The sequence below is a fragment of the Oryx dammah genome, unplaced genomic scaffold, assembly GCF_014754425.2.
Source record: "Oryx dammah isolate SB20612 unplaced genomic scaffold, SCBI_Odam_1.1 HiC_scaffold_26, whole genome shotgun sequence".
Classification (NCBI taxonomy): domain Eukaryota; kingdom Metazoa; phylum Chordata; class Mammalia; order Artiodactyla; family Bovidae; genus Oryx; species Oryx dammah.
In genome coordinates this window covers 37492900-37561394 of record NW_024070210.1, presented here as the reverse complement: position 1 = coordinate 37561394, position 68495 = coordinate 37492900, and the positions used below count along the sequence as shown (strand labels likewise).

The following is a 68495-nucleotide window of genomic DNA, read 5'->3' as shown; positions in this document are numbered from 1 at the left end:
CCTGTGGCTCAGCTGGTAAAGAATCCACCTGCAATGTGGGAGACCTGGGTTCGATCTCTGGGTTGGGAAGATCCCCCAGAGAAAGGAAAGGTTACCCACTCCAGTATTCTGGCCTGGAAAATCTCATGGGCAGAGTAACCTGGTGGGTTGCAGTCCATGGGGTCACAAAGAGTTGGGCATGTCTGAGTGACTAACACTTACTTACTAAACCCCCAATTCATATGATGAACCATTAAACCTCAATGTGACTACATTTAAAGTAAGGAAGTAATTAGCTTTAATGAGGTCATAAGGGCAGGACCCTAATCCAATAGGAATATTGTTGTTATTACTGTTGAATACTTTGGGCACCTGATGTGAAGAGACAACTCATTGGAAAAGAACCTGATGTTGAGAAAGACTGAGGACAACAGGACAAGGCAACAACAGAGGACGAGATAGATAGCATCACAAACTTAATGGACATGAATCTGAACAAACTCCAGAAGACAGAGAAGGATGGGGGCGCCTAGTGTGTTGCAGTCCATTGGATCGCAAAGAGTAGGACATGACTTAACAACTGACAAACAAACAAACAAAAAATTGTTCTTATAAGATAATACACCAGAGTAGTCGCTCTCTCTCTACCATGTGAGGACAAAGCAAAAAGATGGCCATCTGCAAGTCAGGGAGTCCTCATCAGAAAATAAACTGGCCAGCACAAATACATGCATACATTAGGTTTAAGCCATTCAGTCAATGGTATTTCATTATGACAGCCTGAGCAGAACATGACACCTGCTTCCTCTATAATACTTCAGATTTATTCTCAGAGAGGTTCCGACAAGCAGAAAAACCTTCTAGGCCCACCCTTACCCAAGCCAATTTCCTTCCTGTTATATATCTTTTATTCCACACAAATGGACACAATACTGCTTTTTCTTATACTCCATTTCTCCCTTGCCACATCTTAGATATTTTTTTAATGGTAATTTTTTTCCCCAACTTTGAATTTCAGATTTCTGCTTGTTTTTCCATTTGGGTTTTGCCTTTTTTTTTTTTTTTGCTTCGCTGCATGGCATGTGGAATCTTAGTTCCCTGACCAGGGAAGGAACCCATGCCCCTGCAGGGGAAGCTGGAGTCTTAACCACTAGACAACCAGGGAAGTCCTGCCACATCTTAGATATTAAGTCGCAAATGAGGCAGATTTTGCAGGACAAGAATGCTTTGAAGATCCAGGCATACCATGGGGCCCTGGTGGTACAATCTTCTCTCCCTTGGTCTGTCTTGGTCTCATGGTCTCAGCATCAAAAAATTGGGCTTAAGGTGTCTCCATTAAAATGGTCATGTTACTTTGGGGTAGGAGGGTAATACTTTTAACACTCTTCAACCCTTTAGTAGGTCAGCTGACTCCTGAAGGGAACTGGATAAAGTTCTCTTAAAATAATTGTAAGAAAGAAGGTTCAAGAGTCCTGAGAGGGAAAGCTTAGGAACCAAAGCTTATGTCTAAAAGAGAGTGAAGCTAAAATCAGCAAAGCATGTGGCTTGCTAACATGATAGTGTTTCCCGTTTCCCAGGAGAGAGAAAACTAATAAAGCCCTTTATGCTGGCACAGCATAAACCTCAGCAAAGGCTAATAAACACTTATAAAGCATTTAAGATAAGACCTTAAATGATTAACTGATTATCTTGGAAAGTAAAGAACAGGACCCCAGGGTATGGGACCTGATTATAAAGTCATACATATATATGTGAGGTGAGGCCAGAGTAGGAAGAGGGTGGCAGGAAGGAGCCCTATTAGAATAGGCTGAAGGAGAAGGGGAGGAGTGTGCCGATCAGTAGTCAGAGACAGGAAGTGGGAGAATGATGTTGACTACAATTGTACCTGTATCACTGCCATGTCTTGGGGTAGTCAAGGACAAAATCACAAAGACTATTGCCCTTTTTGATACATAACCAACTGCCTAGGAGGAGCTAAAAAGAGACCATTGGAGACCTACAGGTTTTTCTATAAAGCTGTTATGAAGTGTTATCAGACTCATTTTCTGCACATTTTCCAATCCCAACATTCTGCCTTATTAGAATGCTGGGCCTTTGCATTACCTTGAAAGTACCTTAGGGCAAGTCACCAGCTGTTCTGTACAATTTCAAGAGGCACTGTTGTCCAGTGACTGAGCTTTCATTGCCTTGCTGGTTTCCAGGAAAGCAGACCCCTAAATCACTCAGAATTGACCCAACAATTTTTTCTAAAAATTGCCAGGGTTTCCACTGTCAAAAAACTGCTCACATATATCTAAATAACTTAAGAATATTTTTAATATAAATAAAGCATTCCAACAATTTTCTTTTTAAGAACCATAAAATCTGTACTATGTCTTCCGAGACCCAAGCAAATTAAAGATAATAGGATTGTTAGGGAACTGTTGACCAAAACTGCCTGCCTTGGTCAGGCACAACCAGTCACAGGTTTGCTTAAGTCTCCCACTTCAGGATGCTTCAAAAGGACACAAAACCAGTGTGGGGCCCAAAAACAATCCAGAGAAAACCTAAGAGGGGCCAAGAAGGGGAGGAGATATCAGTTGATAATATGTCTCGCCAACCTCTCAGAAATCCTTGTGCTGAAAACCATCATGACTGAGAGATGCACGCACTACCAGGAAGGGCCTGAGTCAGATCAAATGAAGGCACAACCAAGATGATTGGCCAGAAACAACCCAGAAAGCTAACCCTACCACCATAAAACCTGAGACTGCGAGATACACGTGGCAGAACAATTCTTCCCAGTTCCTTTACCCTGCTGCTCTCTGCCTGAGTGCCCCTTTTCAATAATGCGTCTTTTATTTTGTCAGTATGTCTCCTTTGACAATTCATTTCCAAGTATTCTGAAGTGGGACCCCTTCAAGAGCCCATTGTCAGGCCATTGAAAGAGTCCCATCCAGTGACAAGATGACGCTGGCAATATATATTTACAAGAACAGAGGTTTCCAAAAATCAGAGGTAAGATGAAAACCAATTTTATTCTGAACAACCTTTTAGTTAAATCATTGAGGGTGTGTCCCCTGCACTGGAAGGGTGGAGTCTTAACCACTAGACCACCAAGGAAGTCCCCAGATGCTCTAGATCTTGATTGTGGAGGTGGTTATACAGTTGTGTATATTAGACAAAAAGCACAAATGTGTGCAATTTACTATTATCAGTCATCATACTTTCTATAGACAAAGGAGCTGAGGGGATATTAGGCGGGGAACAAGAAGACACTATTAACACATTATTTTCCATTGGTACAGTTTCTTCTGTTTATTTTTTATTTAACTTTCCTTTCTGATTCCTACACTAGAATGTAGGTCTACAAGAGCAACGTATCTGTCTTATTCATTACTATAACCCCAGAAACTAGAACACTACCTGGCACGTGAAAGTGAAAGTGAAGTTGCTCAGTCGTGCCCAACTCTTTGCGACCCCATGGACAGTAGCCTGCACCAAGCTCCTCTGTCCATGGGATTTTCAAGGCAAGAGTACTGGAGTGGGTTGCCATTTCCTTCTCCAGGGAATCTTCCCAACCCAGGGATCGAACCCAGGTCTCTCACATTGTAAACAGACGCTTTACCATCTGAGCCACCAGGGAAGTCCATTAATAAACAGTTGATCAAATGAATGAGAATTAATGTGATAAGGACAACATAAAGAGGTGGAAGGGGATCAGAATGAGGGAAGTGCTGGATATAAACTTGAATAATTTTACAATTCTGGAAGTTTATGTCAGTTCTTCCTTGGAGAATTTCCTTCCACTGCAGCAAGAGATGTCTTTCTTCTATAGCATTTCTTGTGTCATTTCTGACTGTTGCTATAGGCTAGTATTTTCTCCCAGCTAGAAAATAGCTTTTGGGGGCAAGAAGTATCATATGCAGCTTTGCAGTTCCCCCATGATGTACAGCACTTTAGCTACACTATGCTAGTTTGCTAAATGAGTGAATAACTGAAACTTGAGTCCTGAATGTCCAGAGAATCCCTGAGGAATGGGCTCAGTGTTATAGGGGCTAAAGTCAAAGTGGTATATTCAAGAGTAAGTTTCATCTGACCTCAGCATTCTACATCCACTCCCTGGGGTGCAGTACCTCCTAGTGGAAGTCCAGGGCTGCTGCCTCCTTCCTAAGTGCCCCCAAACATGGGCCCTCAGTGATTCCCTCCCAGAAATCCATCTTCTCCTCCTCAAAACTTCCCTTTCAACCCCACCAATGAAGCCCAGAAGACAATGAAGCCCAGCAGACTCAGGCAGGTCCCTTCTGCTACTGCTGCTAAGTCACCCCAGTCGTGTCCGACTCTGTGCGACCCCATAGACGGCAGCCCACCAGGGTCCCCAGTCCCTGGGATTCTCCAGGAGTGGGTTGCCATTTCCTTCTCCAATGCATGAAAGTGAAAAGTGAAAGTGAAGTCTCTCAGTCGTGTCCGACCCTTAGCGACCCCATGGACTGCAGCCCACCAGGCTCCTCCGTCCATGGGATTCTCCAGGCAACAGTACTGGAGTGGGGTGCCATTGCCTTCTCCGAGGTCCCTTCTACTAAACCCCAAAATTCACAGCGTAAATAATGAAGGGCTCCATTAGAGTCAGGTGGTTCTCTCAACCATACCTGCACTTTTCAAACGCTATGGTGCAAATGAATAATCTGTGGAGAATCCTGTTAAAATGAAGATTCTGATACAGCAGTTCCAGTTTGTGGATCTTCTGCCAAGATTCTGAATCTGAACTAGCTTCCAGGTGACACCAAAGGATGCTGGTCCAGTCTGTACTGCACCCGTGTGGTGACTGGCAGCTACAGCAGTCAAAACTCCAGATGTACCAAGTCTGACCAGAAAGCCATGGGGGTTGATTGTTTAAGCAAACACTGTGAAGCATATAAACATATGTTCCCTTCAAGGTTTGCCCCTAGAAGGTTTGCTTGCTTCTTTCCTGATGCTGAGACCCTAGAGAAGAGCTCTGCCTTCCAGCTGGAAGGGGTAGAGGAAGGACCACATTCCCAGAATCAGAAACAGAAAAATGTGGTTTAAATCAAGAAGTCAAGGGGAGGGAGCTGAGGGCTCAGAGAGGGTGTCCCAGAGCAGCAGTCTCTATGAGGTCATCCCAGGCCAGTGTCTCTAGCTCTCAGCTTTGCCAGCCTGGAAACTCCATATTTTGTCAGCGCACCAAGAGATAAGCAGACTGAAGGGAAATGAATCATACCAACTAGACTCAAGGGTCTAAACCAAATGGCAAAGTAAGAAGAACAAACACCAACTAATCAGAAACTTGTTCAGAGCAATGCTTTTCCCTGCAGGAATGTCTACGTGGGCTGGCATATCGTTACCAAAAGTCTGTTTTATGGGCCTGAAATCAGAACAAGAGGAATCGAGTGAGGGGATATTATGTCATTTTGATAGCTGGATACACCCATCTCCAGGATATTTGTATATCTGCCAAGAAGGTCAGCAGTCAGAAGCTAGGAGAACACACTGCCCCTCTGTTAATCTTCCTGCACCTGGAAACCTTCTGTTCAGCTTTCTTTACTACATTCCTGACCTCAGAAGACACTTCAGTTGCCTTGGATTGGACGTGAATGGCTAGAATGGGTTACGTCCAATGATGTATGTTTGTGGGTTTTATTTTCTTGGTTGACTCCTTTTGCTCTTAGAAAGTGATTGCACCAGAACTTCTCTCCAGATTCTGAGAGCAGCTCATTGCCCAGCACTGAAGCACCAGCAGGAGAGGAACGGGGTTGGAGAGAGGGCCACTGGAGAAAAGCTGGATCCTTTCATTGCTTCCTACCCTAACACCTTATTCCAGGTTGCAGATTTAAAAACCTGTGTATTTATTTAAGTGGTCAGAGGAACAGAGGTTGTCACATTCCTGTTGGCTGGTTCTTTTTCTGCTCGTGATGTTGATTTTCTATATGGACAACACCTAAATCAGTGTCCAAAGTTGGGCAAGTTTCTCAGGCTCACCTTTCCTCATTCCATTCTCTTGTGGCCTGAGCTGTCCTGTTATGTGGCTTTACACATCAAATTTAGGGAAGTGGCAGTAAGGAGACCTGGAAAATTATAGCACTCCACAGTGTCCTGCTTTTACAGGGTTCAGTATGCCTTTGTAGACAGATTATCAGTAAAGGGAGCAAAACCCCACTTTTTCCTGACTTACTCTGCCACTCCCCGCCCTCCCTGCTCCCTCCACCCCCAGGTCCTCTGGGAGAAGCTGGAGGGACTCATTGTTCACCAAGTCCTATCTCATTCCCTCCTTGACAGTGATACAGCCGCTGCCCAGCCACCTAAAAGCTAACTCCAAAACTGACTCCGTTTGCCTATTCCCAAATGACAGACTCAAATTTGTTGAACCTGGATAAAGTGCTCACAAAACAAAGTAATGAATAATATTTGCTTTAAACCTGAGGTAGATTAGGGAAAAAAAAATCCTCAAGGAGAAAAAGCCCTCCCACCTAGAAGGCTGAGAAGGAGGCCACAGACTGTCTTCCCCAACCTCATAGTGGCTACCGGTACCAATTCGTCCAGAGCGGTCAGATTTTTCGCTAGTCACAATGTATTGTCTAATCTGCACTCTTCTAATTCTTAATAAACGTTTGCACAGTGTTCCTATAATCCCTGCACTCCAAAGTATTGACTAGCAAGTGTGAGGCTTTGAGAACCCAAAATATGATTTCACCACTGATAGCAAATGAGGAAAGAGAATGAGTAGTACCACATGCAACAACCTCCCAAAATTAAACAGTCTCATAACACAGAAGATGACGGTTGGCTGACTCACTGAAGCCCCTGGGTCTCTTTTTGCCTAGTTATTAATATAATTTCAGCCCTGACCTAATGTCCAGAAGCAGTTAGGGAACAACCGCAGAAGAACACGGCTTCCCAAGTCTAAAAAAAGACGTCCCTGCCGTGCCATTGTCGCCACAATGCCGTGACTCGGATTCGAACCGAGGTTGCTGCGGCCACAACGCAGAGTACTAACCACTATACGATCACGGCGAGCTACTGGGACGCCGCGAGTAACGCGTCACCCAGTGTCGTCCTCGTCTAGATAGCTGCGGCTCTCGCCCGCCCAAGTCGCTCATTATCAGCCCCTCCGGTTCTGGCATAAAGCCTGAAGCGGAGTTTAGGCGCCGTAGACTCCGGGCCGAAGTCTCGGTTGGTCATCCGCCTGAACAGTTAAAGTACTTTGCAAACTAAAGGACCCCTGGGACGCCGGGCCTTTGAACCGGACTCTCACGCAGCCTGGAGGGGATGTGAGGCCTGCGAAAGCGGGTCGCCCGAATGGCGGCGCCAGTCTCCTCTCACGCCCATTGTGCCCTGGCGCTCGTGCTGTCTGAAAAGGCGGGGAATGGGACTGTCTCTTAACTCTCACAAAAAGGAAAATCAGTTCGGGCCCACAGCACAACTTTCTTCGAGATGCGGAGTAAGATAACCCCAAAATACCCGGCACCGCGGTAGTGAAGCGGCAAGATCTGACCCGCAGGCGAGTGCGGACTGATATTGAGCCAGCTGAAAGACAGTGCGCCTGCGTACGCACCGGCAGAGCTGTGAGGTTTGAGATGGGCGGGAACCAGCAATGTCACAGCCAGGGGGCGGGGCTTTAAACAGAGAAGAGCTCGGGCGAGAAGCTAAAGGGACAGGTCCCCAGTAGCTCGCCGTGATCGTATAGTGGTTAGTACTCTGCGTTGTGGCCGCAGCAACCTCGGTTCGAATCCGAGTCACGGCATTGCGAAAGCAGTGGCACGGCAAGGGGGCTGTATTTTAGCGTTCTCCTCCATTTTTTTTATCTTCAGTTTGTGACAATTTCCTCGAAAATGGATCCCAATCCCCTTGTGACAGAAACGATATTTACGCCAGGTCTGGCTACACTGGATTTGGGAAGAATATAGGCTTCCGCTTATACTAGGCTACGCTCATTATCCGGCACAACCCAAACAAAGCACAGAACACTCAAGAGGCAAAGCGCTAAAATTGACATGTACAAATTTCCATAGCAGCACTGGAAATGGGCTTCCGGTAATAGAAGTCTTCGCAGAATAAGTGACCTTGGAAGTAACTCTTACAGGCAGAAAGGGAATTTGTCAAGCAGCAAGCAGCCAGGATAATCTCGTGAACTAAGGTCTTGAAATGCAACGAAGAGAATTCCTCTTTGCAGGTCTTCTCTTTATCTCATCCCCACGACGCATACAGGCCCTGGTCGGAAAGGTAGTATTAAGCGCTTCTCAAGGACCTGTTGAAAGCAAGTATCTAAGAAATGGGAACGACACTGAGGGAAGTCCACGAGATGAGCTGTTAAAGGCTCCGCAGTCGAGGGGTGCTGAGAAGAGAGGTAGAGGAGTGAGATTCCTCGGGTTTAGCAGGATCCTTCCGACTGCTCTGCAGGGGCGGAAGGCGGGTAGTGATTAGAGCAAACGACAATGGAGAAAGACGGGTGGTCCCTCTGGATTCACTCATTAGAACCAGTGGCACGTTCTCAGTTTAGCAAAAAGGCACTGCCTACTGTGGACTCAGCCTGGTTCTAGGCGCCTTGCGGACGAGAACTCCGATGTAACCAGGAGGAAAACCGGGCTCCCTCCCTGCTGCGCCCAGGGACACAACAGAGGATGGCACCGCCTCCAGCGGAAGCACCGGTGAGCGGACGAGTCAATGCCGTCGGGGGAGCAAGGGAAGCAAGGAAGGGAGTGCTGCAGATGAGGGGAACAGCAGGTTGAGATACATTAATGGAGTCCCTTCTAAGTGGCCAGTCCAATTCTGGGGGTGTTCTCCTTCAGAGGCAGCGTTCGGTCACTCGGGGAATCAACAAGGAGAAGCCCTGAGGAGCTCCCCTCTGCGGGTCTGCGGTGCTGGAAGGGTCTCCAGGACACAGGAGATGGGGATTCCTCCAAGGAAGGCGAGTTACACAGTTTATGAACATTCTGCGTTCCGGCCAGTCCCGTCCCTGGATGCCCAAGTGGTACCCCCTAAACTTCCACCTCCCTTACATGGAACTCACTCTTTCCTACTGCATCACCATCTCCGGTAGCTAATGGACCCAAACTGGAGAGAACCGGAGCATCTGGCAAAAGAGCAATGCGCCTGCGCATTCTCAGATTCGGCCTTAGGCCTGAACCCGCCCCATAGGTGGACCCTTTGGTGACGTGCAGAATGGGAAGGCCTATAACTGTTGAAGAAGACAATCCGAAAGTTCGCTTGGCAGGCCTCCGGTAGCTCGCCGTGATCGTATAGTGGTTAGTACTCTGCGTTGTGGCCGCAGCAACCTCGGTTCGAATCCGAGTCACGGCATTGTGGCGACAATGGCACGGCAAGGGGCCTTTACTTTTAAATTCCTTTTTCCACCCTAGTCCACGACGCTTTATATAAATCATAACTCACTTTTTTGAAACGAAACGCTGCATCTCTCTACTTTGAGAACTGGGCCACCTCTGATCGCCACCTTCAATAATTCTCATTTAATCCTCTGAATACAGCATTAGAGCAAACAAATTGTAACACTTTACCTCCTGAAAAAAATTGAAAATCAGTGTCAAAATCATTCTACACCAACAAAACAGCGACCCTGTGGCCTCGCGATTTCTTTGCTTTTCATGCATTAAAAAAAAAAGTGTTCATTTTCAAATAGAGAATACAAAGCACAAGCCCCGTGAAAACTGTCTCCCTCTCATTCTTCACCCTATCTAGCAATCATCGTTAGTTTCCAATGTATTTTTCTGTGGCAGTCTTTGTATAAATAAATATTTGTATATGTATGCGTGTGAGTCCTAAGTCGCTCAGTCGTGTCCGACTCTTTGCAACTCTATGGGCTGTAGCCCTCCGGCTCCTCTCTGTTCATGGGATTCTCCAGACAAGAATACTGAAGTGGGCTGCCACGCCCCCCGCCAGGGGATCCTCCGGACCCAGGGGTTGAAACCTCTTTTATGTCTCCTGCATTGGCAGGCGGGTTCTTTACCACTTAGGGTCAACTGGTACATGTATGCACATATATTCCCGGTTGCTTCTTGCATAATACAGGTGACATCTTCTCTTCTTCCTCCTCACTCCCAGAAATCAGACTAAACTTGAAGTCTTAGATTTGCGTTGGTAGCCTATCTCCCTCTACAGGATGAGTATACATACCCCAGGGGGAATCTCCACCCACCTGATTCAGTCCTTTTTCTCTCCAGGCACAGGCTCCTGGTTGGGGAGGGTGGAACTCTGGGTTGATAAGATAAGGGAAAGGAATTCCTTAACTTGCCCATAAAAAAACATTTGGATGGGAGCCTGGGCTCTGCTGGGAATTGGCCCTCTTTTGATTTCAGGTTGGAAGATCAGATTGGAAGGTCAGAATTCATTTGGAGACCCTCTGAAGGCAGGAGGAGGAGGGGTTGGATGGCATCACCGATTGGATGGACATGAGTTTGAGCAAGCTCCCGGAGTTGGTGATGAACAAGGAAGACTGGCATGCTGCAGTCCATGGGGTCTCAGAGTCAGACACAAATGTGTGACTGAACTGAACTGGACTTCCATTTCTTCCTTATCTTATTGTGAGAATCCAACTTAAATCACAAACCACTCAAGTTAGAAAATTCAAGTTCAGTGAAGGTAGAACTGAATCCTACTATGTTTGTGTTCCAAGAATACAGCCTCCCCATAAATACCTGAACAGAGATATCTTATGGAGTCCATAAATAAGATACGTGGCCCAGTTTGCTGTATGGCTGCATTTTAAGTTGTATTCTTCCAACACAGAACCATGTTATTTTTATACCAGACAAATAGAAAACATGACTCAAATGAAGCTCCATCTACATGCAGAATATCTAAGAACAGAATTCATATATTTGGGATATGTTTGTTTTCTCAAGGTTGTGGACAGAGATGAAAACAAGGCAAGGCTGGAGACCAAAGGCAAGAGCCAGACTTAGAAGAAGACAAAACCAGAAGGAATGAGAGCTCAGAATGGGACTGGGCATTCAGAGGCAAGCAAATAGAAGTAAGGACATCCCACGCAGTACCCAGCAAGAGAAGTGAGCACTAAGGACTAGGCTTTGGGACACGTGCAAATTTAGCAGGTAGGGGAGGAAGAGAGGATTTGTCTTGAGAGAAAAGAGAACGGTGTCATCTCAAGAAAAGTTTGGGAGAAGAGGGTTTTAAGCATAGAGGAGGTCACCAGACAGGAGAAAGGAGAAAGAGAAATGAGAAATCACTGGTCTTAACACATAAAAGTCCTTGACTTTTAAAACCTTCTGTGAGAGCAAACAGATAACGTGTAACAAGCATCAGAAAAAAATATACACTCTTGCCCCAATAACTCCACTTTTGGGAATCTTGCCAAAGGAAATAATCCTAAACTTGGAAAAGTTATCCACATAAAGATGTTTATTACAGCTATTTAGAAGGGAGGAGAATGGAAATAGCCTAAATGCTCAACAAATAAAGTGATAAACTAAACTAAGGTATATTCATTTGATAAGATATTAAATAGCCATTTTTAAAGTACAAAGTCAACTTTTAACTGCCATCTCCAACTAAAGGGAGTAAAATCCCTTTAAAGAAATTGATTACAAGTACAAGCACCGCAGACCTGTAAGTACAATTTGTGTCTGGAATATCTTATGTGAAAAAGCAAGTGTTTAAAGACTGGCAAGACCAAGTCAACAGAATCCAGAAGCCTCTTGAAAGGGCTCTTACTGGCCCAATTTAGGACAGTTTTGAGCATTAAAAAAAATGATGGTAAGGGATTATACATATTAAATTTTAAAAAAATAATTTTTGAGACCACAGGCATTGGGCAGAGGGGTGTGGGGAGGAGAAAATCTCTCTTTACAGAAGAATGCCAGATAACAAATGCAGAATGACAGAATTAGAGTCACCTTTTGCAATCCCCAGTGTAATAACAAATGTAAGCATAGATCAACAATGGAAGCTAAGACCACTGGGTAAAACATGATGGGAGCTAATAGTCTTAGGTTATCACACCACAACTTACTCTAAAATGTGAAATGGAGGGATCTGATGGACTCCAGCTTAACCAAGTGATCAAGTCTAGCATCGCCAATAAAAGACAATGAGCACTATTGACTGGCCTGCCAGTGTAACACACTGGAAAGTCCACATCATCTCAAATGTAGTGGTCTTCTAAAAAAAAAAAAAAAAAGTCAAGCCTGAATCTAATCATGAGGAAACTATGGAAAAATCCAAGATGTGCTACATTCTACATGACAACTGCCCTGGGCATTTCAAAATGAGCAATGTCATGAACAAACTAGCAAGAAAAAAAAAAGGGAAATATTTCAAGATTTTAAAGAGAGTAAAGAAACAGTGCAACAGGGAAACCTTAGTAAATCCTGAATCAGGAAGGAAAAAATCCCAAATATATATATGTATGTATGTGCACAGCCACTCAATCAAGTCTGACTCTTTGTGATCCTATAGACTGACTGTAGCCTGCCAGGCTCCTCTGTCCATGGGATTCTCCAGGCAAGAGCACTGGAGTGCTTGCCCTATCCTCCTCCAGAGGATCTTCCTGACCCAGGGATCAAATCCACATCTCTTGCATCTCCTGCAATGACAGACTGATTCTTTACAACTGAGCCACCTGGGTAACCCAAGTAAATGACATTTGTGGGGAGGGATGGAAAAAAATTAATATGGACTGTATAATAGACAATGCTATTAATGATAATGGTTTGTGGCCCCATAGAAGAATTCCTTATTCTTAGGGAATGGCTGCTGAAGTATTTAGAGCTGAAGCATCATGACAACTGAAACTTGCATCAAATCGTTAAGGGGGAAAAAGGCTGAAGGGGTAGAACAAATGTGGCAAAATATTACAAAGTAGTGAATCTAGGTGAAAGGTATACAGATTTCCCCTGTACTTTCTTTGAATTCTTCTGTAAGTTTGAAATAAAAAAAAAAAACTGGAAGAATAATAAAAATGGGGAAATTATGCAATGTTCAGTGAAAAAAATAAGGATACAAAATTGTGTATACCACAATTATAGCTATATAAAAATAACAAGAGAAATGATCTTTATTCATTTTAACATTTGTTAAGCTCTTGCCACATGACAGGCTTTGCACTGAATGATGGGAACACCCAGATCACCTTCAGAATCCTGAGTCTATGGTGCAATGCTTAACAGGCTTAAGTACAAGACTTTGGATCTGGCAAACTCCATCCAAGTCTTGAGGGCCTCACATCTGTATCCTTGGTTCCTAGCAAGCTACCTGGCCCCATGAGGTACTCAACAATGCCTGATTCTGAAAGTGCATTAACAGAAGTTTAAGACAAAAGTAAGTTCACAGGGTACATAAAGTATTAGAGCTCTCTAATTATCATTTAAACTATCCTTATGATATCCTCCCCCATCCTCATGTGACTTTACTTCCTAATCTTCCTCACTATGAATTCACCCCTTCTTAATGATATGCTGGCTTCCCTGGTGGCTCAGATGTTAAAGTGTCTGCCTGAGATGCCTGAGTTCGATCCCTGGGTTGGGAAGATCCCCTGGAGAAGGAAATGGCAACCCACTCCAGTACTCTTGCCTGGAAAATCCCATGGACGAAGGAGCCTGGTAGGTTAGAGCCCATGGGGTCGCAGAGTCAGACATGACTGAGCAACTTCACTTCTAATGATATGCTGGTTCACTCAACCCATGCTGACCTCTTGGCTTGGAATAACCATTTAGTCCTTTACTTCATCTGTCCACACCCTACCCAGTTCAGGTCTACCCCCTGCGTGAAGCCTGACAACTTTTGTGCAGACCTTATTTGATTCCATTCCTCTGCACTGTCAGCAGCTTAGCTCTGTATTTCTTAAACATAGGTGGCTTCATTCGACACCTACCATTGTAAGCACTTTACAGTTTTCAAAGCCTGTTCCATCATTTCCATCATTCCATGTCCATGATTTCCCTTAATCTTCACACAGCAGTCATCATGCCCTTCGCAGATGTGAGGAAGGTAAGAATCAGTGGCAAGAGGAGGGTCTTGCCTTTGATCCTGAGATGTGTCTGGAGCCCACAATTACTGTTAAACACCAGGTGATTGAGGAGACCCTCCAATATGAATCTACTGGATCATCCTTCTAGAATTTATTATCTTTATAATAAATAAAGATATTTATTTATATCTTTGCTTTGTTAGTCAATTTTAAACAAATATCTATTTATTTGTTAGGTTGCACTGAGTCTTAGTTGCAGAATCTTCAGTCTTCATTGTGACATGCAGGATCTTTCAGCTGCAGCATATGGAATCTTTAATTGTTCCATGTGGAATCTTTAATTGTGGCATGAGGGATCTAGTCCCAACCAGGGATGGAACCCAGCCTCTCTGCTTTGGGAGCACAGAGTCTTAGCCCCTGGACCACCTGGGAAGTCCATTAGTCATATTTGAAGCTGCATATTTTTATGATGTGCATGATATTTTCTCTGTTATACCTCATGAAACCATACACAGTATCAGACATTTCAGTATCTCCTACAGTCCTGCCCCTCAAAGAGTGGAGGACCAGCTGCATTTGTATCACTTGGAAGCCAGTTAGAATTCCACCAAAATTCCATCCCAGCTAGACCACAGAAACTTCAGTTTAACAAATTCCCCAGGAGATTTGTGTTCATTTTATAGTTTGAGAAGCACCGTCCTGAGAAGCACAAAACAGAAACTCAGCAGATATTTTGAGACCTGGGGCCCTGGGAACCCTAGGAGATTCTCAGTTTTGCCGTCACATCTTACTCTACTCCAGTTTTGAGCTTCCTTCCCTTTGGGGCCTCAGGTGGCTCTTTGCTCCCTCACAAAGCAGATATGAGCCTAAGAGCCAGGGAGATGTTGAGGTGGTGTCAGAGGGATGGAGGCTGATGAAGTGAAGCGGCTGTCTTTCCAACAGTCAAAAGCAAGTGTTGGAGTCGGGCCTCAGGGCTACAATATTTCTGGGGAGAAATTGGCTTTATTTCTAAGACAAAAATGCCTATCCCTTCAGCATCCGAGCCTCTGGGGATTAAGTGGTTTGTGACAGACAACATGGAACTGTTTTTTGACTTGATTTATTGACTTGTCTGTTTCTATTCTGTCACTAATCTGATGGACAAGGAAACCCGGGACATGAAAGGATTTCTGCGTGTTTGCGCTCTCTGCCATCAGGGCCGGGTCGACCTGCTCAGAGTGGGTGAGCTCAGGGGTGGGAGGCGTTTGTGCAAGGGCTGTTTGCCTGTGAGGAGGGCGTGTGTGGAAGTCACTCGGGAGAAGTGGGTGCCTCTAGGGAGCTGATTGTGATGTGAGATGTCCGCCTGGAGTGGGTTCGAGTATGTGCAGTGAGAGCGGTTGGATGGGAGGAGGTAGGTGGGGCTCCCATAGCAGCACGCCGAAACCCGGTAGTTACAGACTGGTCCTACCGAGCACCCCCCATCTCGGCCTTCCCTCTGCCTGCCCCCAACCCCAGCTTTTCCTCCTAGGATATTTCCCAGTTGGGAGGCCTTGGGGAGGGGCAGAAGGCGCCAGAGGGCCAGGAATCCGGGAGTCTAAGGACTCCCCTCTCGAGGTCGCGCTAGGTGGGAGGTGGGGGGGCGGGGAATAGACGTGGGCAGGTGAGCCCCTGCAGGGACAGGCGTGGAGACACGTGGAGGATTTATCCTCAGTCCATCCTCAGGAGTCGGATGCCCTGCCCTGGGGTCGCCACTTCGCGTCTTCGGCGAGCACACAGGCTGGAAGCCCGTCCCCCTCCTCTCCGTGGGGCGGGGTGCGAGGTAGACCCCTTTAGGTAGCGGAACCCCGCCTCTCCCTTGTTACCGACGAGCCCCGCCCCCTCTCGCCGCCCGACGGAGCTCCGCCCCCTCCCCGCCCCCCCGCCCGGCCACCACTCTCCCCTAGCTCAGTCTGGCCGGCCCCATGTTACTGAGCGGAGCTCCTCCGGCCGGCTCCGGCCCGGGGCCGCGGGCTCAAGGGAGCGCGGGGGGTGGTCCGGCAGGATCGCGCCGCGGCGCCGGGGGTGCAGGAGCGGGCCCAGGAGGGGGCGGCAGCGGCGGAGTGGCCAAGTGGCTCCGGGAGCATCTGGGCTTCCGCGGGGGGGGGCGGCGGCGGCGGCGGCGGCGGAGGTGGGGGCAAACCGGCGCCCCCCGAGCCGGACTACCGGCCCCCCGCACCTTCCCCGGCCGCGCCCCCCGCACCTCCCCCGGACATTTTGGCTGCCTACCGGCTGCAGAGGGAGCGTGACTTCGAAGACCCCTACTCCGGGGGGCCGTCCGGCACCGCTGCCCTAGCCACCCCCGCCGCCCCCGGCCCCACGCCGCCCCCGCGCCACGGCTCGCCCCCCCACCGCCTTATTCGGGTCGAGACCCCTGGCCCCCCAGCTCCTCCGCCTGAGGAACGAATCTCTGGACACCCCGCCAGCAGCGACAGGGTGAGTGCCACACCGGGCAGGGGGCGGCCAGAAGGAGAGGTGGTCGGAGGTCTGAGGCTTACGAGAGGGACAAAGGTGGCCTGACCGGGGCCGGGCCCCTCACTGTCACGGTTCCTGGAGGAGACGATCTTAGTCTCTGACCCCGGGGCTCGGAGGCTTCATCCACCTTTGTTCAGATTCTCGACCTTCTAATTTGGGACGTGCGCCCCAAACTCTGCCGCTTTCCCTTATTATCGCCCCGGAACTAGTGACCCTCCCCCTCCCAGGTTCTGCTCTCCTCATCTCAGCCCCCGGAGTCTAATCAGGGAGCCTTTTTCTAACGGGATTTGAGCCCCACTTCTCCCCAGTTTATGGCCTTTCAACCCTGCGAGAGCAGCAGTTCACTGCCCTTTGATCTCTGACCCCTCCCCCGGGGCCCCCCCCCTACCCCCCCGCCAGGGCAGAGTGAGCACAAAGCTCCTTCCCACCTTCTGTTAGCATCTTTGCAGGTGCTAAAGCGCCAGGAAGGAGGTGAAGGCTGGTTTTCTCCCGGACACAGCAAGAGCTGGCTTTTGCCTTAACCTGTGGTGCTGGAGACCAGTGGTCTGTTGAGCAGGGTAGACTGTTCTTCTTAGCAAGCCAGAACCAGCAGTATGCATCTCTTCACCAAGGATGCTGACCACTGAGGTACAGACAGGGCCACTCCTGCTCTCCTTCCCTATCTCCTCAGGTATGGGGACAGTCGGGCTTTCCTGGTGGCTCAGTGGTAAAGAATCCATCTACTAATGCAGGAGACGCAGGTTTGATCCCTGGGTCGGGAACATCCCCTGGAGAAGGAAATGGCAACCTACTCCAGTATTCTTGCCTGGGAAATCCCATGGACAGAGAAGCCTGGCGGGCTGCAGTCCATGGGGTCATAGTCAGACACGACTTAGCAGCGTGGGGACAATCAGTGCTCAGAACCTGTTGCCCAGAAGGGACTAAGCAACTGAGCCCACTCCTTCTCTCTTCTTGGCCTCGTCCTCCTGGTGTCCATTCTAAGGATGGCTAGAACTTTTCATGGATCGTCAAGCTTAGGGTTCTCACCATTCTCAAGAACATGCATTGTGGCTCAAAGCCCCAGGTAGAGCCCAACCCCAGTGTGGCCTGAGAGCTGAAAGCTATCCTCAGGCCCCCTGTGGCCCTAAATTCTAGGAAGGTGACTCTGTGGGTGGCCCTGGCTCTGTTGTCCCTCTTCACTGACCTCTGGGAGCTTGTTCTGGGGCTTACTCCCCTCTCCTGAGCAGAGAACACTGTTTTCTTTGATTGGAGAGCAAAGTTGCTGTCTGAATCCATTGGCTCCAGTATTGAGGTTTTCAGCTGAAAGTGTGATGCTGTTCTGCCCAATTTCCTGGGTAAGAGAGATGTGTCGGGCTCAGAGAGAAGCCTCAGGAATGTGAGTTATTTTTCTCTGAGTTCCTGCCATGGGGCACAGCTGCCCATCCTGCCCATTCTGCAGACCCTTCGCCTGCAGAAGGCGGCTGTGCTGTCCCCACGTGTCCTTAGGCTCCTCTTCTTCCTAATTTTCCCTGTTGATGGTGGTGGTGGCGGCGGCAGTGGCTTTGTTCTTACTATTGACCAGTTAGTCTCCTCCTCCCTGACCATTGCCTATGGGCATGTGGGCCTGGACTGTCCCTGGCCCTCTTCCTCTCTGCGTCCTCTTGGAATGGCATAACAGGCTGCCCACCAAGCCATGGGCTCCTCCGGGACGAGGACCATGTCCTCATATTATGTCTCACAAGTGCCTGACACAGAATTTGGGATAAAGAGGGGTGGGGCATAAATAAGTCCTAAGTGGTGACTGTCCATTGCCATAGTGACCTGAGGGTGAGCAATTCCCCTAACTAAAGCTCCCCGTGTCCATATTCTCACAGAGACCCCAAGGAAGGGGCTGTGCCCACACAACCATGTGGAAACCCACAGCTTCTTCTCACCGAGGGCATCCATTCTTCCCCTAGTCGGCTCTGTGATCTGTGGGCTGTTCAGACTTTGTGGGCTAAGCGGTGTCTGAGTCCTTTGTCAGTTGTGGGGACAGAAATGAAATGGAGCACTCAGTGGTTTAGTGGGTGTGTGAGAAAGACCCAGGAAGCTATCTGAGCTGGCCCCAGGGCAGGGATGCTGACCTGGGGGTGCCCCCCCCGCCCCCTCCCCGCACTTTTCAGAGAGAGCAGCTCCACTCCCTTAGGAACAGACTTTGGATCTTCTTAGGAAGAGCCCAGACTGCACACCTGAGCCCCTTACCCTAAACCCAGGTGTCAGCCCATGCTTGCAGAGCTTGCATAGAGTTGTGGCTTCTAGATAGTGAGCCAGCCTGGCCCCCTGAGCCCCTGCTCAGCCAGTGTTTCTGTTCCGCGTGGCTGCTTTCTCCTTAGTCTCTGTTTCCCCCCCTCTTAGCCCTGCAGGTCCCCTTGGCTTGTTGCTTTTGGGTTACTTCCTGAGGTGCGACGAAGCTGGGCCCCAGGTTTTGCCTTGGGCTGGCTCATTTCTCTCCTGCAGCCCAGCAGCTGGTGCTGGGTGGGTCAGAACCCTCTGAGAGAGGCTGGATCATGAGGTTTGATGAAATGGGTGGAAATGCTTCTTTGATGAGCCAGAGAGATTGAAGAGGAATGAGCCCAGTGGATGTGGGGGCAGGAGAGAATAGGCCTTCAGACAGGACCCTGAGAGGCCTGGGGGCTCAAGACCATTAGCCTTCTCCCCATGCACAGCTCTGGCTGCTGGCCCACCCTGAGACCCGCGGCTGCAGTTGGCAGGGGTGCGCGGGTGGCCATCTGGGCAGGCCTGGCAGGGCAGGTGTGGGAGCAGCAGGAGCCGCGCCCTGCACCAGGCAGGCGGGGCCTCACCATCTGGCTGCAGGAAGGCTCCCTCTTGGTCCTGGGCCCTGTCTGGCCATCAGGCTGTGCTCTGGCAGAGGGGCTAGAGAGCTATACCTTCCCTTGCTTTGCTCCCTTTTCTCAGACTTTCAACAGGAAAAACCTGATCTAATTAGCAAAGGGGGCTGGGGATGGGAGAGGGGCCCTGATTAGATGAAGCTTTGAGTTGCCTCTGACCATCTGCACAGTGTGTCCTTTGCCTCCATCATGCCAAGATACGTGTGAGAGAGACGGACAGAGATAGAGAATGAGTGAGTGTGAGAGCAAAACAGAGAGAGGTGATGTGAGCAATAAGACAGGCACCTTGTATGAACTGAAACTAAAGTTCTTGTTCCTAGCTCAAAGAGGGGCCTCTAGGGTTCACGAACCTCCAGAAATAGTGTGCAGATATTTGGGTGAGCGAGCATTTTTCTGCGAAAAGGCTCACAGCTCTTGGATTCTCATTGGTGTTCACAGGGCCCAAAGTATTAAGAACTTTGAAAAACAGATGCTATACCTCATAGATGGTTTTCATGTGGACTTCGATCCTCCAGGCCCAATTTGGAAATGAGTGAACAGATAGACAGGAAGTGAAGGATACATTCTGGGTTCCATGCCTGCCCTGGGGTTAGGAGGGCAGGTAGGGGCCCTCCCTTGGCCGGTGTTTATGGAGTGTTTGAGTATCATTAAATGACACTGGCCCAAGCACCGCCTGGGAGGCTGAGGTTTGCCTTTTTTGGGTTTGTTTGCTTTAATTTTCCTTCTTATGACTTGCACAGAATCTGGAGGTCTGATGTGTTTATCTTACACCTGTCCTCGTGTCCCCAGTGATGGAGGAAGAGAGAAGGGTCTGGGTCAAGGGACCTCTGTGGACTGGTTAGACCTCTGAACCGCTGCGGCCCGGGCTGGTCATCTGTGCTGCTGTTGGTCCCCCTGCCGCTGGTGCGTCGAGGAGGGCCGAGGCCCGCGGTGACTGTGGGATGGTGTGGCAGGCCTGTCCACTCTCTTCACTACCGCCTCCTCACGCTGCGACACTCCCTCCTTTGGAAGACACCTGTGGCTTGTTGGGCAGTTGACTCAGTGACACCACAGCCCTGGTGCTTTTCCCTTTGGGAGCCAGAAACAGGCAGGAGCCTGTGACCGGAATGGGAGCAGCTGGCTGGGGTCCCGGGCTTGGAGGGGTACCTGGAGCTGCCCTGGAGAACCAGTGTGGTATGATAGGAGAGCGGAGAAGGGGCCCAGACACTGCATACAGTGAGCCTGTCATGCTTCCAGAGCCTGGGGTCCAGTGGTGTAGCTTCATAGCGCTTCAAGGTGCTTCTCTCTTTTGGAGCTTGTTTTGTGTGTGTGTGTCACTGTGAGCTCCTGAAGGATCCCGAAATTTGTTCTTTTCGTATCTAACAATGTAATCATGGACGTTTACTGAGCCTCTACCTCATATCTAGCACTGTTTGAAGCAGCTCACATATATTAGACAGTTGATCCTCACAGCAACCCTATAAGGACAAGTCTGGTCTGTTATTATTCCAGCATTACAAATAGGGAGACCAGGAATGTTGAGTCACGCTTACTTGGTTTCACAGCTAGTTAGGAAAGCTCAAGTTCCCACTGGGGCAGCCTAATTCAGACTGACTGCCAGCATCTTGCATGGGACCTTTGCACCTGCCTCAAGGAACCCTGCAGAGAGAGGAAGTGTCACTAAGCAGTTGCTAATGAACAAGGGGAAGGAGACTATTAAAGAAGGAATGAGGATTGCATTCCATGCTGAGTTCACAATTTCCTGAATGCTGAAGGCCAGCACTTGCCCTCGAATCCCAAAGTGGCCTCAGACAGACCTTATAAGTGTCTTACAAAGGTGAGTAGTAAGGGTTAGTTAGTACATGTCTGTGATGTTTGAATGTTTTACAGGCATAGCATTGCTTTGTGGTTAGAAAAGGATAATAACAAATTTGCTTCATGTGAGGGCATTTCCCTGGCAGATAATACTAGGAAGGGCATTCCGGTAAGTGGGAACAGAAAGTGCAAAAAGTTTGATCTTTAGGAAGGTAAATATCAGTAGTACACCATTTCGGAAACTGACAGATTTTCAGTGGTAAAAGGATTTCATGGTTAAAATAGTTTGGAGAAATGCTGAATTAGACAAAATTAGTTTATTCTTTTGGCTGTAGGACTTCTTATAGCCTTTAACATGCTAAGGTGTATTTTACATCTACAAGTAGAGGAGGGAAGATGCTACATTTCCCAGTTCTTCTGGAAAATCTGTGGCAAGGCACTGAGAGTCAGGAGACCTGGGTCTCTGACTTTCTTGTCTCCACTGCTGCAAACTGTGCTCCCTGGACAAGCGTGGACTCTGGGGCCCCAGTGCCTGTATACAAGAGATTATCATCAGGACCAAGACTGATGGAGCACTGGACTCCATGCCAGCCTCTGGGCCAAAGACTTTTTGTATTCATTGTCCTCTACCCAATCCTGTGAGACAGATACTAATACCATCCTCATTCCACAGATGAAAAGACCAGAGGCTTCCAGACATTAAATGTAAATGAAAGATAGAGGAAAGGGACTGGTACACTTTGGAGACATTACACAGCCCAAATCCTGTGACATATGTCCCCCTTGCTCCCCTGGCCTTAAGAACCCCGTGGATTGGCTCAGGAACTCCTAGCAGGGTCCAGCTGCAGAGTGGGAGGGTGGATCCAGATGGTGGGCCTGCCAGCTCCCTCAGGAGAGGCCTGGGCAGGAAGGAAAGGCAGAGCCAGACAGCAACTTTGGGAGGGACACTGCCCAACTGAACAGGCACAAGAGCAGGGTCTTGGAGCCACCCTGCCAGATGGCAGGAGGGGAAGGAGACCTGGTTGGCAGGGGGCCCTCTGGGCAGCAGCTACTCACCTATTAGTTTGGAAATAGTTCAGCATTTCAGCAGCGTTCCAACTACTAGAGGGTTTGCCGAAATATCCGCCCTGTTTTAGGTGCCTTCCCTGTCCGTTCCTCCCCTCTGTCCTTGAGCCAAAAGCTTTGATCCCCATCAAATATCCATTCTCCTGACTGGCTGCTCCCACAGCAGACCCTACTGGTCAGTCAGTTAGGATGATTGGGGGACTGAGACTTGGTGTCTCTCCAAAAGATGGAGTCTGGGGAGCAGGAGGCCTTTTGAGCATCCAGAATGTGCACTGAGCAGCTACTGTGTACCAGGCCGATACCATATACCACAGTGAGCACATCAGAGTCGGGTTCAGTTCAGTTCCGTCGCTCAGTCGTGTCCAACTCTTTGCGAGCCCATGAATCGCAGCACGCCAGGCCTCCCTGTCCATCACCATCTCCTGGAGTTCACTCAGATTCATGTCCATCGAGTCAGTGATGCCATCCAGCCATCTCATCCTCGGTCGTCCCCTTCTCCTCCTGCCCCCAATCCCTGCCAGCATCAAAGTCTTTTCCAATGAGTCAACTCTTTGCATGAGGTGGCCAAAGTACTGGAGTTTCAGCTTTAGCATCATTACTTCCAAAGAAATCCCAGGGCTGATCTCCTTCAGAATGGACTGGTTGGCTCTCCTTGCAGTCCAAGGGACTCTCAAAAGTTCTCCAACACCACAGTTCAAAAGTATCAATTCTTCGGCGCTCAGCTTTCTTCACAGTCCAACTCTCGCACCCATACATGACTACAGGAAAAACCATAGCCTTGACTAAATGGACTAATCAGAGTCGGGTAGAGGGCCCATAAAGTAAGTCATGGTGGAGCAAAGGTGTCAGAAGCCGGCAGAGGCAGCTTTTCCGCACCTGAATGGTTTGCCTCCTCACATGACCTGGAAGCCACTGGGAAAGCAGGTCTGGTCTCTGGTGGGGGTCCCCCATGTCCAGGGCAGGTGCTTGTCCTGCCAACCTCCCAGCAGGCATCTCTGCTGCTGTTCCTGATCCCGGTCCTGTGGGTGGCTTTTCTGGGCACCTCCGCCTAGGGTGAGGGCCAGCGCTTCCTGGAGCAGGTGTAGAGCCAGGAATGGAACAGAGGAGCCATTGAGCTGCCCACAAAGCTGCCACCTGGGTGCCCGTGGGCCCTGCAGTGCTCTGGAGGCCCACGCCAGCCGGGGAGGGGTCACAGCACTTGGCCCAGGCTCTGGTGGGAAGGGCCAGCCTGCAACTCTGACTGATCTTGGAAAGCCAGGGCATGGGGGGCTCCGTGGAGTTGGGGAGGAGGGGCCTGGGTTTGGGCCAGGTGCTTCTGCTCCCAGTGCAGCTTTTGGGGACTCATACCTTCTGTCTGACTCCTCACCCAGATTCCTGCTTCCTCTTCTGAATGAACAAGGAAAAGTGCTTCCTTTGTCCTTTCTTCCTTCCTGTTTATATGAACTGTTTCAACACATAATTACTGAGCACTTTAGACATTGGGAATTTAGCAGTAAACATGATTCCTGCCCTCAGGAAGTTCACAGTCAGCAAGAAGACAGATAAGAAGACAAGTATATACTACACAAAGTGATGATAGCCCAGCAAAGACCCCCTAACCAGACCTGCGGGGAGACTGACTGGAAGGCTTTCTAAAGAGAAATAAGCTGATCCAGGTAATTGGAAAGCCTTAGAGATAAAAAAGAGATTATAGAGCTTTCAGGTAATGAAGTGACCTGAAACTTCAGGGAGGGAGAGAGAACCCATAGAGGGAAGTGGAATCTTTACATTTCCCTAACTTTGGACTTTCATTTTTGGTACTGGAGAGCCATTGCAAGGTCTGTTGATTCACTTACTGTTGAGTAGCTGCCACGTGTGAACATGAGGCTAGGGGCCAGCTCAGGTGCGTACCCGGTGGGCTGGCCTCAGAGCCCCTTGGTTGAGTGGGTGGGACTGTGGGTGCCTATTGGCCTGGGATGAAGCAGCTTGGGGTGGGAGTGGATTTCTTTTCTCAACTTGTTGGAGGAAGGAGGACTAGCAGCAGAGGCTCTGAGGGGAGCTAGGCAGTGAAATAGAAGAAACACTTGTTGCTGTTTTTTTGGCCACACCATGTGATATGCAGGATCTTAGCTCCCCAACCAGAGATCGAACTTGTGCCCCCTGCATTGGAAGCGCAGAGTCTTATACACTGGACCACCAGGAGACTCCCTAGAAGACACATTTTTCTAGTGCCTACTGTGGACCAGGTGCTTATTGGAGCTGGAGAGAGAAAAATGACAAAGAGCTCAGGTTACAGGATGAGCTGGTGGAAGTGATAGGATGATCTGAGATGTGGGCCTTAAGGGCATGCAGAGATACAATGGAGATAAAGGAGCTGGGGGTCTTGACTGGAATGAGGTGAAACCCAGTGGGAGCTGAAGAACTGAAGGATGAGAGTTCAGCTAGGAGCTGTTGGGATGCATGTCAAAGACCCCTGGAGGGGCCTGTAGGAGTGCTGCTGCTGCTGCTGCTGCTGCTAAGTCGCTTCAGTTGTGTCTGACTCTGTGTGACCCCTTAGAGGCAGGAACCTGCAAAAAGGGGTGTTTGAAGTGGGAAGTTTTCTTTCTTCATTCAGCCTTGCTAAGGGTCTCAGATCCTGTTACCCAGGCCAGGGTGGTCATCCTCACAGCCCCCCTGCCCAGCTGACTCCCAGAGTTCTGATCTGGACCAGAAGGAAAGTCTAGAAGAATGGGGGAGAGGCAGGAGCAGCCCCTCCTCTAGGCCGCAGGCCGCACAGCTACCTCTTGTCAAGGCCCGGGATCCCCCCCCCCCCCGCCGCAGCCCCCCCTCCTCCACCACCCCCGCCCCCCCGCACCGACTCTGTGCCCAGCTTGGAGAAAGGCTCTATTGTCCTCAATGAGCCCCGCCCCAGCACCTTAAGCTCTTCCACAGGGTGTGTGGTTTGCGGTTCACTCTGCCTTGCCTGGAAGCGGGAACAGGGGGTGGCCATGAGCCGCTTGTGTGAGAGAAAGGGGGCAGCCTAAGTATGGAGGGCCGAGGCGAGGGCTGTCCTGTCCCTGCCCTCCAAGAGCCCAGAGGGGTTCCGCAGAGCCCAAATCATGGTTTTCTCAGAGCTGTCCTAAGGTGGTCTCTCTCCCAGGACAGCCAAGATGCCCATGGTAGCAGGTTGGCAGCATGATTTTGCACAAAGGGCACAGGTTCCAATCCTGGTTTCTCCGCTTACCTGAAACAGACTTGGGTATGTTGTTCCCTACCTGTCCTGAGGCTCCATTTCCTAAAAATGGGGATAACAATTCCCATATGGCATTGTGAAGGGTGTTGTGAGGATAAACCAGCGAACTGCAACATAAAGTCAGTGCTCAGCCCTTCCTTCCTTGATGGTCAGCAAATATTTTCAGCATCTGGGAGTGCAATGGTAGACATGAACCAAGCTAATCTCCTCATTGCCTGCTGTTCCCTGCTTATTCTTAGGACACTCCCAACACCTTTATAAGCAGGTCTCTGAGTTAATTCCCTCTGTTAGGTCATCTGGGCCTGCCTGGACTCTGAGGCAAACCTTAAGGCCCAGAGCCTTATCCCGGCCATCTTGCCTAGGGGATGGCTCAGAGGCACACAGTTAAGAAAAAAGGAAGATGGCCCATTCTGTGGGCAGCCTAGTGGGGGACCCCAGAAAGGAAGAGCCAGAGCTTGTCTCCATCCAAGCTCCTGGGCAGCCAGGACTCTTGCTCCCATGGACAGAGCAACCAGGGAGAAGCAGAGCTGTCTTTCAGATGTCTGAAGCCTGCTCCCCTCACTCTCTTCCCCCAGTTAGCAATTCTAGAAGACTATGCGGACCCTTTTGATGTTCAGGAGACTGGCGAAGGCCCAATAGGTGCTTCAGGAGCCCCAGAGAAGCTCCCTGAAAATGACGGCTACATGGAACCCTATGAGGCACAAAAGATGATGGCCGGTAAGTGATGGAGTCGGGGTTGGGAGCAGGGTGGGGGACACTCCCTGAGGCCTGAGTATTCGCAGAACAGGCTCTGGGACCCACAAGTGTAAGGACTGATTCCTTGGTCCCAAGAAAATAGGGAGAAAGCCTTTGCTGGGTCCTTAGGGAGGGTGGTGGCCATTGCCTTCAATATAGTCATTTTGGAGGAGCTGGGACTTACAGAGCCTAAGACCTAAGGTACTGGAGAAGGTCATACAACCAAAGGTCAGACAGTAGAAGAATTTGGGATAGTCAGGAAGGGCAGGCTAGTGGTATAGGCTGGGCTGGGGGTCACTGATCCCAAGAAGAGAATCACTAGCTTTAGGGAAGGTGATGGGGTCGAAACGATGGGGTGCTGAAGTGAACACCTTTGTGGCAACTGGAAACACGTAACTAGACATGCAGATGCAGCACACAGGAGAAGTGGCTACGTAGTTCAAGGAGTGAGGGCAGGGAGAAATGAATAAGACCTGGCCCTGGGGAACAGAGGTCGAGAAAGCATACAGGAAAAGGGACCAACAGGGGAGGATGTGGTGAATCAGGGTAAGCCAAGGCCCCAGGGCAGGATGAAAGGAAGGTTTGTTCAGGGGCAAATAATCTTAGTGCTAGGCATACAGCTAAGCCTAGCTAAGAGCTAAGAAGGGCAGTAAAGGATTGCAAAGGCTCGAATGAGGCATTTGAACTTGCTCCAAAATGGGGAGGGGAGCCATTATGTATTCTTGAGCAAGAAAGAAACAGGATGAATATGGCATTTTAAGAGGATTACTGAGGCTTTGGTGTACAGAACAGGCTAGAAGAACTGGGCATCAGGAAGATGAGTTATTAGGCTATTGTGGAAATTGTTGAGGCTTTAAGAGACCAATAATTAACACCTCTTTCTTCCCCTCTGGGCTTGGAAGTAACTGAGAAATAGGATTAAGGAAACAGACAGATGGAGATAGCAATGTCAGCTTTATTACTGATAAAGCTGATTGGAGAACATTACTTAGCTATGTCACTACAATGGGCTTCTTAGTACTTCACCACAGAATTAAACTTGCCCACTCAGGCTTGGGCAACACAGGACAGCTGTAGGCCCCTGCACGGGGGCATGAGGAGAAAGAACCAGAATGTTCTCTCTCTGTAAGTAGACAGATGTGGGAAAGAGATGACAAAACTTGGGGTGCAAAGAAATAAATGGATCTGGGTAGCAAGGAGGAAATGGACTCTGCCTCAGTTTCCGAAATGAGTAAGCCTCAGCAACCCAGCCCTTGCTGGCCATTACAGGATCTCTTTTCAGTCTTTCCCTTTGGTGCTTCTCTGCCCCTGCCTCTGTGGGGTCCCATGCTGTTGGAACCCCAGGGGTGTTTTGAGGGGCCTCTGGTCTCCCCGCAGAGTCAGCAGCCTCCCCTCTGAAGTCTTGTAGCTGGAGGGTGCTGCCTGCCAGGGGAGCTTAGCCAGGCAGCCAGGACTGCTCACACCTCCCCTCCTGCCTTGCCCTGGCAGAGATCCGGGGCTCCAAGGAGACAGCAGTTCAGCCCCTGCCTCTGTATGACACACCCTATGAGCCAGAGGAGGAGGGGGCCACCCCAGAGGGTGAGGGGGCCCCCTGGCCCCGGGAGTCCCGCCTTCCAGAGGATGATGAGAGGCCCCCCGAGGAGTATGACCAGCCCTGGGAGTGGAAGAAGGAGCGGATTTCCAAAGCCTTTGCAGGTGAGTCCTGGGTGGAGAGGGCAGCTCTGCTGGGGCCTTGGAGCAGCTTTCCAGGCTCAGGGGAATGGGAGGACTGATTGCTGGGGATGGATGTGATGAGTTGGGCACTGTGAATACAAACTGTGTGTAGCGTCGGGGGATGACTTCCTGCATCACCACCTCTCAGGCCCCCATCTCTTAGGAGGCAGGGTAGACTTAAAAGTAAAGAAATTCCAAACAAAATGCTCAAATGTGTGGCCTGTGTTAAAGACTTACATTTAACAAAACAAAACACAGAGTGTGTGCGTCGGTGGTGCAAGAGTCTGGATCCTTGATTCAATGAGAACATCAAGGACTTAGTGCCGTTAGACCTCATTCCTGCTTCTGTGTCCTCCTCAACCCTCCCTGGGCAAGGGGCTCATCCTGGAGCTGCACTCGGCTCTCCGCTCTGTCCCCCCAACCCTGGCAGTCAGACTGAGAAACCACAGCTTTCTCATTTGTTTCCTGTAAAGCATGCACCACTGAGGATGGGCCATTTATCTCCAGGAGTCTCCTTGGAGAATCAATACTGTTTGGATTGCTTAATGGGAAAATCTATGCTCGTCATTAGGAAACCTCGTTAGCAGTCCTGCAGCCGCCAGTGGCATGGCTCTACTAATTGTCAAGGCTCAGGATTGAGAGTGTGGGGGGTATATTTCAATAAAACATCTGCCCCCGTGTCTGAGCTTTCCTGACACCCTGCGGCCAGACTGTCTGGGTCTTGCTGCCCGTGAGTTCCCAGGCTTCAGGTGAAAGGGAGAAGAGAGGCAAGGTGGGAGGTGCCAAGAGGCTGTGGGGGCGCCTGGGTATGGTGCTGGGTGGTGTGGACAGCCCTTTGTCCCGCTTTTCCTCCCTGCCCAGTCCCTTTGGGCCCTGGAGGCTCAAGAGACGTCAAAAGGGACCTGTGGGGCTGGCAGAGCAAGGCTCGTGTTCTGCTGTTGTCACGGGAGCCTCCCACTGGAGCGCTCAGTGTGGCTCCACCCAGTCTCCTGGGAGTCCTCTTCTTCCCCCAGAAGCCGCCCCTGCCTCTGCTCCTTTTCCTTTCCAGGCTGTCCTATGTCCTGGCTCTGGTTTCGGTGTCTCAATCTCTGCCTCTCTCTGTCTCTGTCTCTGTCTGTCTCTCTTCTCCCGGCTGCTCCTGGCTCCAGTTGACATTAAGGTCATCAAAGACCTACCTTGGCCTCCGCCCGTGGGACAGCTGGACAGCAGCCCCTCCCTGCCCACCGGGGACAGGGACATCTCCGGTCCAGCCTCCCCCGTCCCCGAGCCCAGCCAGGAGGATGGCAGCGGTGGGTCCCGTGGGGGCTTCTGGCAGAGGGCCAGCCCGTAGGCCCCGTGGGATTGGGTGGGAGGAGCTGAGAGGTGGGGTGGAGTTCAGAGAGCCCAGGAGGAATGCCTCTGGCCCTGGAGGGAGAGGAAAGGGACAAAGGACACAGTCCTTCCTCCCCCAAAGTCCTGAGAGGGGCCCCTTCCAGATAGCTTTCCCACCAAGCCAGGTAAATCCACTCTTCTAAATTCACCTTTTGGGGCACAGCTCTGCCTGACTGGATCCTTCAGCAGCACAAATAACCCTGAGGCTAGGTGATGCTAGCACAGGAAGGACCTGACTCCTTAAAGGAGAGATCTGATTTGCACCTGGTGACTGGAGGCCTTGAAAGAACCCAAATGGGGAGAAAGAAGACACTGAACCCTTCATCTATGTTCAGTTTTATGCACAACGGGCAGCCAGGGGTGGGCTTGCGGCAGTGCATACACACACAGGCATGAGCACTTGTTTGGGTATTTGTGCCTGTGTGTGAGTGGGCATTTTGTAAATACAGGCTGAGGGAGGGTCTCTGTCACCTGTGCATGCTGGCTTTACCCGTGTGGGCCACCGGCTTCAGCCTTCCCTGGGCAGGCTGCCCAGGGTCTTGGAAGGGCTCTGGGGTCTGGGAGGGCACTGCTGCCTCTGCTGGGCTTCTGTCGGCGGGGGGTGGGGGGGGGGGGGGGGTGGCACGGGGGAGCCTATGGGCAGCGACCTTGGGGGTGGGGGCAGGCTGGTGGCTTTGGGCTTTTGGCAGGGTTAGCCTGTCAGGATGGCACCAAGGGAAATCAGATAATTGTTCTGGGATCAATAAGTCATTTCTACAGAATGGCTTGGCAGGGTGATTTGGAGAACCGTAATGAACTCTGAGGAGGAGAAAGAAACAATATTATCAGCGCCGAAGCCACCCTGAGGGGGATGGGATGAGGGAAGGCAGTCATCTCCTCCAGAGGGAGAGGCTTAAGTGGTTTCTCATGTCATTTCTCTCCCCTCTCCTGCCACAGAATGGGGACCAAAAGGCCCTGTGTGCACGAGAGAGCTGAGCCCCACCCCCACCAAGGAACCAACCCGATACTGTCCCTAGAGCTAGTCAGGCTCATGAGCAGGCCCCACCCTTGCAGAACATTCCTTCGTTCCCTTTTGGGTGGAAATGGGGATGGAGCATTGGCTAGTCTATAGGGCTCTACCTCTAGGGTCCTCAGAGTCTGTGACTGGTATGTTCCCCACAGCCCAGTTTGAAGGATCTGAGAAGAGCTGTCTGTCACCCGGCCGGGAGGAGAAGGGGCGCCTCCCTCCCCGACTCTCTGCAGGGAACCCCAAGTCAGCCAAGCCCCTAAGCGTGGAGCCCAGCAGCCCCCTGGGGGAGTGGACAGACCCAGCACTGCCTCTGGAAAACCAGGTGTGAGTGTCTGTGTCCAGTTGGGGACCATCTCCTCCCTTCCCTTCCTGGCACTGACTTGCCTGCAGGGAACACTCAGAATGGGTGGGCCTGGACAGCCAGGGACCCAGCAGAGATGCCCCCCTTTCTTTCTCTTGTCCTCAGCTGGTATCACGGGGCCATCAGCCGAACAGATGCCGAGAACCTGCTCCGGCTGTGCAAAGAGGCCAGCTATCTGGTGCGCAACAGTGAGACCAGCAAGAACGACTTCTCCCTGTCCCTCAAGTGAGTGGGGCCTGCTGGCTGGGGGCTCTAGACAAGATGAGCCTGTCAGGATGAGTCCAAGGGGAATCAGTGCAAGGACTACCGGCAGGACAGGAGGAATCTCCATTCTCTCTCCTGTGCCCAGCCAGGCTGGAGAGAACTTCATCCCCTGTGAACACGTGCTGACTCTAGGCCAAGCCCGGGCACCTGAGGCTTGACTGAGGCTCAGCCTCTGCTCTCGAGGAGTTCAGAATCTGTTGGGGAAAACAGTTAAGGTATTGAATCCAGCTTAGAAGTGTCCTGTCCCTTGCTAGCTCTGTGACCTGGAGACCCTTAACCTCTCTGGGCCTCAGGGGCAATAACGTATCTGCCTTATAGGGAAGGATTAAATGAAATAAGCACTTAGCATAGTGCTGAGTGCTTAATAAATTATCAGTGTCATCATTATTAATGAAAGTCCAAGATGTTCTAGAAGTACAGGGGAAGAGATAGGAACTTTGCCTGTGGAACTCAACAGGGTGAGATGGAGGCTGAGTCCTGGGAAGAAAGTGGAGTGTTGGACACAGAGCTGTTCTTGTTCACTCTGAGGAGGTGGGCAGAAGGTCTGGGGGCTGGTGGCTGACAACTGAGCTTTAAAGGGTCCTGAAAGAGGCAGGGGAGTCAGGGCACCTCCTCCTCCTCAGCCTTCCACTCTGGCACAGATATTTTACATAGACCAGCATCTGCCTCCCAGGTTCTACTGGCAGGGTGGCTAGTCTCCTTGGCGCCCAGGAGTTCTGTCTAGTAGAACCCCACATGGCAGCCTGTCTGAGCGCTGTGTCCATTCACATCTCCGATTGTTACTGGGCCATCTATACCACTTCCTACCATATTTCCTAGGGGGCATTAGAGTACAGGTGTACCCCACTTCAAATAGCCAATATATGGACATTTGGGAGTATTGAACACACACATTTGAGGATAATTATTCAACTTCACTAAAAGATAATGGGAAAAAATGCCAAACTAAAGTCAGAGAACCTGAATTTCATTCTTGGTGTTTAGTAAAACTACCTGTGTGACCTTAGGCAAATCACTTAACCTCTCTGGACTTTCTACATTTGCAAAATATATCCAATGGCTATCTCTTAGGTTTCTTCCAGCTTTTATGCTCAGTGGGTCTGTAAGTTATGAAAACAAAGGAACATTCAGGAAAAATTCATTTGTCAAAAATTTGATCTGCATAACTTCGGAAGTATGTATTGCTTTTAAAATCGTAGTCATGATTCCTAGAGCATCTACTAGGTGCCAAGCAGCATATACACCATCTCCAAACCAACTGCCATCTGCAAGATCAATCTCTTTTTTTATAGAAAGAAAACAGATTCAAAGAGGTATGTGATTTGCTCAAGGCGAACAGCAAATAAAGTGTCCACAGTGGGCTCTGAACCCCCCTCAGGCTGACCCCACGAACCTCACTGTTCCATTACACAGTTCCACCCCCATCAAGGCTGGTATGGTCCAAAGCAAGGAGAGACATTGGGGTCTGGCTCCCAAACAGAGCAGAATCTGGGCCCTGTCTTATCCCAAGGAGTGAAGGAGGGGGCCGGCCTGGACACTGCTCCAGCCCAGGCTGATCTGGGCCTGCCAGCATCTGTCTGCCAGAGTCTCGTTTGCATATAAATGGCTTCTCTGAAATACAATTATAGTTTCTCTTGTCTCTGTAATGGAAGGGCTTTCACTGGTAATTAAACAGCTTCCTCCAAAAGCCTGCCAGCCCTCACGCTGTGGGCCAGCAAGTCCCACCCTGGTTCCCAGAGGGTCAGGCAAAGGCTCTGCTGTGTCCTAATGGATGCTTGGGACTTTGTCCCAGGAGGTCAGTTACCCACACAGAGGCAGAGCTCTCAGCTGCCAACTCAGTTCTTTGACGACTTGTTGCTTTTTTTGGCCGGACCCGTTCCTCAAGAAGATATAAGGACAGTTTTCAGGAGAGGTAATCCCCCCAAGTGCATTGTGGGGAGGGGGCTGTCCCCTAACAGTGAGAGCACAGGGCCCACCTGCTGCCCACAGCCATGGGCTGGGCTTTGGGCACAGGAAGGACAGGGGAGGGTGACTACTCACTGCTTCCCTCTCCATTGCCCCAGGGACTGTAACTTTTCTTAGGCCCTTTGCTCTATTCTCCCGGGCCTTCATGCTGTCAATTCAGCCTTATCTCACACCTGCAGATGAAAGATGGCCCCACACCCTGACACACACCCAGGCTTGAGGGCACTCCACCCTAAGCAAGAAGGGAAGGATGGATTTAAGGGCCTGTCTTTTTCTTCCCATCCCTTTTTTCTTTAGTTTGCCCATTCTCCCGTGCTTTCTCACTGTAGGCCTAGTGCAGTCCGTCCAGGCAGAGCCTTCTTTGTCCGCAGATGGGAAACAAGTGGTTTGCCAGCCTCAACTCAAGGGTGGGGCCTCACGGAAGGGCCCCCTTGCCAGCCCTGCCTCTCACCAGCTTCTGAGCCCTGCCGTGTCCCTCCAGGGGCTCAGACCAGCAGAAGCAAGTCCTCAGGCTTCAGGGCTCTTCCAAGGATTGTTTCTCTGTTGCTTGTGTGTGCATTTTAGAGCTGGGGCTTGGCCAAGCAGGCTGGTGGTAGTTTGAACAGACGTTCTTGCTGGGAGCTGGCCAGAGCTCAGCAGCATGGTCTTCGTCTTGTGGGCAGGGCTGGGCACTAATGCTGATTTCCTGGATTGTGGTGGGGAGATGGGAGAGGCAGTGGAGCATGTCCTCTCTGAGGGAGGGAATGAAGAGGCAGCCTAGTGATGATGTCATCTCAGGCAGAAGAGCTGGATAGATGGGGGGTGGGGGCGGGTTGGGAGATGGGCCCAGGGCCTGGTTAGCCGGAGGGTGAAGGGATGTCCTCAGGACCAGGCAGTTGGGTGTTCCCAGATTTGGAGGGATGTCCAGAGCAGCTCACCCCCTCCCCAAATTATTGCAAGAGAGAATCCCAACCAAGATTCACTTGGTTGTCGCATCTGGCCACCCACTGTCCTGCCAAGGGTTGTCTGTTCCTGAGTCAACAGGATCTCCCCCTACACCGGTGTTCTCCCGCACAGCTCAGGGAGGGGGAGGATTAACTGGCCCTAGCTGGGGGGCGGGAGAGACTGGATCCCAGGGTTGGGGGGTGGTGCTGATAGCTTGTTTCCACCTGCACACACCCTGTACACTCACCACACACACATTCTTGGCACACCCAGTGCCCTCACCACAAAGCCAATGCCTGCTGCCGCCTACTCACAAAATCCCCTCCATCGCCTCCCCGCTTTCTGGACTACCCTCCATCTCAGTGGCCTTGGAAGAACCACTGCCAGGGTGGGGGGTGGGGGGTGGGGGGAGCGGGGGTGGGACGGGTGGGTACAGGGACTGGAGAGGGCCCTGGCTCAGCAGGGTCTCCCCTCCTCTTCCCAGGAGCAGTCAGGGTTTCATGCACATGAAGCTGTCCCGAACCAAGGAACACAAGTTCGTGCTGGGCCAGAACAGCCCGCCCTTCAGCAGCGTCCCAGAAATCGTGCACCACTACGCCAGCCGCAAGCTGCCCATCAAGGGCGCGGAGCACATGTCCCTGCTCTACCCCGTGGCCATCCGGACTCTGTAGGGGTGAGGCCTGGGCCTTGTGACAGATCTGGACCCAGCCCTGGGCGACCTCTCCAACCTCTCTTCCCCTCTTCCAGGAATCAGTGGAAGCTGTGATATTCCTTAATTTATTCTAAAGGGGAAGGGCTACAGGGACCTTGGAATTAGAGGTGGTCAGGAGTTGAGGATTGAAGACTCCCTGGGGAGAAAGGATAGCCCCTGGAGGAAGGAGACTTTAGAATCACTGGTCTTCCGAGGGGTTTAAGATCGACAGCTCCAGCCCCTTTCTTCCCCTTGGGCAGAGGTGGCGACCCCTTTCCTCGCCATCCTCTTCCCCCTGGGGTGGAAGGGTGAATGAGGGATGGAGCTGGACGCGGGCCAACGGGCGCCCTGGCCATCTCCGCCTCCACTCCCAAACGACCGGCGGGGGTTCACCCAGAGTCTGGTGCAGGGCTTCGGGTAGACTGACCCCTGGGATGGAGACGGCATTGGGGGTGGGGAAGGAGGGGAAGGGCTCGGCCGCAGGGAACTAGTGCAGGCCCCGGGCCGCCCCGGCTCTGGGCCAGAGGCAATAAATAAACTCCGTCCTGCCAGGCACAGCCGCGTCCGCGCCTCCAGCGCCGCCGCCGCCGCCCCCCTCCGGGCCGACGGGGGAGGGAGCGGAGCGAGCACAGATTCTGTTTATAAATCAGCTCTGGAGCAGCAGGCACGGGGCGTCTGTGAAAAGCAGTTTCGAAGCATCAAGTTCCTTCCTTTGACGAGATGTCAAAACATCCCCCGGGGCCCTCACCCCCGCCCCGGCTCGCGTGGCGGGGTGGGGGGGCACCCGGATCCGGGCGGCCGCGCGGCGCCCCCTCTCCGCCGCCCGGACGAGCGCGGCTCCCTGAGAGCGCGTCTAATTTCCTGCCAACAGCCATTTGTCTGGGAGGAGGGGAGCCGCGGAGAAACAAAGAGGCAGCGCGCCAGGCGGGAGGGAGCGGGGCGGCCCTGCCACGCGGAAGCCGCGCGCCGGCGGAGGCGGGAAAGCTGGCGCGGCCGACCGCGTCTCCTTTCCAGAGGAAGCGAGGACCTGCCGCGCCTCACCCGGCCCCGGGTCGCTGGGTCGGGTCCCGAGACCTGCAGGCGGCCGGTCCCGGGCGGGATTTCCGTCGCCGCTGCGGCGCCCGGCGGGGTCGTCCGCGCGCGCCGCCTGCTGGCCGCACCTCCACGAGCCGGGCCAAACCTTCCACGTCCCTGGTGGCCCCGCAGCGGCAACCCACCCCAGGATACCACTGGGCCGCCAGGCGGAGCTGCTGTTAAACCACTGCAGGCCCGCCCTCCCGCTCCCATGGGCCAGCTGGGCAGAAACTCCTGAGGACGGGCGGAAATAACACCCTGGGGACGGCTGCCCTGAGGGGGCAGCCTGAGATCCGCCCCCCACCCCCACCTGCCACTGACACCTGCAGCTCCGAAGCGCGGTGTGAAGCAGGGGAATTTGGATTTTCTAACCCAGTGGTTGCATTTATCAAAACCGAGGATCTGTGATCAGACAAATTCAAGAATAATGTGGGGACAGCGGAAAGGATGACTTGAAGTTGAGTCCTGCTTCGGAAATTCGCTTAGAGAGGTTGCCCTATCCTGAAGTAGACTTGGAGGGCATTCAGTCATTTTGCAGATTAGAAAACAGGCCCAAAGACGTTAGGTGATGAGCGCATGTCTCCTCACTGCCATCTCACTCCACAGGAGACTCATGTGGGCACAGGTGCTCAACCCTTCCACTGCTCAGAGAAGAGCTGGGAGTAACATGTCTTGGAGCAAGTCAGGTGACCTCTGGCTCCTTGCAGATTCCTGCAGTGTCCTGCTACACTGCTTACCACTTTGTGCCCAGCCCACCTTCTCTAGAAGCCCCCACGCCTCCCCCTGTCCCTCCTGACCAGGCTCAGAAACCCCACACCACCTGCCCTGAGAGGCCTTCTGTCAGGAAAGGTGCCGCTGAGCAGGGAAAGGGGTCTCTAGCCGCGGCTAGTGGCCTTGGAGGGGTTCCTTTATTCAGTGGGTGCTGGCAAGCTCAGAGGCAATGTCTGGGCCAGCCATGGTGAACTAGCCGCATGAGTGGCTCTTCTGCCAGTACCTACCCCATCCTGGAGCAGAATAAAGAAACCGTTAGGGCAGAAAAGTGGTTTATTTATAAAAGAGATTATTAGAGCAGGAAGAGGGGAGGAGAGCGGAGGAGGACCCAGACATGTTGGGCCAGGTTCTGACGACAGTACGTGTTTAAAAACGGGGAAAAGATCAATTGTACTGTTGGAATGGGGTCCTCAGGGGGGCATTCCTGTAAATTGCTCTCTGTGGCTCTACCCTCTCTAAGGCATTTGCCATCCCTTTGACAGTGGAGAGCTCAGAGGAGAGGAAGTTTTGGGGGGTGGGGTGAGGGGTTTTAGGATGCCAGAATCTATCTGTGCTCCCACTTCATCCCTAAGCTCATAGCCCCCTACACACACACACACACACACACACAATTTGTCTGCTCAAGCCTTTTGATTTTTTTCCTTATTTTGGAAGAAGAGGTGTCACTTTGCCGCAAAACAACAATAGATCTCCTAGCTCCCAACTTTTAGTCCCTACACAGTGCCTTGCATTTCTCTGGGCTGAGACATTCTGGACCTGGGAGTCCCTGAACCCACATGGGGTGACTGACCATGGCCACCTGGACCAAGGTTAGGAGGTAGAAATGGGGAGATGGCTGAGGAAGCCAGAAACAGGAAATCTGGAGGTGAGGTGTTAGGCTGAACCTCTGCTCAGCTAGACAGTGGGCAGAGCCCCTGGGCAGGAAGCCTAGAAGTTCTCATAATGGTGGGAGAAATGAGTCCTATCCTGCCTGTTGATGAGCTGACAAGCCTTTTCTACATTCTTGGTCATGCCAGGGGGGCCGCAGCTGAACACCCCAATCTTCCGGACCTGTTGGAGAAAGAAGTGAAGGCCAGCTCAGCGTTTAGAGGGAGGGTCTAGCTCAGTGTCTAATTCCATGCTCATGTGAAAGACCTTGGTGAGGACTCATTCCATGATCCTGTGAAGGTTTACTCCATACTGTGCGTGGTGAGGGCTGGCTCAGGGTTTATAAATCTCGCTGAGTTTTGGAAGACTTGTTCTCTGTGGGGCCAGCCTTGACTCTTTTCCAAGGCATTTGCTAGCTTCAAGTGTAAGCCCAGTGTTTGTCTGGATAGTATTAATGGTAAGCGTAGCTCTGAGTTTATGGTGAGGACCAGCTCCACCACTGAGCCTTTCCTTTGGGACAAGGCATCATGGCTTCAGAAGTAGCAAGTCCCTGCTGCCTGCTTCCTCCCTTGGCCCTTGAGTGACCCTCACCTCTCCTTTTCCATTCCATCACCCCACCAGACTCCTCAGGGATGGGTCCTCCCTTTATGGAGCAGGTTTGGGAGCTTTGCTCAGGCCTCAAATGATAAAGGTGAAGAAAACCTGAACATGGGGTGGGAACTGACCTGTGGATGGACCTTCTGCAGAGAGTTGAAGAATGCCTCGAAGGGGGGGCGGCCAAAGTGGGTGATGGAGCGCAAGCCCGTGAACAGACTCCGATTCAGCACCTTCTGGAAGTGCCGCTCACAGATGTACTGGGGGAGGGAGCAGAGGAGGAAGGTCACAGCCAGCAGACTCAGGGTCAGCTCCTCATCCAGAGGCTGGTCCGCCCACCCGCCTTGGCCATCCTGGTTTGCCCTGCCCACCCACAGAGTCGCCCCCTGACGCACCAGCATGGTGGTCCTGAGATCGAACTTCTCAGCCAGCTGGGTGATGTAGATGTGCACGGACACGAGGTCCTGGCGGTCATTCTCCTCCACCTCCCGGATGATGTCAGCCAGCCACTCAAACTGCCGCTGGGTCCGCGTCACCCAGATGAAGTAGATCTAGGGACACGGCTGGAGCTTGGGACCCAGCTCGTCTCAGAGTCCCTACCTCCCAGGAATCGCCACTCCTTCTGGTCTCAGAGCAGCTTGTGCGTCTCCCCAGGCAGCCAGGGGAGGTGAGTGTATGGGGCCATGCTCTGAGGCCCCAGAGCCTGAAGTGGAAGTGAGCAATAGCCTGGGGCCGTGAGAAAGGACCCCTGTCAAGTGAGCTGAAGGTCTGGTGGGGTGGGAGGCAGCCTGCCCTTCCACTCAGTCCAGTGGGCCCTGTTCAAGCTGCTAGGCTCCCAATTTACAGGCTGCCCGAGGGGAGAGGGACCAGATGAGGGGTGTGTCACACAATGGCCTCTGGAAAGACTGAGTTGGCTACCTGGAGTGGATGGGCATGGGCTCGAAGAGAGACCAGGGAGGACTTCCTGGTGGTCCGGTGGCTAAGAAGCCATGCTCCTAATACAGGGGGCCTGGCTTGATCGCTGATCAGGGAACTGGCTCTCACATGCTGCAACTGAGTTCTCAAGCTGCAACTAAGACCTGGTGTAGCCAAATAAATAAATGGGTCCCTGGGGGACTCATCTCCAGCTTCTGATGGGGAGAAATGGAGCTGTATGAGTTAAGGAGCAGAGACAGAGCTGGCACAAACGGGAGCCAGGTAGCTGTCTGTCACCCTCCGAGTCCTGACAGCATACGGGCTGGGCCTCTGCCCGCTGCATTCTTGCACCCCTGACTCACCTGCCAGGCCTAGAGAGACAAGCAGGGGCCTGCCACCAGGGCTAGGCTCAAGTGAAGGGGCCTGGTGTGGAGGGGCCTGCGGGCCTGGGCTGTGTTTCTGGAGCCGACCAGGCCCACCAGCCCTGCCTTGCAGCATCTCCTCCTCTTCCTCTTGAGAGCAGGGCCGGTTTTACCAGTGCCCCACCCCAAGTGCTCCCTTCCCTCTCTCCACCCAACAGTGCTTGAGGGGCGGGCCCCCTCTCCAACCCTGGCTGGAGGGACTCTCAGAAGCAGATTCTATGTGGGGCACCCCATAACTGAGGGAAGAGTCTGCAGGCATCAGCAAAACCCCTCTGTCCTTTAGGGTCCAGGAATGGTCTGACTGTGCTGTGTGCTGCGGTCCATGGGGTCACAAAGAGTCGGACACGACTGAGCTACTGAACAACAAAAATATCCTGACTCCCTTGGTTCAGGCCAGCTCAGCCTTGCCTAGAACAGGGAGGCCAAGAACAGAGGCAGGGGACAGGCGCAGATGGACACAGTGACAGGGAGAAGGGGACCACAGCTGGTGGGAGGAGGGGACACTCACCTTCTTACAGAACACTTGGCAGCTGACTAATGACTTGAAGACCAGGTCTTTGAGGATGGAGGCAAAGGGGGTGACCCCAATGCCCCCTCCCACCAGCACTGACACCTCAAACTTATGCCACTCTTGGTGGCCCTCTCCAAATGGCCCATCGAGGTACAGCTGCAGGAAAGAGAGTGGGTTAGAGTTGAGTTCAGCTACCACCACAGTTCTGAAGCCAGAAATGGGAGGCAGGGAAATGCAGGCAGGTTTATGGAGTGAGGGAGCCGCGGGAGCCTTGAAGCATCATCTGAGAAAATCAGTCTCTCAAGGAGGAACACAGTGGGGAGTCTGGTGCCGCAGGACCAATGCCTGCTAAGGGGATGCGGGAGCGTGTGGTACGCCTAGCCTGGGTCTGGGCACCTTTGGATATTTGGCACAGCTGTCACTCGTCGGAGGTGAGTAGATCTCCCTGAGGCGGGTGGTCCAGGGCCCCGCTGCCCGGATATGCAGGCTAAGCGTCTCCTCGTGGGGTGCTGATGTCAGCGTGAAGGGGTGGTACTCGGTGGTCCCCAGAGCCAAGCAGGCGATCCGCACCCACTGTCCTGACTTGTACTCAAAGCCTTGGGGCCGCTGGAACTCCAGGTGGGTCACTCCTGAGAAGGGGAGGTGGGCGGTAGCCCGCTGTTCTGAATCCAGCAACAGTGGGGCCCCCTGAGAGTTTCCCCACCTGCAACCTCAGCTCTGCTTTTAGAATATGACAAAGAAGGCATCCCCTCATCAGAAGTAACAACACCCCCAGGCCGTGTCTACCCTGAACAGGGTTTGGGCAGCACTGGGGCTGGTGGGCAGCAGGACAAGAAGTGGCCTGGCTCAGGCTCCTCCTCTCTCTGGTGTGAGAGCAGCTTAGGTCCCCTGGCAAAGAGCTTCTTGTACTCACTCCCTCATCCCTACCACTTCAAGGGCCCTGCTAATTCCACTGGGCCGGGCTTTGTCCTGCCCTGTCAGCATCCACAGAACCACCAGCCTGCTACCCTGACAGCCTCTAGGCTGGTACCTGAAGGCAGCAGCTCCGCCTTCACCACGCTGATCTCCACCTTCTTCCGGCTCAGGCTCACCAGCTTGTCCCCCACATAGATAAGTGCTGGGACCAGGAAGAAGATGTGGAAACGAGGCAGCTGGATCAGGGCAAAGCTGCCGTGGATGATGAGCTGGAGAGAGCAAAGAGTACAGCTGAGATCAAAGCCACACCCACAACAGGATCTGACCCCTGCATCCTTCCCCAACTGGCCTATCCAATCCCCACCTCGTCAGGTGCAATGCTCCTTCCAGGCTCCAAAACCTAACCACTCCCAACCCATCCTCCATAGCATCCATCTGCATCTCCCTGATACCATCCTAGACTAAGCCACCTGCACTCACGCAGTAGCCTCCTAACTGTCCGCGGGCTGCCCTACTGTGATGTGTTCTTTCCAAGACAGTATGACTTTTTAAAGTTCCTTTTATCATGTCATCCCAGCTCAGAAAACCTTAGAGGATTTCCTACTTCACCACAAGGGCTTGTGATGCTCTGTTTTCTGCCTGGCAGCATTCCCCGCTCCCTGTTTTTCAAACACAAGTCCTTTCTATTTCTGGACTTTCCACCTGTTGCTCCCTCTGGTGGGAAGGCCTTTCCCCTAGTTTCTCCCACCACCTCATTTTTCAGGTCTCAGCAGAAAGGCCACCTCCTCAGGCCTTCTCCCTTCCCCCGGCACACTCTCTATTCCGTCTCCCTGTTAACTCCATTCACAGTCGTCATCCGCGATATTTGTATTCCTTCATCCGTGGACATGTTTACTGTTGTTCTCCCCACTGGACTGGAGAAGTAGGGACTACATCCATTTTCCACAACACTCTCAGCTCCCATCAGTTTCTGCCTGGCACATGGTAGGTACTCAATAACTAGTGAGTCAGTGGAAGGGGTTTCCCCAATTTACCCAATTCCTTTGGAGACTAAGACACCTAATCAGTCCTCTTTTTCCATGAAGGAACTAACAGGTATTATCCAACTCTGGTTCTTTCCCCAGCCAGCTGGTCTAACACGGTCAGATACGACTTGCCCCACTCTTTCCCCTTGCTTGTTTGCGTCTAGTCAGTCTGGCTCCCGCCTCCACCTCTTCTCAGGACCTGCTCACAGCAGACTCACAGTGGCCATTCCCCGAGGTCTCCCTTTAGATGGCATTCACTCCCACCCTCCGCAGCCTATGGCTCTAGTGAGCATCCCTGTCTTGCCTCTTTAGCAACAATGTTCTGCTGGTTTTCCCTCTTTCCCTCTCTGTCTGTTCACTTTCTGTCTCCTGCACTGGCTCTGCTCCTCCCAACTCCTAATCCTGTGTGTTGCCCAAGCCCGATTTCTTCACCCTCTGCTCTTCTACAATCTCCCACACAACGGGGCCTCTCAACTGAGCCACAGCCCTTCAGCCTCGAATATTCTGTTGTCATTTGCACCTCTCCACCAGTGCTCCTGCCTTTCTTCTTCTTCTTTTTTTTTTTTCTCTTGATCAGGGATTGAACCCAGACCTCGGACCCTTGGCAGTGAAAGTGCAGAGTCCTAAGCCCTGGATTGCTAGGGCATTCCATCATAGGTGCCCTTCCTTCCACCTAGAACGCTCAGTTCCCATTCTGCCCTGTTAAACCTTAGCTTATCTCTCCTTCAGGCTTAGCCCAAGTTCCATCTTCTCTGTGAAATCTTCCCTAACCAGTTTGGCCCAAATGAGGCTCCCTTCAATGGGCTCTTGTAACTGACTGACTGGAACATGCAGCTCAGCGATTAATCCCATATTATCTGGTCATTTTGATCACTGCACGTACATGGCACTAATCTCTGAAGCTAATCCTCAGTTTCCAAGGGCAGAGCTTAGAGTCTCCTCTTCCTCTGCTGGGCCTCTGTGTGTGTTAGTCACTCAGTCGAGTCTGACTCTTTTGACCCCATGGACTGTAGCCCACCAGGCTCCTTTGTCCATGGAATTCTCAAGGCAAGAATAACGAAGTGGGTTGCCATTTCCTTTTCCAGGGGATCTTCCTGACTCAGGGATCCAACCCAGGTCTTCTGCATTGCAGGCAGATTGTTTATGGAGCAAGTATATCCTAGGCCCTCAACAGATAACTGTTCAAATGAACTCAGTCCCTCATTCAGCTCTCCACTCCTCCAGCTGAGTGTTCCCCAATTCTTCAACTTCTCCCCACAGAGCTAACTTGAACCTTTTGGGGCTGTGAATTGGCTCCAGTTTTCCCAAGATCCTCTTTCATTACAGAGCCCACGCCCACCCTTGAGGCTTTCTGAGAACAATGTCTGGATGACTTCATACTCCTCTGTTTATACACCTTGCTTGGTGTTGGCTCTACCTTGAAACCGCAAAGGTGCTGCAGAGTCATGGTTGATCAAGGAGCCTGGGGAACAGCCTGCCAGCTCAGCTTCTGCTGCACTAGCTCCAGCCTCTACAGCCTGAATAGGGAGCCTAAACACCTTTGCCCAGGGTCTGCTCCATAGTGGAATCATTTACTTGTAACTTTCTGTCTGAGGGCAAGTGGCCACATCTGAGGTAAATGGAAAGGCAGCTGGTGTTTTGTGCCTGCATGCTAAGTTGCTTCAGTTTCGTCCAACTCTTTGGACCCTATGGACCATAGCCCACCAGGCTCCTCTGTCCATGGGATTCTCCAGGCAAGAATACTGGAGTGAGTTGCCATGTCCTCCTCCAGGGGATCTTCCATGACCCAGGGATCAAACCCAGGTCTCTTATGTCTCCTGAGTTGGCAGGCAGATTCTTTACCACTAGTGCCACCTGGGGAACCCTGCGATGCTCCCAGGCTGCCAGTGCTAGGACTTCCCAGCTGAGGGTCCTGCACCTTGCTTAGCTGCTGACTTCCCTGTTGGCATCCCCAGTGATCCCCAGAACCCAGGGATAAATCAGAAACCAGTCTTGCTCTCAGAGAACAAGGCTGGCCACTCTTCTGGATCTAGATTTTTTTATTTTTTTTAAAGCCGCTTTATCAGCAGGAACAAAACTATCATCTCCACCCCTAACAGTAACAGTAACCCAGATTCTAGGGCTGTACCCATTATCAAGAAATTGGTGAGGAAGGCACAAATTAGCCACAGCTTCCAAAGAAACAAACTCATGAGTTCTCGGAAACATCTAAGCTGAGGCTGGGTAGTTATCTCCAGAACCATTAAGTGCTGAGCCTCAGGCAAGATGGAACCAGACATTCTTACCTCCCAGTGAAGACAGAGCTGCACCTGGGAGGGGGCAGGGCGGACAACCAGTGCCATCCGGACCCAGGCAATGAAGACCTTTCTCCCTTTGTCTTAGGACAAAGAAGACCCCTGTGTGCAGTTGTATCTGGAGCCAGGTGACCTATAGGGCTGCCATGTGTGAGTTCTGCATGTCTTGAATCCTGGCAGCCAGGCTATCACCAGTGGGGACATCAGAGCTTTAGGACTTGGTTTACCTTCTCAGCAAGGCCCTCAGGGTGCCCTTTGGGGAAGTGCCTGTGTCTGTGAGGAAGTCAGGCCAAGCAGACCCATGCCACAGCAGTACAGATCAGAGTCATCTCTGGAAACAGCCACTGAAGTAACAGAGAGCAAACCCAGGGGAAGAGGGAAAGGGAACAGGAAGGAGAGAGGCAGGGAATCTGAAGGAAGGGAGGCAGGAGCCCAGGATAAGAAGGAAAGGGGAGAGGTGGGGTCTCAAAATCCATTTTATCAACAATCCAAAGAAGACATTTTGAGCAAGTTCATTGACATTACAAGTGGCACTTAGCTAGCTGGATGGGGTAGCTAACACCCCAGAAACAAAATGGCAGAACCTACTTAAGGGTGCGTTTCTCTTTAAAAAGACAATGCTCCCTTGAGTGAGTTCACCCAAGATCCCAAACCACCACCCAAAGAGGGGAAAGACTGGCTGGGCAGAAGTGATGTGGAGGTGTCTGGAAGGAATGTAGATCAGCCTGGTAAGGCTGCTACTGCAAAACACATGCCAGGGAGTCAGCCTTCTGAGTGCTGCATGTTGGGTCAGTCTACCTGAGTGCCCCATACTATAATCTCCATCTTTAAAGGTGGATGTCTCGGCCATCGCTGCCTCCCTGGGAACATCCACCCAGACTCTGCTGGCCTGGTTCATATCCAAAACCCCTCACCAGCACATAGAGCAGGATGTAGAGGTGATGGGTCAGCCAGAAGCCCCGGAAGCTGCAGCGCCGGAAGTGGCGGGAGGCGAAGACGTACATGATGGCGAGAATCAGGAGCAGCATGACTCCCGTGAGACCTGCAAAATTAACACGGGGTGAAGGCAGAGGAGCAGGGCCACACAGAGCCGGCTGTTCTGAGGCTCCCAGGGTCCCCTCTCCACTCCACAGCTCTAGGCGAGTGATAGAAACCCACCATCCTTCCCTCTTCTTCTCCCCGACACCACTGATAATAGGCGCCTTTCACTTCACCAGACCCTGCTTGTCCTTCATAGACCGTCACGATTGTTATGTCTCAAGCACCCGTGTCATTATTTGTTTCATATCTGCTACTTTCTCGACTCTCAGGTCCACAAGAACAGGGCTAGGCTAGTTCACCACTGCACTCGGGTGCCTAGTATAAGGCCTGGCACACCATGGGCCTTAGGAAAATGTGTGCTGAGTGAATGAATGGACAGGGCAGCTACTCTGAGTCCTCTGAGTAGAACTCCAGATGTTGTAGGCCCTACCCTTGGGGAGTCGAGGCTTGGTCAGGGTCCAGGTAGTACTCTACCTGGCAGCCACATCACAGAGCATGAACACTGACACAGTGAATGAGTGGGACCACACCATCACTGCTCATCACTAGAGCCCCTCTGAGTTCCACCCACCCAGACCTGGTGGGAGACCCCTCCTCTCACAGAGGATCCTAGGCAACACTGGAGCCATTCCAGAGAATGGTCCCTCAAGTGATCAAGGAGGAGGAGGCAGAAGTGAGGAAGATTAGAGCCCTGTAGTGTGGAAAAGCAGAGATTAAGAAGGGATCTAGCCAAAGCCTGTAAGTCCTGAATAGAGAGGAGAGCGTAAACACGGCTTGATCCACTAAACCCCAGTGTGCAGGATCAGCAAGCACTCTCTGAAGTTCAAAGCAGATCATTTTAGGGTTTAAAGAAAAATAAAAAAACAACATGCTGTGCTTTACAGAAAGGAATGTAGAAGATGTGTTACCCCAAGGAGGGAACAGACTTAAAATATAAATAGCTTCAAGAAGCATTTGAATAGCTTCTCAGCTAATAGCTCTAAAATGGGTGATTATGGGGAGTGGGGAATATGCCCTAAACGGCTCTTGTCAAGACTACAGAACGGAGGGGGAAGGGTATTTGCCAGGCCCCATGAAGAGCCCAGCCCCTCCCCCATGTAGCTGGGGCACAGCATTCCTCAAAGTCACTGTCACGGTAGGTGTGTGTGTTCTGTTCGGGTGGAGGGGATACACTACTGTTCCTCAGAGGGAGTAACTAGCTCAGAACTGGAGGAGGAGCCCAGCCAAGCTCTTGAGAGAAGGCCTGGAATGCAGTCCCCTACAGCCCAGGAAAGCGCTCTGGGCAAGGACAGAGCCTGGCTCACGGTCAAGGCCAGGAGCACCAAGCCAGAGTGATTGGGCTGCCTGTGGCAGGCAGAACCCAGAGCCTGGCAATCAGAGCCAGGCCCAGAAACACACGCAGCAGAGAGGGCTCTCACCTGGCACAGTCTGGAAGAACCACCAGTAATACTTCTGGGGGAACTCAGATCTGTGGGGAAGGGAAAGCAAGTAAGGGGATGTCTAGGACTTTCAGAGAGGACCCTCTAGAGGAGGCACCCCAAACCAGCCACCAGTCTCCCTTCCTGCAACTTGGGATTCAGGGCTCAGGATGATGATTGTGCTCTAACCTGGAGGGGGACCCACTCCTAAGCCAAAGAAAATTTCTTTCTTTTTTGAGCCAAGAGAATTTCTGCAAAGAATTTCACCCTCTTCACCCCCAGGCCAGGCCACACACACAAACACTCTCTCTCTCTCTCTCTCTCTCTCTGTCTCTCACCCATTGTCATGGAAGAGGCCAGGAAAGAGGCAGGAGAGGACGCTGAGCGGGCTGATGGAGAAGAGGTACACGTTCACCACATGGCCTGCACTGTGTAAGACTGAGGAAGACCAGACAGTAGGGATGAGCCTGGGGCCAGCCCACTGCAGGTGCTCAATGCATTCAACCCCAGCAGGAGGACTCCAGCCAGCCAGAGTTGGGGGCCTGAAGAAGGAGCCTGGGGATCTAGACTTCTGGTTTCTAATCAGCCTCCTGTTCCTCCCGTGCCTCACATACACATTATCCGTGAAAACCACACAGGTCTGAAATTATACTATTAGAAATTCATTCCTTTGGTTTCTCTCGCAGAATTATGTTTTAAAACATAAAAGCTGGGGGAGATCACACACTATTATGTGCACTCATTTTGGGGTGTGAGTGACTTGTCAGTGGGAAGTGGTGAAGTGGACTTGATAGCCTGGGGCAGTGAGGGACTCCTGGGCTTACTTCACACCACCGCGGGAGCCACCGTCATCCTATGAGAAGGACATTTAAGACTCACGGTCACACTGCACGCGGGTGGGGAAGAGGGGGGCTCTCAGAGGAAGGGGAGCCTGCAAGGGGCGAAGGAGGTGGAGAGGATCCCAGAGACTCCCAGGCCCTGCCTGTGAGGACGATGGCAGTAGAGGCAATGAGGCGATGGAAGTCCACGGCGGCGTCGAAGGGCACGTAGCGGTTGAGGAAGGTCTCTCTCAGGAAAGTGATGAGGTTGCGGCACATGGTGAGCAGGATGTAGGAGAACATGAAGGAGATGCTGGCCGCCGTGCCGCGTGACAGGATGATGCCCACACGGGTGGTGTCCGTGATGCCCTTGTGGTGAGCCGCAAAGGCGTAGTCTGCAGAGGGACCTGGCTGGTGAGCTCAGCGCAGGCCTCGGCCCGCGGCCACAACTGCCGGCCACAACAAGCCTCCCGCAAGCTCTAGCCGGCACGTCCCTCCCCTGAGGCCCCGCCCCCAGGGCTGTCACTCATTGCCGCCCCGCCCCGGGGCTGTCCGTCACTCGCCAAGGCCGCACTCCCAGGGCTGTGGCTTACTGTAAGCCCCGTCCCTCCACGGCTGTCACTCACAGTAGGCTCTCTCCAGGAAGAGGCCCCCCGCAATCGCGTAGAACACCGCCAGGCAGCCGATGTGGCGCCGGTAGTTTTCAACGAAGCGCTTGAACTGCTGCACCGTCTGGTGACGACGGCTGCGTTGAAACTTCTCTCGGTGAGCCTCGGTGAACAGCAGGGGCTGGAACGATGTCACCCTGGAAGACAGGAAGTCTTGGTTCTCGGCTAAGGACCCGATGCTAATATGGACCTGTTCTCCAGAGAGGAGAAAGGAGCATCAAGTTATTTAAGACAAAGTAGGGTGTAGACCTCAGTTCAGTTTAGTCGCTCAGTCGTGTCCAACTCTTTGCGACCCCACGAATCGCAGCACGCCAGGCCTCCCTGTCCATCACCAACTCCCGAAGTTCACCCAGACTCAGGGCCATTGAGTCGGTGATGCTATCCAGCCATCTCATCCTCTGTCGTCCCCTTCTCCTCCTGCCCCCAATCCCTCCCAGCATCAGAGTCTTTTCCAATGAGTCAACTCTTCACGTGAGGTGGCCAAAGAACTGGAGTTTCAGCTTTAGCATCATTCCTTCCAAAGAAATCCTAGGGCTGATCTTCAGAATGGACTGGTTGGATCTGTGTAGACCTCAAAGGCTCCTTAATGCCACCCTCCTTAAGCGGGCTGTCAGTGAGGGGATGCCCTTGCAAATGGTCACTCGGTCACTCTTCTTCCAGTTCGTAGCTCTCAATTCCCACCAGCTCCATTCTCATCCTTTACTGGAGGCTCAATGGACTCTTCCTCCAGGAAGCCTTCCCTACCTCCCAGGCATAGGTGACTACTTCCTTGAGCTCTGAAGCCTCCTGTTCTTACCACTATTATAGCATTCATCAGTGGGACACTGTACTATCACTGTACCAGACTATCTCAGCAGACTGTGACATTCTTGGGCAAGGACTGTTCATCTTGCCCATACCCCCAATGCCGGCACAGTGCCTGGAGTTAAATAATCAATGTGTGCGTGCCACAGGGATGAGTGAACTGCTTGGGCTAAAGGGAAGGAGCAAGCATACTTCTTGCCAAACCTCCGGCGAATCTCCCGGGGAGGGTCTGTGTCACTGGGGCACTGCAGTCTCCACGGTGTCAGCTCCACCTCAATGTCAGCGTCCTTCCGGGGACAGCGAGCACTCACTCTGGGAGAGGGGCTAGGACAGGAATGCAGATTAAATGGGACCTCGGCCACCTTAGCCACCAGATTCTCTGCTGCCCCTCCCACAGGGTTTTCTCTGCCCTTTTCTAATTTGCATGAAAGCACTACTTGGGCTAGTGAAGGTCCTGATCCCAGACATTCTAGAAAAATAAAAAGCACCTCCCTGACCCCAGCTCTCCCTCCAACATCCCCAGATGAGGGCTTACCAGAGCTTCTCCTGGCTGATGTAGGAGGCTCGCCGGCAGAGGTCCTTGATGACTTCAGGTACCTCCACCCCTGCAATGCAGAGCCAGGCTAGCTAGAAGCTCAGGGTCCAGGGCCCAGGAGGACCTATCTCAAATGCACACCACTCACCCATGTCCGGACACTGTAGAGGGCCCCTGGCCAGTACACTGCCTCTGGGTGAGCCAGCCTCAGTCTGTGGTCCCAGTGGTAGCTGGACTCAGCCATGAGGGGTTAAAGGAGAGGGTTTGAAACCAAGGTGGCCAGGCAGGCTCCCTTGAGTATGTGTCCAGTTTCAGTCCCACACCTGAGACTGGTATCAGGCTTGTGGGCTAGGGTTCAGGAACTGTACACAACCTGCCTGCTAAGACTACTCAGCCATAAAACCCTGCTAAAGACCCTCTGGCTTAAAACTCCCTGGAGTTAAGTGTAGACTCTAGGTAGTACATGTATGGGAGATGACTATAAAATTCTTTCCCCTTTTCTGTGTTTGAAAGTGCTTGTAATAAAATGTTAGAGGTTGGGAGGAACCCTCCCAGAAGCCGCTAGCGCTAAGGGGCAGGGCAGGACTGAGCTGCAAATCCAGGTTCTCACAGGAGGCCTGGGAACGTCCAGGTCACTTTCAAGTGCAAAACCAGCCTTGAAGATTACCCTGGTCTACAGCCCAGAGGCCAAAGTGACTAAACTGAATTTAATGAAATGAGTGTTTTAAAACAAAGTATAGATGTCTGTCCTCTCAAATGGTTCAGCAAACAACAGATGTGGGAAAATGGTAACAAATGGCGAATGTAGATGAAGGGCAAAGGGATGCTCCTTGTACCATTCTTACCCCTTTCCTGCAGGTTCATTGTTTCCAAGTGAAATACAGAGGAGACAGCAAAGCACAACAACAATTAAAAACCAAGCAGAATAGTGCTCAATGCTAACATTCAACTTAATCCTCAAGCCTGGTCTTGGATGTCCCCAGGATTCTGGTCTAGGCTCACTTCTTGGCACCTGTCCCTGCTTTCCCCTCAGGCCCAGGTGCCTGTCTGGGAAAGGTGGGAAATTGAAGAATCAGGAGTGCTGGGTCTGTGCTCTACCAACCCCCCTCTCACCCTGGGGACCAGAAGCCCTGACCAGAGGCCCAGCTGTGTCTTGTACAATTCACCCCTCACCCCATCTGGGCTGCTCAGGCCCCCAAATTCTCATAATACTGGGAGGGACTGGGTTTGGTTTCAACATGTCCCAGTGAGAATTCCAGGCTGTGAAGACTCTGTAACAGCCCAGAGGAGGCCACAGGCAGTCCCTCTGCCTGCTATCTGGCCCCTCCTCACCCTGACTCTAGCCCCTACTCACCTGAGTCAGACATAGGTGGGGCAGGTAGTCAGGGGGAGGGAAAAAAAATAGAATGGGACTCCATATACTCAGCAAACATTTAACGAGCACTCCTCCAAGGGGTAAGGTGGGAAACAAAACCAGCAGCCCACTGCCACCATCAGACACCCCAGCTGAGATGGGTATGGGCAGATACAAGGAGACACGTCTTCCCTCCTGACTTGGGCACTGGGGCCTTTGACAGGAAAGCAGAATTCCAGCTGCAATCCCCCACCCTATCCTGACCCTGCCCACCCCACCAGCAGGGTTGCACTATGACTTTTCTGGGCCATGGGCACTACTGCCTTTCTGCATTAAAAAAATATATTTTAATAACTATGTTGGTATAAAGAAGAATATAATCCAGGCTGGATACTTAACATATTTATCACCATTATTATATTAATTCTTCTGACTGTAAAAAATATATAAACATTTCCATGGCACCTCAAAGCATGTGGACCCTAGGCAGGTAAATGCTGTGCCTACTAACTGAGTCAGCCGTGCCCAGCCGGCTGCCCCACCTTTGACACAGAGCTGCGTGAAGCGGAGCTCGCTGTCGTGGTCCCGCAGCATGAAGTGGAAGTCCTCCCATGTCAGCTCCTGCTTGTCCTGGAAGCCTGACTCCCGGAACATGGACTCCACCACCTCGGCCAGCTGGGTCTTGGTCAGGCAGTTGTTGGAGATCTCGATGAAGGACCTGGGGCCAGGGGGAGGGAAGCCATCAGGCCCCAACAAGCAGCCTGCAGCTTAGATGCAAGGCCATGCCAACAGGCCTTCAGAGCTGAGCCAGCATGGAAGGGTCCTGACTGACTAAACCCCAAGCCCCCTCCTAGTTACAGCAGTCTCTGGCTATATGGACTCTATATCTGCTGTTTACCTCCTGCTCCCTCCTTCATGGCCCCCCTCTCTTCCACACAGTTCTTGCTCTGGCCCACTCTCCCAGCTCTCCTGCAGCACCAACCTCAGCATTCTGATGAACTCATCCTTGGAAATGAGGCCATTCCCATCAAAGTCATACATGCGGAACATAAGGCGAGACTTCTCCTCGGGGGAGCCTGGGAGAAGAAGGACCCTGTGAGAGCCTCGGTCCACCTGCCTACACCCCAGGCTGGCCAGGAAGAGCGTCACACTGGATCGACCCGCTGCTGGATGCAGCCAGGGTTTGCTCTGCTTCCTGACCCCTACCAGGGCATTCCCAGGTGTCTGCCACGACTGGAGACCTAGCCCCAGTACTGCCCCGTGTCTTAACAGGTCAGCTGCACTCCAGCCTCAGTCTCCAGCTATACTCATCTCTTCCTGTCTAGGTAATCACTCCCTCCTCCCTCACCTTTCATGAAGACCACCAGGATATCGAGGAACTCCCGGAAGGACAGGTAGCCATTGCCGTCTTTGTCGGCCAGAGAAAACATGGACTCCACAAACATGTCCTGGGGCTTGAGGCCCAGGGACTCGGCAAACTCAGCCCGGCTCAGCTCACACGTCAGGGCCTCCCGCACCTTCTGCGATGAGTCCAGGGGCAGGGCCCCTGCATCTGCTTGGTCGATGTCCAGCACCTGTACTTGGGCAGCAGCAGAGGGGGGAGACAAAAAGACAAGGCTTCCTTGACTTGAAGGCCAGTGCAGGCTTTTGGTGCCACCTTTTAAGGCGACTGCTCAGCAGCCCTACCACTAAGCACTAGCCCATCAGCCCTGCGGGTGGTCCCTGGGCCTCTGTATTAGCTGATTGGGCCAGAGGTGCACACTTGACCCAAGAAGAAGGCCTGAAATTGAGACTGGGAGATTCCCAGGACAGTCTTTACCTGAGTGTAAGAAAACAACCACACTGCTCCTTCATGTGCTCAGAGACACAGAGACAGGAGGAAGTGGGGGACAGGGGGTTGGACTTGCATGGTGGTCCAGTGGCTAAGACTCTGTGCAGGGGGCTTCGATCCCTGGTCAGGGAATTAGATCCCACATGCCACAAGTAAAGTTCTAGCATGCCTCAACTAAGACCTGGCACAGCCACATAAATAAATAAAAGGAAGCAGGGGCATGGAGAAAATGGAGGCAGACTGAGACAAAAGAGGCCTTGTTGATGACAGCTTTCCCTTTCCTGGTCCCTTTCAGGCCAGATCACAGTCTTCCCTTTGGACTTCCTGAGACACCACTATGTCCTCAGATACAGCTTGAGCAGGTGTCTCTTATCTCCAAAGGAGTTTTTTTTTTTTTTTCCCAGGGAAGCCTCTCCAAAGGAGTTTTGACTGAGAACATCCTCAGCTGGGCTGAGAACACGTTGGGCTGGGGCAAGGGGAGTTCTCATGGCAGGTCATCTTCAGCCCACCCTCCCAGGGGCTGCCTGATCATAAAGACAGACAGTGAGGGAAGCAGGCTACTGCACCTGTCCTCCCTGCCTGTCAACCAGGGGCCTCCAGGTCCAGGACTGGCTGTGATTTCATGAGCTAAACCTCATTGCTTCAAGCAAAGTGCTGTGGTAGAAAGAGCCCGGGGCTGGAGGCAAGAGATCGGGGTTCATGTCCCAACTCTGCCACCCACTCACACTGCATGACCTCAGGTAAGTGTCTATTCAGCTGTCTGGCATTCATTTCCTCACCTGTCTTTCTTATATCACAGGGTTATTGTAAGAACCAACGAGAGGTTGTGTGGAAATGTTTTGAAAGCACTGAGCAGATAGAAGGGGTTGGCAGCTACCCGCAGAATACAGTAACACACCCTTGACAGTTCCCAGCATAGGGAGTTCCCAGAGCACTTTGGGTCCTAAGCTGAGAGGAGGTGCCCAGGACCTGGCAATGAGTCACCCCAGTGGGGGTCCCTCCACTCTCCTGCACACTCAGGTTCAGCTTGTTGGAGGAGTGAATGACATGGCATGTGCCGGGCATGTAATGAATGACCATTAAATAGTACCTTCCTTCATAAATCCTTTCCCCAGTCAGCCAGCCCTGCTCCTTCACCTCAAACATTCATTTTCTTCCCCTCTACTAGGCATCTCTGCTCAGCCCTTCATGCTGCTTTCTTCTGAGACAAAATTTTTCCAACTTTTTTTGAGTGCTTACCAAATCTCACCTCCACCAAGACTACCTTACATCGGCCTGAAGCCTTGCTACCTTTTCTAAACTCTTAGACCACTTACTTCCTGGATCTCTTTTGTAGCTGTCATTCTTCCCAGTTATCTTTCTTCCTGTGCTCACACCATCTTCCTGGTGGGATGATAAACTCCACTGGTGGGGGCCCATGCTGTATTTATCCTTCATCTCCCAAGCTTCTCCTCTCCACTATTCTGCTCCCAGGCTGCCTGCGTTTCTGTACCAGATAGGGACTCAAGTCCTTGCAATTCTCTTTCTATCTTGTTTACCCACATCCTCCCAATAGACTCAAAAATCTGCAAGGTGGACACTAATGTCCCATCGAGGCCTCTGACAGCTGTGCTCCCCCAACGACACGTGGCCAAGGGCCCCCATACTGCTCATTTCATCCTAAGTTCCTGCAGCCACTGGGGCAGGATGAGCTGCATGAGGGCAGCAAAGTGGTTAGCTGTGAGGAGTGAAATAAGAAGTGACACATTCAGATAACCCCCTTCCTGGGCATTGCTTCCCTGGAGTCTTACAGACGAGGGTGGGCGTGGGAAGGGGGCAGGAACATCTCCTTAAGCAAGGTCAGGTAACTTGGCCAAAATCACAGCAGAGTTGATTGTTAACTAAGAACTCAGGGCTTCTAACCTTCCCTGGTGTCAGCCCCTGACCTCACACAGGTATACCACTACAGGCAGACCCACGTGGACAGAACCGATCCCACATACACACCTGGGAGAAAAGGTGCCTGAAAAAGGTCTCCAGGAGGTGGCTCCGCTGCTCCCGTGTCACTGCGCCCCTCATCAACTCCTGCTCTCGCAGCTCCCACTCCTGGAAGCTCAGCCCACTCTCCTTCAGAGCGCCCCGCAGGCTCTCCACCATCACCTGCCGTTCTTCCTCCAAGTCAAATAGCAGCACCTATGGAGGAGCCACCGGAAGAACAACCACGTGTCAAGGCCTTGTAAGGCCAGAAGGTTTACGTGAATCTTGTTTTTTTTTTGGGGGGGGGGGGGGGGGCGGGCAGGGGGCACTGGAAAAAGCACCCTGGCCAAAGAGATATTGTTACTCCTGGGCTCCATGGAGTTAGGTGGCTTGCTTGTAGGTGCAGAGGTAGCAGGCAAAGGCACGTGTGCAAAGCTATTCTTCCTCTCTAATCCATACTGGAGAAGGGAGGGGAAGGCGGGAAGGGCAGAGGATGGAGAGGCCCTGGAGCTCCACAGAGTCAGAGTCAAAGACCAGCATCTGACTGAGCTCCCCTCCAAATCTCTAATTCACCAGATCCTGCAGCCAGGGACAGGAAAGAGGGCCCAGCTTCTTCTAAGGACACTCAACTAGGGCCTGCCACGGCATTCGTAGAAAGGAAGGGGGCAGACTGAGTCTGCAGGCGCAAAAGGGACAGTTGAGACTGTGGTATCCAGCAGACTCAGCAGCACAGACACATTCCAGTTTATCTCACTATCCAGCGCTCCACCCAGGGACTAGGAGCCAGAAACCCTGCCTGGCCCGGGGCCCCTCCCCTCCACCCGGCTGCCCCCATGGCTGTGGCTGCAGACAAAGAGCCAGGGGCCGGCTGGGCCATACCAGGTCATACTCCTTGGGGATCTTGAGCAGCAGGGCACGGCGTCCGTGGTTGCTGGACAGGATGAGGTTGACCTGCTGTGGGGGTCGCAGCTGGACAGTGCGGAGCACAGAGAGCCTGCCGTCCACCACGTGGATCTGCCCGGGCTGCAGGTGCACCAGCACAGGCCGGCAGGGCTCCTTGTGGCCCTGCCATTCTATTGCTGGAGAGAGATGAGGCTGGGTCAACTGGGGGCTTCCTCCTCACGCCCTACCCCTCTGCCGCCTCCTGGAGGAAGAGGCTGGCTCGGGGCTGGAGTTAGATCAAGGCCTCTGAGCTCCATGTCCTGTCCTGGGTACTGGCAGTCATCCCCGGCAGACAGTCGCGCCTCTAGTCCATGAGCAGCATAACTACCATGTCCCAAGTATTGACTATGTGTCCAACACTGTACTGAGTGCTTTGTGTGAACTACTTTATTTAATCTTCACAAATCCATGAGGTTAGTGCTATTGTTATTATCATGTTACAGATGAGAAAAAAATAGGTTTAGACAGATTAATATTTGCCTGAAGTCCAATAGCCCATAGGGGTGGAACCAAGATTCCAATCCTCAGTGAATGTGACTCTAGACCTTTAATGACTTCCTGTTGCCTGAAATTCCAGTGTGAGACACTGCAAAGCAGCAGTTCTTGGGAATTTGTGCGTCACAATGAGCCTGTGAAATGTAGGCAGGGTCCCGTGATTCCTCCTTGTGAGTCTATCACATTCTGTTTTTGGGGAGGACCAGTGAGAGGAGCTAAGGAGGATGGAGAACTTCTGATTCGACTCCTCCTGATGCCCCAGTGACTCTTCCTGCCTGACCTGGCCTGTCCAGAGGCCTAGAAAAGGAAAGCCTTTGCCCTAGGCTGTTGAGGGATGCAGAGGCTGTTGAGGGATGCAGTGGCTGTAGCCTGGAGTTGTGATCTCCCCTCCCCGACCCTGGCCAGCCCCAGGCCTACCTTTTATGCCCCCCACGAGCTTCTCGCACATGATGCTCTGGCGGTTTTGGCCCTGGAGTCTCTTTAAATTTCTCCTCCGGAGCTGGGCAACGATCCAGGCACTGAGCAGGCTCACTGAGAGGCAGAGGCAGTAGGATGCTCAGAGGAAGGTAGAGGTCTGGGGAGATCAGTGGCTTCTTTCCCAGGTTTCTTTCCTTGGGAAGAACCCCTGCTGTCCTCACCTCCTATTCAGTTGTCTCAAATTATGAAGTACCCTGGGAGGGAGGTGCTCTGCATCCCACAGGAAGCTTTGTGGAGCATCTAAGGTGCCTGCCTAACCTTGCCTGCTTCTACCACTTGGGTCCCTTCCCAGCTAGAAATTGGTCTTTGTGCCAGAGACTGGACCCACTCTACCAGGCTGCTGATCGATCCACACACTTAGTCAAAGATAAGTCCCAAGCCGTTGCCCCAGCAGCTACATCCCAGACCTGCTCCTCAGGCAGGTATTTGCTTCTGACAGTTTCCCATGCCCAGGCTCCTGCAAATTGCTGTGGATTGTGGGTTGCCCATGGCTCCTGAACCAATCTGGGCCCTGCAACGGACCCCAGAAGAACAGGAAGACAATTCCCCCTGGAGCTGACTTATGTGTAGCTTTAATACTTCTCACGTCCCGCCTGCTCTGATGTTTTCATCTCCTCGGAGGAACAGTACTCTGCATTGGTTGGTTGTCATAGATGCAGCTGACCCCACCCCCAGCTGACACCTCTCACCCAGCCCCACCCTGCCCATCACTTTTACCCAAGGGGAAGCAGCACAGAGTCCCGATGGTGACCCCGAAGCCAAATCCACTGCCTTCAAAATAGTCCCGCATGATGGGGGGAGCACAGGCTGGCAGGCCTTCGGTGCTGAGCTGTCCTGGCTGTGGGCAGGGGTCTCCTGGGGAGAGAGAAGAATGTACAGGCCTGGGGGTGCTGGGTCACAAGCTCAGGACAGGATCACTGAGGAGGTTAGGGTGGCAGAAAGAGTTTTGGGGAGCAGAGGAGAGGGGGCTTCTTACCCCTGTCATTGTACCAAGAATGTGGCATCTGCCTACTTGGGTAACATGTGGGATAAAAAAATGAACCTCAACCTGTCTCTCCCCAACATGCACATAATACACACCCACGCACACATAGAGCCCTGCCCTCATCACTGCAGTGGGATTAGGATATCCTTGGCCACCTGATGCAAAGAGCCAACTCATTGGAAAAGACCCTGATGCTGGGAAAGATTGAAGGCAAAAAGAGAAAGGGGTGGCAGAGGATGAGATGCTTGGATGGCATCACTGACTCAATGGACATGAATCTGAGCGAACTCCAGCCGGTAATGAAGGACAGAGGAGCCTGGTATGTTGCAGTCTCCATGGGGTTGCAAAGAGTTGGACACAACTTAGCAATGCAACAACAACAACAACAAAGGATAGCTTGGCCCCCACTATGCTATAACCATCCTGGCCAAATGTGAGCCTCCTCACCAGGTCTCTCTGCATCTCAGTACTATCCTCACTTGGGTACCTGCTGGGGTTTTGCAGAAGGGACCCTACATGGCTGTGTGTGGCTACCTGGGGCCCCAGAATCCAAGTCTTTGGGGGCAGAATCAGGGTCACTCCCCACATGAAGTCTACTACCCAGCCACCCTGAACCAAGTCCCCAGCTCGGGAGGGCTGAGGCACCAGATCCCAAACCCCACCAAGCACCCCGGGCCACTCACCATCATGCCAGAAGAAGACACTGGGCTGCAGGGCACCAGGGTCCACCTTGGTGACAGCTACTAGGACATCCCGTAGGGAAGTGTTTCTGATCTCTGCAATCTCTCTTTCAGAGAACAGCCTGGGAGTGGGAGAGGTGGGGAGCTGTTGAGATGGGTGAGAGAGGCAGGCCCCTAGGCCCAGGAACCCAGATGAAGGAAAAGACAACAGAATGTTGTGGTGGGAGTGGTGGGTCAGCTGGGAGTCAAGGGCCCATGAGGGCCATTCATGGGCAGAGGGTTTGGGACCCAGGCTGAGGTAGAGTCTGAGGCAGGATCCAGGCAGGCCTTACCCATTCTTGCTGTTCTCAAACCAGTAGCGGTCGCCATCTCGCAGTCGCACAAACTGATCAAGGACGATGGTGCTGAAGAGGGGTCCAGGGTCCCCGTGGCTCTCCAGGAGCCCCCCAGGGAGTAGCTCCAGCCGGGACAGGTCCTGGTTGTACAGGGCCGCCGTGGCCTCCAGCACCTGGAGCCAAGAAGGGAGAGGTACAAAGATCGAGTACCTGCCCTCCAGCCAAGAGCTGGCTCCCAGAGATCAGCCCCAGGGATCATCATAAAAAAGTGACAGTGACAATAAATCACTCATTATGCCCTGGGCACTGCTCTGAATGCTTTCTATAAGTTGACTCATTTATGAGAATTCTCTCACAGACTCAGCTGCTTATTTTATCAAGTTAAAACAGGCAGGCAGTCCCCTAGGTCACTTGTTCTTGAAAAGGTATGACAGTTGAAGGGTCAAAATCAGCACGAAAGTTGAATGGTTGAATGATGAGTCAGAAAAAGCTTCTAATCTTTACAGGTTAAAAAAAAGTTTGGAAAATCGAATCCCTTCATATCCATTGCCTTTTAGAGACAGTATACGAACAATGTCGTCCCCCTGACTTTTACTGTAGTTCTTTTCTCCACAATGTAAATAAGCACTGTGTGCTGTGCTGTGCTTAGTCTCTCAGTCGGGTCTAACCCTTTGAGACCCCGTGGACTGTGACCCGCCAGGCTTCTCTGTCCATGGGATTCTCCAGGCAAGAATACTAAAGTGGGTTGCCACGCTCTCTTCCAGGGGGGTCTTCCCAACCCTGGGATTGAACCCAGGTGTCCTGCATTGCAAACAGATTCTTTACCATCTGAGCACTGGACCAGCTTAATTCCAATGAGGCCCAACTGAAGTTAAGGATTTGCTGCCTTTGGCATAGCTGGTGATTCCTATCTACATGTTGATTTTATAAAGGTTTCAAGCCTCATGGACATATCACTTCTTTATAGCCTTTCAATTCTCCACTTTCCAATAATTTTATAAAATAGTGAGGGCAAAAGCAATAAAATAATTATTTACTGCTAGCTTCCCCAGTGGCTCAGAGGTAAAGAATCCACTTCAATGCAGGAGAGGCAGGAGATGAGGATTCAATCTCTGGGTCAGGAAGATCCCCTGGAAGAAATATGGAAACCCACTCCAGTATTCTTGTTGGAAAAACCTCATGGACAGAGGAGCCTGACTGGCTACGGTCCATGGGGTTGCAAAGAGTCAGACACGACTGAAGTGACTGAACACAAGTGTAGAAGCAATGCTGTGCCCAAAAGGTAAGACAGCCAGAACTGGTCTGCTGGCTGGCAGGCCACGCTGTTTGCCCAGGTGATAGCTCAGAGTGTGATAGCTGACTCTCCAAAAGCAGCTTGAATATTGGCATATGAAAGTACAGTTTGTTTCTGAATTAAGGACCTGCTAAGCAATGGCACCCCACTCCAGTACTCTTCCTGGAAAATCCCATGGACGGAGGAGCCTGGTAGGCTGCAGTCTATGGGGTCACTAAGAGTTGGACACGACTGAGCAACTTCACTTTCACTTTTCACTTTCATGCATTGGAGAAGGAAATGGCAACCCACTCCAGTGTTCTTGCTTTGACAATCCCAGGGATGGGAGAGCCTGGTGGGCTGCCATCTATGGGGTCGCACAGAGTTAGACATGACTGAAGCGACTTAGCAGCAGCAGCAGCAGCAGCAAGCTCATTCAGGGAGTTGTTGGCAAGAGTAAATGAGATGAACCCTATCAAGTGCAACAGATGCTCTCTAAACATTTGCTGGATTTGCACAATCACAGAGTCTAAACCTGATCCTGCTGGTCTGGTAACTTCCATCCTGGTGTGTGATCCTGGGAAAAGCGACCTGGGTGAGCTCTGCCCCTCTCACCAGGGGCTTGTCTCTGGTGCCTGTGTCTTGCTGTCTGTCTTCTGTGTCTCAACTCAGTGTGCCCTGGACCTCCCCCCCAGCCCCACCACCAGGGGCCCAACCCCTCCTCACAGTGCCATCCCTCCCAGAGAGGGCTGGGTTGATGTCCTGCCATCTGGTAACTGGAGGCAGGCCCAAGGTTGCCCTGGCCTTGGTGTAAGAGGGCAGGCCCAGATCTCGGCCCCGGAGCAGGCAACTGGCCAGGTGGTCTGTGCGGGAAAACTTCAGGGGCCCAGGCCAGAAATCTGGGGATGAGATACCGAAAAGTCTGAGGGAGCTCCTGGGCCTCATGTCCAGGTTCCCACCAGCCCTGGGACCCCAGCCATCCCCACACAGAGGGAGCTGTGGTCTGCAGGTCAGAAGCTCCGTCAGCAATGAGAGAGTGCAGGTATCCCACACCCCGTCCCCCCGACCCGGCATGCCTCCCTGCCAGGTTCTGGAGCTCCCACTGAACTTCTTCCCAGGGGCCAGGGCTGCATCGCCTGCAGGGACAGCCTCAGCCTCACCTCGCAAGTCCTCCACCACCACATGGTCCTCTCGCTCAGCGATCTGGGAGGCCATGCCCAGCAGTAGCGCATCCACATCTTCAGCTCTCTGTAGGTTGGGGTGCTTTAGGGGTGGGGAGAGGGGAGAGGTGTGGCTAAAGGAGCCAGATGTTGGGCAGTCAGGCTCCCTCAACCCCACACTTTGGGTCCTGGGCCCACCCAGTCCTGCTGTTTGCTCCCAAACTGGAGGGTCATTCCTCCTCTACAGCTTGATCCCCTACTCAGGATGAACAATGTCCCCATCCATCCAGAGCACATGCTGCTAGGACACAGGTCTCCACAAGCACAAGGGACCTAAAACTTTACTTCTGTCTTAGGAAACTTGATGGTATGGTTGCCAAAGGCACTAGGTCTAGGTCTTGGCCCTTGCTCTGTTAGCAACCAGTTGTGTGACAGGACCTCTCTGAACTCAGCGTCCTGCCCTTAAGAAAAGGGCCTTATTAATAAAATAAAATAAGTAAAATAATACAAAGGTATTAGCAGGACACTGACGTCTCTTTCAGCCCAGATCTATGACTCTGCTTTCCTCTTCCCTCTTTCCTCTTACCTGCCCTCTATGAACATACTACATGGAGTATCTGATGTTGCTTTAAACGAATGGTTAATGCTCCTCACCCCTAGTGGCCTGGACAGATGATTCCTGTTAATCTCTCAGAATTCCTCCCTCCACCTTGCCCTCCTCACACACGCTGCCCAGGTGTGTCTAACTGGGAAGTTTCCTTGGGGGAAGGGATGGCTGGAGTACTCCAGTGCCTACAGGGGGGAAGAAAAACCTAGGAAGAAGTGACACATATAAAGCCACATCTGCACAGCCCCTCACACTGCCCTGAGGTAGGGGAGGAGGACTGACGTTTGACGTGCACAGCTACCTGGCCATCTCAGACATTGGTAGGGGAGAAGGCTGAGGTGCCCTGGGCTGCCTCCTCCACCCTGGCCCATTCCAGTTGGCTGCCTCAGTCCACTGCCCACCTTTACCACACACCCTCAGAAACACACACACACAAACACCCTCAATCCTGACCTCTCGGCTCCAGTAGCTGTTGCAGACCCGGAGAGCTCTGGGGACACTTGAGTTCCTATTGACGACCCCCTGGAAGTGGCAGCTGGCATTTCTGAAATGAAAGGAGCAGGTTAGTGGTGACTGAGGCTATGAAGTCCTAATATCAGGCACGCATCAGCTCTGGTCTCCAAAACTAGAGCCAAGGACCCAGGTCATTGCTTCCCTAAGGTGGTGTGTGGTCAGGTCCTGAACAATCTGATTTTTGGAAGGTCCCTCTCTCCACATTAGACCAAATTTCTAAAACTGTATCCCATATTTTGCCATGTTTCATTTTCTCTCACTCTTTCTTGACAGATAAAGATATGGATATGGATATAGATACAGTTATAGATAAACTGTCAACAGAAAAAAATGCACAACATAAGAGTTGTGAGTTCCAGCTTTATTCAGGGAACTTACTGAGGACTATAGTCCAGGAAACAGTCTCTGAGTAGCTCTGAGAGGACTGCTCCAAAAAGGTTGGGAGAGAAGCTAGTGTATATATATGATTTTGGCTAGAGAATGGGTGCAAACACTCATCTCTGTAGAAGGTTACTGCTAGTCATGAGAATCAGTTATCTTGGTTAATGGTTTTTGTGTTTTTCTATGTATGGGGAGATAAAATAATATGGGTTCATTCAAAACTTTTTTTCTGAGATATCTCTATCTATCTAATGAGTCTGTTTTTCCAAGGCACAGAGTGCCTTATCCTTTTTTTTGTCCCAAATTCTTTTTCAGGATATACTGTTGGAAGATAGCTGCAGTGGTCAATTCCACAAGTGGTTCCTTGTGGAACTGGATGGTGGGCAACATTCTTTATACATATATGTATATTTATGTATGTAAATTAAAACATATAAAAAGGATTATTAATCATTTTCTTGAAATTACTTGTCTATGGATAACTCAAGTACTACAATTTCTTAGCCATCATCAGCCATATCCAGAAATAGTTTTAGAGTAAAAAAAATCTAATCCATGAATTGTTTTCAATTATAATGCAGCTGGAAAAAAAAATAGACTACCATGCTTTGTTTTATATACTTTTAACTTAATATGTATGTTTTTGAAGTTTCCCTCTCGTTATTTTGGAGCCAACACTTTTCTCTTCAGCTCTCACACATTTTTATTGTAACGCCCTCCAAAGGCTTATAAGCCCCATGTTCTGTTCTTATAGCTAAAAATGCCCCCAGTGTAGTGTCAACACCTGAGGTGCAGACCTGGGGGCTTTGTGATTCACCCTCTGAACCTCAATTAACTGGTCTTTAACTGGGGTGATTAATATCTACACCGTTGCAAAAAAGTGGACATTAAGGTGCTTAAAAACCGCTGAAGGGGACTTCCCTGGTGGTCCAGTGGCTAAGACTCTGCTCATAATGCAGGGGGCTCGGGTTTGAGCTCTGGTCTGGGAACTAGATCCTACGTGCTGCAACTAAAATATCCTGTATGCTGCAATGACGACTGAAGATCCCACCTGCCGCAACTAAGACCTGGCTCGGCCAAATAAATAAATGAATATTAAACACACACACACGCACATGTATTTTTTAAAACAATCGTTGTCCTTCTTTCCTTCCCTAGTCACTGTTCTTTGGGGAATGGGCATACTTCAGATTGATAAGCCTGTCCTGAGAGCAGATTTTTCTCAATATGTACCCCCAGTCCTCCACACACAAAACACCTGAGCCCCTCTCTCACCTCATGTAGACGCCAGGGGGCACCATGGTGGAGAAGAACTGCTCAGAGGCAGCCAGGAACTCCGGAGAGATGCTGGGGTCCAGGAAAGGGCGGTATCCTGGCCGGAGCGAAAAGGAGATTGCATTGGTAAGATTTAGCCCTTAAATCACCCAACTTCCTCCCGCCTCCACCAAAAAAAGTTCCAGCAAGCTCTCCCTTCCTTCCTCCCCATCCCCTCACCTGCATATTCAGGGGGCATTTTTCGCAGGAAGCTGGGCAGCCACTCATACATGGCGATGTTCTGAGGGTCAAGAGAGGGGAAAGGGGAGGCCAGCGCTGGAGCAGCCAGGCCACGAGGGATCTGAGTTCAAGGAAGGCTTAGGAGGGAGATGAGGACCAGGCAGGGGCAGTCACGGGAGAGACTCTCAGACAGGAGAGGTGCGGAGGTTCCTGTTCCCTACAGGCAACCAGGGCAGCTGGGTGGGGAGCCGGCTGCGAAATAATCATCAGAAAACCTCCTGCGTGAGTAGCGCTTTGCCTGCTTATCACCCTCAGGGGCTTTTCCTAGATGGCAGCTCTCTGGGGAGGGGGGGGGGGTGGTTTCTGGCGGGGTCGTCCAGGACCGAGGGCTCTGGAGTCTCCCGGGGACCAGGCCGTGGGGGACCCACCTGGTAGGTGGCGATGACCCTCTTGCGCGCGTGCTGGAACAGCTCCTCGTCCCCCCAGAGCGGGTTCCGGCTGGCCAGTTTCTGCGCCCACAGGTTGTGATAGCGGAACCAGAGCAAACCCAGCGCCTGCAGGAAGGGCTCGCGGTTCCCTCGCTCGGCCCCGAAGGCTGCACGCGCCGCGGGAACGCAGGGAGGAGATGAGCGCGGGCTGGACCGCGGGGCGCCCCTCGCCGTCCCTCGACCGCGCCCCGCCCGGTCCCCGCCGCCTCACCGTAGAGCCCCCGCGGTCCGCGGCGGCCAGTGGTGGGATCTGGCGGCGTCCACATGAGCAGCGGGGCCTGCGCGGCCCGCGGGAAGGCGGGGTCGGGCCCCGACGCCAGTTCCCCGCCGGAGAAGCTCCGCAGCTCGTCGCTCCAGGAGTGCGAGGAGCCGTAGATGGCGCTGCCGTCCAGCCAGCCGGTCACCTCGTTGGTCTGCGGGGACGGCGGGAGGCTGAGCCGGGGGTCGGGAGGCCAAGCAGGTCCGGGAGGGGTGAGGGCCCGCGGGTGTCGTGGGTGCGGCGGGATGGGGTCCTCTCCGCGGTTGCCTCGGGTCCCGCCAGCTCCCCACCCCCGCCTGCCGCTCTCACCAGGTCCCGGGGGTTGCTTGGGCTCTGTCCGGTCTCGGGGTCCCAGCGACTCCTCTGGAAAGGCAAGACCACATCCCCGCTCTGGTCGCGATCGAACACGGGGTCTCCGGGCGGGATGTGGATGTTGAGGAACTCGGCTGGGCAGCCAGACTTTTCCACACTGACGAGGTCCGACAGCACGTGGTAGCCTGCCAGCAATTGGGGAGGGCTTGGTAGGGCCAGCAGAGGGCCCCTCGGGCCTTGTATGTAGACCCCCAGCTCCTTCCTTTCAAGCTTTAAAACACTCAGAAGCCATTACGGGCAAGTCTAAGCCTTGACCTCCCCACCCCTTACAAACCCTTTGTCCAAACTGTTTTCATTGTCAAGTTTGGGCTTCTCCTTGGTAACTGGGAGGTGCCCGTGACTGTGCCTAGGCAGCAGGGTTGGCAGCACTGGCTGTGACATGCAGCTGGGAGCAGCCTGCCCAGAGGGCCTGCCAGCCTCAGTGGGATGCTGCACACTGGAAAGCAAATATGGGCACCAGGGATGGCCAACAGGAGCTGAGCATTCCTGCTCAGAGCCAACAACCCCTAGTCAGTGGGGTCAGGCCCACCTAGCACCCCCATCCTCAGCCTTTGTACCAGAATCAGCAGCCTGCCCTGAAGCTGTCCTAGGAGCCACAGGGGCAGAGTGAAACAGAGTCCCATCATGAGCCCTTCAGGATTATGCCCATGGTCCTCTCTTCCCACTCCTATCAATAGCTTAAGTGGTGCAGATTTATGCCTCTCTTCTCCCCCTGCTCCCACGCCTACCCCCCCACCCCACTGACTCCTCTTCCATCTCTCACACCGCTCTCTCAGACCCTCCGTCACTTTTCTCTGTCACTCCCTGATGACACAGAGGTGTCCAGCTGACCCCGCAGACCTCCCTTCCCCAGAGGTTGAGGCCCTCACCGAAGAAGACCCCCAGCACTGTGCGGTTTTGCAGTGAGGCCAGCCCTGCGGGGCCCCTCATGGCAGTGTTGCTCAGGGCCCGGGGGTTAGGCAGGTGAGGCTCTCCCAGGGGCTGGTACACACCATCTGCATAGCTAGCTGGGACCAGACGCTGTAGCCGAGAGCCTAGTGGAGGAGAGGGAAGCACAAGGATGAATTCTCAGGGGGCTCCCGGGCCCCTCTCCCAGGCTCCTCTCCAAACCACAGATTCTAAAACTTTAGGAATGAAGCTTTTCCAGGTACCAGCCAGCCCTTGCCCTTTAGTGGTGACTACTATCCTGACCCTGCAGCTCTGGTCTCCACTTGGCTCTCACCTACCTTTGCTGCCCCATCTGTGCTCCATGAGGTTGTTGTACCACCCATCAAATCGCTGCACCTCCCATGAAATGGAGTTCTGAGATCCTGTGTGAGAACAGAGGGAAGGGGCAGCTGAGCAAGTCAGTGCAGGAGAGGACAGGCTGGGTACGGGTCCAAGGATCCTGGCACTTGGAGCAGCAGAAAGTGGACACCCAGCACAGTGCAGGAGGAAGGGTACAGAGGGAAATCACCCAGAGCAAAGTGATGTCCAAATTCAAGCCCAATCTTTAAGCTGCTCAGTGGGAAAATATGGCAGGGAGCACTAAAGTTGTGTAACTGGTGTCTACTGATAAATGGCCTCAGAGAGGAAGAGGAGGGTGGAGGAGAGCAGTGGCGATGGGGCAAGGGAGGCAGGAATCTTCTACTGCCCTCACACCTCAGCTCCCTGGGGACAGAAACTCTTCCCAGCCCTAAAGCATCACACAGTGCAAGAGTCAGCCACTCTTCCACCCAGGGAAGAACGTCATTCTGTGACTCACCTGTGGACAGGGGCAGAATGGAGAGGGGCTTGGCCCTGTCCCGTTGAGCAGAGCTCAGAGCAAGGGTGTGAGCCATGGGGCTGTGGCTTTGGGGCCTGTTGCTACTCAGGTCTTTTCTCCAGTTTCTTGGGTGGGATCAGGGACTGACTGGTCGTGTGGATAACCTTGTTGCCTCCTCTTCTGGGGCATTATGTTCCCCACATAATTCCTCCTAGTGATTCTATTTTATTCTCCAAAAACTAGGATCTAGGAGGAAGCACTCAGCTGTTGAGGGAAGAACTCAGGCAATGGGGGCAGAAGGAAGAGTGTCGATGTGGAGCAAGGATGCTTCTGGTCAGTAAATCAGACGACCAGCCAGATTCCTTTCCTTAGACTAGGAAGTTACAGGGCTTAGGCTCCCTCTCTGCTCACCTCAGAGAACAGAGTAAAGAAAAGGACTCTCATCATCTAGAGAAATTGTCGTTCCACTCAGACCAAGGACAGGATCTCAGAGCTACCTTCCTGCCCCATGACTGCAGACACATAAACTCAGCAGGGGATCTGAGATGGAAGATGACTCAGGCTGTGATGTTTGAGCAAAGAATTCAACTAAGGATCCAGGACTTGGGGCAGGAATTAGGGCGGCCACACACATGTGATTTCTAAAATATGATGAGCCAATGGCAGAACAAGGAGGCCACCTCTTGGGTAGGGCGTGGGGGAGAATGCCTCTGGGAATAAGAGGCAAGAGCTGGGGGAAAAAATGGAAAATGCAAGGCCCAGGGAAGGAGAGGACTGGGAGGAATGGGACTGTGAGCAGCTTTGGCAAGGGAGAAGCTGCAGGGGCTGTCTCACCATCCTATGGCCTCCAGCCAAGACCCATCATTCCACAGACTTTCTCTTCTTGCATCTCCTACCCCTGATGATCAGGGACTTGCTCTTTTACACCTAATTTGTGGCACCTTAATGCCACTTTTCTCTGCAGAGACATAGACTACAGAGAATGGCCTCAGATTTTAGTAAGAGGCTGTCCAAAGCTGAAGTAACAAGATGAAACTCTCATGGAACTTATTGGGCTGGTGTTTCTTTCTGGGTTTTTTTTTTTTTTTTTTTTTTTTGCTGCACACCAAAACTTGCAGGATCTCAATTTCCTGACCAGGGACTGAACCCAGGCCATGGCAGTGAAAGCCAGGAATCCTGACCACTAGGCCACCAAGGAACTCCCAGATCTTAATGGGTTTTTTTTTTTTTATCATATTGTTTTAAGACACTGGTGACTTCGCTTCAGCTTTGGGTCCAATCTGAATCCAAGATTCTTTTTTGTTTTGTGCATCTAATCAGTCATTTCCTCTATGAGGTGACTTTATGAAGAACAAGAGAAGATAGAGGAGAGAGAAAGGGCCCCCAGACTGTAAGGAATACAATAGGAAGTACTGACACAATTGAAGGCTCTCTAGTTTTGTGTGTTTGGGGAAATTTTTCATTCCATTACCATTCATCTAATCAAGAGGCTTGAAATGAGCACTCACCATGTGCAGGGTGCTGTGTTAGCTAGGGACTAGGGATACAAAGTGACACAGCTTGAAAATGACACAGCTTCTGTCCTTGGAGGATCCTGGAGAACCCTGGGTTCCTCTGCTCCTAGCCTTGCTTCTCTAGTCTGTACTCACCCATGGGTATCCATGGTCCAACCAGGAGTGTCCATACCAGAGCAAAGTGGAAGCTCATGATGAAAATGTTAATAGGGCTCAGGTGTTAGAGCACCCTAAAACAGAGACCCTAGAAAAAAGACAAAGGATGGAGAAAATGAGCTCTAGCAGTTCAGGAGAGTCGGGGTCTCTGGAAGCCCTTTGAAATCAAGGCATGGGAGTGGGCCAAGGCCACGGTATATAGCAAATGGCAGGAGACTCACTCTCTCCCAAGAATCTTTCATTCATTCAATGAACATGTGATAAGCACCCACTACATGGTAGGCACTGACCTAGGCACTGGAGATTAAGTGATATAGCAGACAGAAACCTCTGCCTTCCAGGACTTTAAAGTAAAATTAATTGGAAACCTTGCTTTTTTTTTTTTTGTCCATGCCACACAGCACTCGGAATTCTAGCTTCTGACCAGGGATCGAA

The 68495-nt window shown here is 52.1% G+C and overlaps 2 protein-coding genes and 3 non-coding genes across 5 annotated transcripts; 3 read left to right on the top strand and 2 right to left on the bottom strand.

Annotated features, from left to right (window-relative positions):
- Positions 1-6915: 6915 nt before the first annotated feature.
- TRNAH-GUG lies at positions 6916-6987 on the bottom strand. The gene has a single exon. It is a non-coding gene; the product is annotated as a tRNA-His (tRNA).
- A 658-nt stretch (positions 6988-7645) lies between these two features.
- Positions 7646-7717, top strand: TRNAH-GUG. Its single transcript has one exon. It is a non-coding gene; the product is annotated as a tRNA-His (tRNA).
- A 1484-nt stretch (positions 7718-9201) lies between these two features.
- Positions 9202-9273, top strand: TRNAH-GUG. The gene has a single exon. It is a non-coding gene; the product is annotated as a tRNA-His (tRNA).
- Positions 9274-15852: 6579 nt separating this feature from the next.
- On the top strand, positions 15853-34927 carry SHF (Src homology 2 domain containing F). Its single transcript, XM_040226439.1, is given in 8 exon segments — positions 15853-16038; positions 16040-16363; positions 25915-26056; positions 27563-27769; positions 28936-29076; positions 30320-30491; positions 30634-30753; positions 34166-34927. Coding segments are annotated over 8 exon segments (1479 nt in total). The 3' UTR covers positions 34353-34927.
- A 1549-nt stretch (positions 34928-36476) lies between these two features.
- DUOX1 (dual oxidase 1) lies at positions 36477-68172 on the bottom strand. Its single transcript, XM_040226438.1, has 33 exons — positions 68040-68172; positions 65873-65956; positions 65516-65680; positions 64584-64771; positions 64227-64428; positions 63956-64122; positions 63528-63588; positions 63309-63405; positions 61593-61683; positions 60533-60635; positions 60099-60271; positions 58097-58272; positions 57768-57886; positions 56817-56954; positions 56040-56153; positions 55065-55264; positions 54216-54401; positions 51747-51972; positions 51381-51474; positions 50941-51116; positions 49045-49114; positions 48702-48833; positions 47664-47842; positions 47202-47432; positions 46558-46657; positions 46220-46269; positions 44675-44802; positions 40557-40710; positions 39923-40155; positions 39524-39682; positions 38074-38229; positions 37810-37938; positions 36477-37267 (listed from the first exon to the last, which is right to left on the bottom strand). The coding sequence occupies exons 1-33, from the start codon at positions 68095-68097 to the stop codon at positions 37145-37147; spliced, it is 4662 nt and encodes a 1553-aa protein (XP_040082372.1). The 5' UTR covers positions 68098-68172; the 3' UTR covers positions 36477-37144.
- Between the last annotated feature and the right edge of the window lie 323 nt (positions 68173-68495).

Bases quoted from the DNA above. Each gene is read 5' to 3' on its own strand.
- DUOX1 (XM_040226438.1), bottom strand. From the start codon at position 68,097: ATGAGCTTCCACTTTGCTCTGGTATGGACACTCCTGGTTGGACCATGG. The intron at 60,636-61,592 runs GTCAGGATTGAG...CCACCCCTAAAG, and splicing joins ACAGCTACTGGAGCCGAGAG to CACCCCAACCTACAGAGAGC. The intron at 51,117-51,380 runs GTTGGTGCTGCA...CCCTGGCCCCAG, and splicing joins GAGTTCATCAGAATGCTGAG to GTCCTTCATCGAGATCTCCA.